The sequence below is a fragment of the Oryctolagus cuniculus genome, chromosome 19 (assembly GCF_051225735.1).
Source record: "Oryctolagus cuniculus isolate XC-2025 breed Fujian yellow rabbit chromosome 19, ASM5122573v1, whole genome shotgun sequence".
Lineage (NCBI taxonomy): Eukaryota > Metazoa > Chordata > Mammalia > Lagomorpha > Leporidae > Oryctolagus > Oryctolagus cuniculus.
In genome coordinates this window covers 37493111-37565199 of record NC_142885.1, presented here as the reverse complement: position 1 = coordinate 37565199, position 72089 = coordinate 37493111, and positions in this window count along the sequence as shown.

Here is a 72089-nt window from a genome sequence, read left to right as displayed (position 1 = left end):
TTCTCTCTTTACGTTATGGTTTTGAATGCATTTTAGCATGTAAGTTTTGTTTTTAGCTGCCAAACGCTAATTGGTTCACCTGGCGTCAAATCCTACACATATTCAAATTTTCTAGGAAGAAAGCTTCATAAACCACAGAAAACATGATATTTCTTTCTGTAAACATGACATTGGATGCATTTGCCGAACAGGAAGATTGTGCTTTTCTCCAAAACCACTTTCACGGTGATTTTGGTTAAATTTCACCTGAAATCCACAATAATTTCTCCAGACACTCCTGGATGAAAACAAAACTATCTGGTGTGTTGTGGCTATCTCAATCCCAGATCTTGCTACAGCCTCTGTGTGTGTTTGTGTTTTCTGGACATTCTCTATGGACTTTACGGTTTTGAATGCATTTTAGCATGTAAGGTTTTGTTTTTAGCTGCCAAACGCTAATTGGTTCCACCTGGAGTCAAATCCTCCACACATTCGAGTTTTCTAGGAAGAAAGCTTCAGAAACCTGAGAAAACATGATATTTCTTTCTGTAAACATGACATTGGATGCATTTGCCAAACAGGAAGATTGCGGTTTTCCCCAAAACCACTTTCACGGTGTTTCTTGGTTAAATTTCACTTCAAAACTACAACAATTTGTCCAGATACTCCTGGATGAAAACAAAACTATCTGGTGTGTTGTGGCTATCTCAATCCCAGATCTTGCTACAGCCTCTGTGTGTGTTTGTGTTTTCTGGACATTCTCTATGGACTTTACAGTTTTGAATGCATTTTAGCATGTAAGTTTTTGTTTTTAGCTGCCAAACGCTAATTGGTTCCACCTGGAGTCAAATCCTCCACACATTCGAGTTTTCTAGGAAGAAAGCTTCAGAAACCTGAGAAACCATGATATTTCTTTCTGTAAACATGACATTGGATGCATTTGCCGAACAGGAAGATTGTGCTTTTCTCCAAAACCACTTTCACGGTGATGTTTTGGTTAAATTTCACCCGAAATCCACAATAATTTGTCCAGATACTCCTGGATGAAATCAAAACCATCTGGTGATTTCTAGCTATCTCAATCCCAGATCTTGCTACAGCCTCTGTGTGTGTTTGTGTTTTCTGGACATTCTCTATGGAATTTATGGTTTTGAATGCATTTCAGCAGGACCCTTTTTGTTTTCTATTGGCAAACGCTAATTGGTTCCACCTGGAGTCAAATCCTCCACACAGTCGAGTTTTCTAGGAAGAAAGCTTCAAAAACCTGAGAAAACATGATAGTTCTTACTGTAAACATGACATTGGATGCATTTTCTGAACAGGAAGATTGTGCTTTTCTCCAAAACCACTTTCACGGTGATTTTTTGGTTAAATTTCACTTCAAAACTACAACAATTTGTCCAGACACTCCTGGATGGAAACAAAACTATCTGTTGATTTTTAGCTATCTCAATCCCAGATCTTGCTACAGCCTCTGTGTGTGTTTGTGTTTTCTGGACATTCTCTATGGACTTTACGGTTTTGAATGCATTTTAGCAGGACCCATTTGTTCTCTGCTGTCAAACGCTAATTGGTTCCACCTGGAGTCAAATCCTCCACACATTCGAGTTTTGTAGGAAGAAAGCTTCAGAAACCTGAGAAAACATGATATTTCTTTCTGTAAACATGACATTGAATGCATTTGCCAAACAGGAAGATTGTGCTTTTCTCCAAAACCACTTTCACTGTGATATTTGGTTAAATTTCACCCAAAATCCACAAGAATTTGTCCAGATACTCCTGGATGAAAACAAAACTATCTGGTGTGTTGTGGCTATCTCAATCCCAGATCTTGCTACAGCCTCTGTGTTTGTTTGTGTTTTCTGGACATTCTCTATGGACTTTACTGTTTTGAAGGCATGTTAGCATGTAAGTTTTTGTTTTTAGCTGCTAAATGCTAATTGCTTCCACCTGGAGTCAAATCCTCCACATATTCGAGTTTTCTAGGAAGACAGCTTCAGAAACCTGAGAAAACATGATATTTCTTTCTGTAAACATGACATTGGATGCATTTGCCGAACAGGAAGATTATGCTTTAACCCAAAACCACTTTCACGGTGATTTTTTGGTTAAATTTCACTTCAAAACTACAACACTTTGTCCAGATATTCCTGGATGAAAACAAAACTATCTGGTGTGTTGTGGCTATCTCAATCCCAGATCTTGCTACAGCCTCTGTGTGTGTTTGTGTTTTCTGGACATTCTCTATGGACTTTAAGGTTTTGAATGCATTTTAGCATGTAAGTTTCTGTTTTCAGCTAGCAAACGCTAATTGGTTCCACCTGGAGTCAAATCCTCCACACATTCGAGTTTTCAAGGAAGAAAGCTTCAGAAACCTGAGAAAACATGATATTTCTTTCTGTAAACATGACATTGGATGCATTTGCCGAACAGGAAGATTGTGCTTTTCTCCAAAACCACTTTCACGGTGATTTTGGTTTAATTTCCCTTCAAAACTACAACAATTTCTCCAGATACTCCTAGATGAAAACAAAATTATCTGGTGTGTTGTGGCTATCTCAATCCCAGATCTTGCTACAGACTCTGTGTTTGTTTGTGTTTTCTGGACATTCTCTATGGGCTTTACGGTTTTGAATGCATTTTAGCATGTAAGTTTTTTTTTTAGATGCCAAACGCTAATTGGTTCCACCTGGAGTCAAATCCTCCACACATTCGAGTTTTCTAGGAAGAAAGCTTCATAAACCTGAGAAAACATGATATTTCTTTCTGTAAACATGACATTGGATGCATTTTCCAAACAGGAAGATTGTGCTTTTCTCCAAAACCACTTTCACGGTGATTTTTTGGTTAAATTTCACTTCAATACTACAACAATTTGTCCAGACACTCCTGGATGAAAACAAAACTATCTGGTGATTTTTAGCTATCTCAATCCCAGATCTTACTACAACCTCTGTGTGTGTTTGTGTTTTCTGGACGTTCTCTATGGACTTTATGGTTTTGAATGCATTTTAGCATGTAAGTTTTTGTTTTTAGCTGCCAAACGCTAATTGGTTCCACCTGGAGTCAAATCCTCCACACATTCGAGTTTTCTAGGAAGAAAGCTTCAGAAACCTGAGAAAAGATGATATTTATTTCTGTAAACATGACATTGGATGCATTTGCCGAACAGGAAGATTGTGCTTTTCTCCAAAACCACTTTCACGGTGATTTTTGGTTAAATTTCACCTGAAATCCACAATAATTTGTCCAGACACTCCTGGATGAAAACAAAACTATCTGGTGTGTTGTGGCTATCTCAATCCCAGATCTTGCTAAGCCTCTGTGTCTGTTTGTGTTTTCTGGACATTCTCTATGGACTTTACGGTTTTGAATGCATTTTAGCATGTAAGTTTTTGTTTTTAGCTGCTAAACGCTAATTGGTTCCACCTGGAGTCAAATCCTCCACACATTCGAGTTTTCTAGGAAGAAAGCTTCAGAAACCTGAGAAAACATGATATTTCTTTCTGTAAACATGACATTGGATGCATTTGCCGAACAGGAAGATTGTGCTTTTCTCCAAAACCACTTTCACGGTGATTTTCGTTTAATTTCACTTCAAAACTACCACAATTTCTCCAGATACTCCTAGATCAAAACAAAACTATCTGGTGTGTTGTGGCTATCTCAATCCCAGATCTTGCTACAGCCTCTGTGTGTGTTTGTGTTTTCTCGACATTCTCTATGGGCTTTACGGTTTTGAATGCATTTTAGCATGTAAGTTTTTATTTTTAGCTGCCAAACGCTAATTGGTTCCACCTGGTATCAAATCCTCCACACATTCGAGTTTTCTAGGAAGAAAGCTCCAGAAACCTGAGAAAACATGATATTTCTTTCTGTAAACATGACATTGGATGCATTTTCCAAACAGGAAGATTGTGCTTTTCTCCAAAACCACTTTCACGGTGATTTTTTGGTTAAATTTCACTTCAAAACTACAACAATTTGTCAAGACACTCCTGGATGGAAACAAAACTATCTGGTGATTTTTAGCTATCTCAATCCCAGATCTTGCTACAACCTCTGTGTGTGTTTGTGTTTTCTGGACGTTCTCTATGGACTTTACGGTTTTGAATGCATTTTAGCATGTAAGTTTTTGTTTTTGCTGCCAAACGCTAATTGGTTCCACCTGGAGTCAAATCCTCCACACATTCGAGTTTTCTAGGAAGAAAGCTTCAGAAACCTGAGAAAACATGATATTTCTTTCTGTAAACATGACATTGGATGCATTTGCCGAACAGGAAGATTGTGCTTTTCTCCAAAACCACTTTCACGGTGATTTTTGGTTAAATTTCACCCGAAATCCACAATAATTTGTCCAGACACTCCTGGATGAAAACAAAACTATCTGGTGTGTTGTGGCTGTCTCAATCCCAGATCTTGCTAAGCCTCTGTGTGTGTTTTTGTTTTCTGGACATTCTCTATGGACTTTACGGTTTTGAATGCATTTTAGCATGTAAGTTTTTGTTTTTAGCTGCTAAACGCTAATTGGTTCCACCTCGAGTCAAATCCTCCACAAATTCGAGTTTTCTAGGAAGAAAGCTTCAGAAACCTGAGAAAACATGATATTTCTTTCTGTAAACATGACATTGGATGCATTTGCCGAACAGGAAGATTGTGCTTTTCTCCAAAACCACTTTCACGGTGAATTTTGGTTAAATTTCACCCGAAATCCACAACAATTCGTCCAGACACTCCTGGATGGAAACAAAACTATCTGTTGATTTTTAGCTATCTCAACCCCAGATCTTGCTACAGCCTCTGTGTGTGTTTGTGTTTTCTGGACATTCTCTATGGACTTTAAGGTTTTGAATGCATTTCAGCAGGACCCTTTTTGTTTTCTGCTGGCAAATGCTAATTGGTTCCACCTCGAGTCAATTACTCCACACATTCGAGTTTTCTAGAAAGAAAGCTTCAAAAACCTGAGAAAACATGATATTTCTTTCTGTGAACATGACTTTGTATGCATTTGCTGGACAGAAAGATTGTACTTTTCTCCAAAACCACTTTCACGGTGATTTTTTCGTTAAATTTCACTTCAAAACTAAAACAATTCATCCCGATACTTCTGGATGAAAACAAAGATATCTGGTTATTTTTAGCTATCTCAATCCCAGATCTTGCTAAGCCTCTGTATCTGTTTGTGTTTTATGGACATTCTCTATGGACTTTACGGTTTTGAATGCATTTTAGCATGTAAGTTTTTATTTTTAGCTGCCAAACGCTAATTGGTTCCACCTGGAATCAAATCCTCCACACATTCGAGTTTTCTAGGAAGAAAGCTCCAGAAACCTGAGAAAACATGATATTTCTTTCTGTAAACATGACATTGGATGCATTTTCCAAACAGGAAGATTGTGCTTTTCTCCAAAACCACTTTCACGGTGATTTTTTGGTTAAATTTCACTTCAAAACTACAACAATTTGTCCAGACACTCCTGGATGAAAACAAAACTATCTGGTGATTTTTAGCTATCTCAATCCCAGATCTTGATACAGCCTCTGTGTGTGTTTGTGTTTTCTGGACGTTCTCTATGGACTTTAAAGTTTTGAATGCATTTTAGCATGTAAGTTATTGTTTTTAGCTGCCAAACGCTAATTGGTTCCACCTGGAGTCAAATCCTCCACACATTCGAGTTTTCTAGGAAGAAAGCTTCAGAAACCTGAGAAAACATGATATTTCTTTCTGTAAACATGACATTGGATGCATTTGCCGAACAGGAAGATTGTGCTTTTCTCCAAAACCACTTTCACGGTGATTTTTGGTTAAATTTCACCTGAAATCCACAATAATTTGTCCAGACACTCCCGGATGAAAACAAAACTATCTGGTGTGTTGTGGCTATCTCAATCCCAGATCTTGCTAAGCCTCTGTGTCTGTTTGTGTTTTATGGACATTCTCTATGGACTTTACGGTTTTGAATGCATTTTAGCATGTAAGTTTTTGTTTTTAGCTGCTAAACGCTAATTGGTTCCACCTGGAGTCAAATCCTCCACACATTCGAGTTTTCTAGGAAGAAAGCTTCAGAAACCTGAGAAAACATGATATTTCTTTCTGTAAACATGACATTGGATGCATTTGCCGAACAGGAAGATTGTGCTTTTCTCCAAAACCACTTTCACGGTGATTTTCGTTTAATTTCACTTCAAAACTACCACAATTTCTCCAGATACTCCTAGATAAAAACAAAACTATCTGGTGTGTTGTGGCTATCTCAATCCCAGATCTTGCTACAGCCTCTGTGTGTGTTTGTGTTTTCTCGACATTCTCTATGGGCTTTACGGTTTTGAATGCATTTTAGCATGTAAGTTTTTATTTTTAGCTGCCAAACGCTAATTGGTTCCACCTGGAATCAAATCCTCCACACATTCGAGTTTTCTAGGAAGAAAGCTCCAGAAACCTGAGAAAACATGATATTTCTTTCTGTAAACATTACATTGGATGCATTTTCCAAACAGGAATTTGTGCTTTTCTCCAAAACCACTTTCACGGTGATTTTTTGGTTAAATTTCACTTCAAAACTACAACAATTTGTCCAGACACTCCTGGATGGAAACAAAACTATCTGGTGATTTTTAGCTATCTCAATCCCAGATCTTGCTACAACCTCTGTGTGTGTTTGTGTTTTCTGGACGTTCTCTATGGACTTTACGGTTTTGAATGCATTTTAGCATGTAAGTTTTTGTTTTTGCTGCCAAACGCTAATTGGTTCCACCTGGAGTCAAATCCTCCACACATTCGAGTTTTCTAGGAAGAAAGCTTCAGAAACCTGAGAAAACATGATATTTCTTTCTGTAAACATGACATTGGATGCATTTGCCGAACAGGAAGATTGTGCTTTTCTCCAAAACCACTTTCACGGTGATTTTTGGTTAAATTTCACCCGAAATCCACAATAATTTGTCCAGACACTCCTGGATGAAAACAAAACTATCTGGTGTGTTGTGGCTGTCTCAATCCCAGATCTTGCTAAGCCTCTGTGTGTGTTTTTGTTTTCTGGACATTCTCTATGGACTTTACGGTTTTGAATGCATTTTAGCATGTAAGTTTTTGTTTTTAGCTGCTAAACGCTAATTGGTTCCACCTCGAGTCAAATCCTCCACAAATTCGAGTTTTCTAGGAAGAAAGCTTCAGAAACCTGAGAAAACATGATATTTCTTTCTGTAAACATGACATTGGATGCATTTGCCGAACAGGAAGATTGTGCTTTTCTCCAAAACCACTTTCACGGTGAATTTTGGTTAAATTTCACCCGAAATCCACAACAATTCGTCCAGACACTCCTGGATGGAAACAAAACTATCTGTTGATTTTTAGCTATCTCAACCCCAGATCTTGCTACAGCCTCTGTGTGTGTTTGTGTTTTCTGGACATTCTCTATGGACTTTAAGGTTTTGAATGCATTTCAGCAGGACCCTTTTTGTTTTCTGCTGGCAAATGCTAATTGGTTCCACCTCGAGTCAATTACTCCACACATTCGAGTTTTCTAGAAAGAAAGCTTCAAAAACCTGAGAAAACATGATATTTCTTTCTGTGAACATGACTTTGTATGCATTTGCTGGACAGAAAGATTGTACTTTTCTCCAAAACCACTTTCACGGTGATTTTTTGGTTAAATTTCATTTCAAAACTAAAACAATTCATCCCGATACTTCTGGATGAAAACAAAGATATCTGGTTATTTTTAGCTATCTTAATCCCAGATATTGCTACAGCCTCTGTGTGTGTTTGTGTTTTCTGGACATTCTCTATGGACTTTATGGTTTTGAATGCATTTTAGCATGTAAGTTTTTGTTTTCTGCTAGCAAACGCTAATTGGTTCTACCTGGAGTCAAATCCTCCACACATTCGAGTTTTCTAGGAAGAAAGCTTCAGAAACCTGAGAAAACATGATATTTCTTTCTGTAAACATGACATTGGATGCATTTGCTCTATAGGAAGATTGTGCGTTTCTCCAAAACCACTTTTACGGTGATTTTTTGGTTAAATTTCACCCGATATCCACAACAATTTTTTCAAGATACTCCTGGATGAAAACAAAACTATCTGGTGTGTTGTGGCTATCTCAATCCCAGATCTTGCTACAGCCTCTGTGTGTGTTTGTGTTTTCTGGACATTCTCTATCGACTTTACAGTTTTGATTGCATTTTAGCATGTAAGTTTTCGTTTTTAGCTGCCAAACGCTAATTGGTTCCACCTGGAGTCAAATCCTCCACACATTCGAGTTTTCTAGGAAGAAAGCTCCAGAAACCTGAGAAAACATGATATTTCTATTTGTAAACATGACATTGGATGCATTTGCCGAACAGGAAGATTGTGCTTTTCTCCAAAACCACTTTCACGGTGTTTTTGGTTAAATTTCACTTCAAAACTACAACAATTTGTCCAGATACTCCTGGATGAAAACAAAGACATCTGGTGATCTTAGCTATCTCAATCCCAGATCTTGCTACAGCCTCTGTGTGTGTTTGTGCTTTCTGGACATTCTCTATGGACTTTACGGGTTTGAATGCATTTTAGCATGTAAGGTTTTGTTTTTAGCTGCCAAACGCTAATTGGTTCCACCTGGAGTCAAATTCTCCACATATTCGAGTTTTCTAGGAAGAAAGCTTCAAAAATCTGAGAAAACATGATATTTCTTTCTGTGAACATGACTTTGTATGCGCTGAACAGAAAGATTGTGCTTTTCTCCAAAACCACTTTCACTGTGATTTTTTGGTTAAATTTCACCCGGATACTATAACATTTTGACCAGATACTCAGGATGACAACAAAACTATCTGGTGTGTTGTGGCTATCTCAATCCCAGATCTTGCTACAGCCTCTGTGTGTGTTTGTGTTTTCTGGACATTCTCTATGGACTTTACGGTTTTGAATGCATTTTAGCATGTAAGGTTTTGTTTTTAGCTGCCAAACGCTAATTGGTTCCACCTGGAGTCAAATCCTCCACACATTCGAGTTTTCTAGGAAGAAAGCTTCAGAAACCTGAGAAAACATGGTATTTGTATTTGTAAAGATGACATTGGATTCATTTGTGAACAGAAAGATTGTGCTTTTCTCCAAAACCACTTTCACGGTGATTTTTGGTTAAATTTCACTTGAAAACTACAACAATTTGTCCAGATACTCCTGGATGAAAACAAAACTATCTGGTGTGTTGTGGCTATCTCAATCCCAGATCTTGCTACAGCTTCTGTGTGTGTTTGTGTTTTCTGGACATTCTCTATGGACTTTAAGGTTTTGAATGCATTTTAGCATGTAAGTTTTTGTTTTTAGCTGCTAAACCCTAATTGGTTCCACTTGGAATGAAATCCTCCACACATTCAAGTTTTCTAGGAAGAAAGCTTCAGAAACCTGAGAAAACATGATATTTCTTTCTGTAAACATGACATTGGATGCATTTTCCGAACAGGAAGATTGTGCTTTTCTCCAAAACCACTTTCACGGTGAATTTTGGTTAAAATTCACTTCAAAACTACAACAATTTGTCCAGATACTCCTGGATGGAAACAAAGACAGCTGGTGATCTTAGCTATCTCAATCCCAGATCTTGCTACAGCCTCTGTGTGTGTTTGTGTTTTCTGGACATTCTCTATGGACTTTATGGTTTTGAATGCATTTTAGCAGGACGCTTTTTGTTTTCTGCTGCCAAACGCTAATTGGTTCCACCTGGAGTCAAATCCTCCACACATTCGAGTTTTCTAGGAAGAAAGCTTCAGAACCCTGAGAAAACATGATATTTCTTTCTGTAAACATGACATTGGATGCATTTGCCGAACAGGAAGATTGTGCTTTTCTCCAAAACCACTTTCACGGTGATTTTTTTGGTTAAATTTCACTTCAAAACTACAGCAATTTGTCCAGATACTCCTGGATGAAAACAAAACTATCTGGTTGGTTGTGGCTATCTCAATCCCAGATCTTGCTACAGCCTCTGTGTGTGTTTGTGTTTTCTGGACATTCTCTATGGACATTATTGTTTTGCATGCATTTTAGCATGTAAGGTTTTATTTTGAGCTGCCAAAAGCTTATTGGTTCCACCTGGAGTCAAGTCCTCCACACATTCGAGTTTTCTAGGATGAAAGCTCCGGAAACCTGAGAAAACATGATATTTCTTTCTGTAAACATGACATTGGATGCATTTGCCGAACAGGTAGATTGTGCTTTTCCCCAAAACCACTTTCACGGTGATTTTTTGGTTACATTTCACTTGAAAACTACAAGAATTTGTCCAGACACTCCTGGATGAAAACAAAACTATCTGGTGTGTTGTGGCTATCTCAATCCCAGAACTTGCTACAGCCTCTGTGTGTGTTTGTGGTTTCTGGAAATTCTCTATGGACATTACGGTATTGAATGAATTTTATCATGTAAGGTTTTATTTTTAACCGCCAAAAGCTAATTGGTTCCACCTGGAGTCAAATCCTCCACACATTCGAGTCTTCTAGGAAGAAAGCTCCAGAAACCTGAGAAAACATGATATTTCTTTCTGGAAACATGACATTGAATGCATTTGCCGAACAGGAAGATTGTGCTTTTCTCCAAAACCACTTTCACGGTGATTTTTTGGTTAAATTTCACTTCAAAACTACAACAATTTGTCCAGATACTCCTGGATGAAAACAAAGACATCTGGTGATCTTAGCTATCTCAATCCCAGATCTTGCTACAGCCTCTGTGTGTGTTTGTGCTTTCTGGACATTCTCTATGGACTTTACGGGTTTGAATGCATTTTAGCATGTAAGGTTTTGTTTTTAGCTGCCAAACGCTAATTGGTTCCACCTGGAGTCAAATCCTCCACACATTCGAGTTTTCTAGGAAGAAAGCTTCAGAAACCTGAGAAAACATGATATTTATTTCTGCAAACATGACATTGGATACATTTGCCAAACAGGAAGATTGTGCTTTTCCCCAAAACCACTTTCACGGTGATTTTTTGGTTAAATTTCATTTCAAAACTGCAACAACTTGTCCAGACACTCCTGGATGAAAACAAAGACATCTGGTGATCTTAGCTATCTTAATCCCAGATCTTGCTACAGCCTCTGTGTGTGTTTGTGTTTCTGGACATTCTCTATGGACTTTACGGTTTTGAATGCATTTTAGCATGTGAGGTTTTATTTTTAGCTGCCAAAAGCTAATTGGTTCCACTTGGAGTCTAATCCTCCACACATTCGAGTCTTCTAGGAAGAAAGCTTCAGAAACCTGAGAAAACATGATATTTCTTTCTGTAAACATGACATTGGATGCATTTGCCAAACAGGAAGATTCTGCTTTTCTCCAAAACCACTTTCACGGTGATTTTTTGGTTAAATTTCACTTCAAAACTACAACAATTTGTTCAGATACTCCTGGATGAAAACAAAACTATCTGGTGTGTTGTGGCTATCTCAATCCCAGATCTTGCTACAGCCTCTGTATGTGTTTGTGTTTTCTGGACATTCTCCATGGACTTTACGGTTTTGAATGCATTTTAGCAGGACCCTTTTTGTTTTCTGCTGCCACACGCTAATTGGTTCCACCTGGAGTCAAATCCTCCACACATTCGAGTTTTCTAGGAAGAAGCCTCCAGAAACCTGAGAAAACATGATATTTATTTCTATAAACATGACATTGGATGCATTTGCCGAACAGGAAGACTGTGCTTTTCTCCAAAACCACTTTCACGGTGATTTTTGTTAAATTTCACCCGAAATCCACAACAATTTGTCCAGATACTCCTGGATGAAAACAAAACTATCTGGTGTATTGTTGCTATCTCAATCCCAGATCTTGCTACAGCTTCTGGGTGTGTTTGTGTTTTCTGGACATTCTCTATGGATTTTACGGTTTTGAATGCATTTTAGCATGTAAGGTTTTGTTTTTAGCTTCCAAACGCTAATTGGTTCCACCTGGAGTCAAATCCTCCACTCATTCGAGTTTTCTAGGAAGAAAGCTTCAGAAACCTGAGAAAACATGATATTTCTTTCTGTAAACATGACATTGGATGCATTTGCCGAACAGGAAGATTGTGCTTTTCTCCAAAACCAATTTCACGGAGATTTTTTGGTTAAAATTCACTTCAAAACTACAACAGTTTGTCCAGATACTCCTGGATGAAAACAAAGACATCTGGTGATCTTAGCTATCTCAATCCCAGATCTTGCTACAGCCTCTGTGTGTGTTTGTATTTTCGGGACATTCTCTATGGAGTTAACAGTTTTCAATGCATTTTAGCATGTAAGATTTTGTTTTTAGCTGCCAAACGCTAATTGGTTCCACCTGGAGTCAAATCCTCCACACATTCGAGTTTTCTAGGAAGAAAGCTTCAGAAACCTGAGAAAACATGATATTTCTTTCTGTAAACATGACATTGGATGCATTTGCCGAACAGGAAGATTGTGCTTTTCTCCAAAACCACTTTCACGGTGATTTTTTCGTTACATTTCACTTCAAAACTACAGCAATTTGTCCAGATACTCCTGGATGAAAACAAAACTATCTGGTGTGTTGTGGCTATCTCAATCCCAGATCTTGCTACAGCCTCTGTGTGTGTTTGTGTTTTCTGGACATTCTCTATGGACATTATGGTTTTGCATGCATTTTAGCATGTACGGTTTTATTTTGAGCTGCCAAAAGCTTATTGGTTCCACCTGGAGTCAAGTCCTCCACACATTCGAGTTTTCTAGGATGAAAGCTCCAGAAACCTGAGAAAACATGATATTTCTTTCTGTAAACATGACATTGGATGCATTTGCCGAACAGGTAGATTGTGCTTTTCCCCAAAACCACTTTCACGGTGATTTTTTGGTTATATTTCACTTGAAAACTACAAGAATTTGTCCAGACACTCCTGGATGAAAACAAAACTATCTGGTGTGTTGTGGCTATCTCAATCCCAGAACTTGCTACAGCCTCTGTGTGTGTTTGTGTTTTCTGGACATTCTCTATGGACATTACGGTATTGAATGAATTTTAGCATGTAAGGTTTTATTTTTAACCGCCAAAAGCTAATTGGTTCCACCTGGAGACAAATCCTCCACACATTCGAGTCTTCTAGGAAGAAAGCTCCAGAAACCTGAGAAAACATGATATTTCTTTCTGTAAACATGACATTGGATGCATTTGCCGAACAGGAAGATTGTGCTTTTCTCCAAAACCACTTTCACTGTGATTTTTTGGTTAAATTTCACTTCAAAACTACAACAATTTGTCCAGATACTCCTGGATGAAAACAAAGACATCTGGTGATCTTAGCTATCTCAATCCCAGATCTTGCTACAGCCTCTGTGTGTGTTTGTGCTTTCTGGACATTCTCTATGGACTTTACGGGTTTGAATGCATTTTAGCATGTAAGGTTTTGTTTTTAGCTGCCAAACGCTAATTGGTTCCACCTGGAGTGAAATCCTCCACACATTCGAGTTTTCTAGGAAGAAAGCTTCAGAAATCTGAGAAAACATGATATTTATTTCTGCAAACATGACATTGGATACATTTGCCAAACAGGAAGATTGTGCTTTTCCCCAAAACCACTTTCACGGTGATTTTTTGGTTAAATTTCATTTCAAAACTGCAACAATTTGTCCAGACACTCCTGGATGAAAACAAAACTATCTGGTGTGTTGTGGCAATCTCAATCCCAGATCTTGCTACAGCCTCTGTGTGTGTTTGTGTTTCTGGACATTCTCTATGGACTTTACAGTTTTGAATGCATTTTAGCATGTAAGGTTTTATTTTTAGCTGCCAAAAGCTAATTGGTTCCACCTGGAGTCAAATCCTCCACACATTCGAGTCTTCTAGGAAGAAAGCTTCAGAAACCTGAGAAAACATGATATTTCTTTCTGATCATGACATTGGATGCATTTGCCAAACAGTAAGATTCTGCTTTTCTCCAAAACCACTTTCACGGTGATTTTTTGGTTAAATTTCTCTTCAAAACTACAACAATTTGTCCAGATACTCCTGGATGAAAACAAAACTATCTGGTGTGTTGTGGCTATCTCAATCCCAGATCTTGCTACAGCCTCTGTATGTGTTTGTGTTTTCTGGACATTCTCCATGGACTTTACGGTTTTGAATGCATTTTAGCAGGACCCTTTTTGTTTTCTGCTGCCACACGCTAATTGGTTCCACCTGGAGGCAAATCCTCCACACATTCGAGTTTTCTAGGAAGAAAGCTCCAGAAACCTGAGAAAACATGATATTTATTTCTATAAACATGACATTGGATGCATTTGCCGAACAGGAAGACTGTGCTTTTCTCCAAAACCACTTTCACGGTGATTTTTGTTAAATTTCACCCGAAATCCACAACAATTTATCCAGATACTCCTGGATGAAAACAAAACTATCTGGTGTATTGTTGCTATCTCAATCCCAGATCTTGCTACAGCCTCTGTGTGTGTTTGTGTTTTCTGGACATTCTCTATTTACTTTACGGTTTTGAATGCATTTTAGCATGTTTTGTTTTTAGCTTCCAAACGCTAATTGGTTCCACCTGGAGTCAAATCCTCCACTCATTCGAGTTTTCTAGGAAGAAATCTTCAGAAACCTGAGAAAACATGATATTTCTTTCTGTAAACATGACATTGGATGCATTTGCTGAACAGGAAGATTGTGCTTTTCTCCAAAACCAATTTCACTGTGATTTTTTGGTTAAAATTCACTTCAAAACTACAACAATTTGTCCAGATACTCCTGGATGAAAACAAAGACATCTGGTGATCTTAGCTATCTCAATCCCAGATCTTGCTACAGCCTCTGTGTGTGTTTGTGTTTTCTGGACATTCTCTATGGACTTTATGGTTTTGAATGCATTTTAGCAGGACGCTTTTTGTTTTCTGCTGGCAAACGCTAATTGGTTCCACCTGGAGTGAAATCCTCCACTCATTCGAGTTTTCTAAGAAGAAAGCTTCAGAAACCTGAGAAAACATGATATTTCTTTCTGTAAACATGACATTGGATGCATTTGCCGAACAGGAAGATTGTGCTTTTCTCCAAAACCACTTTCACGGTGAGTTTTTGGTTAAATTTCACTTGAAAACTACAACAATTTGTCCAGATACTCCTGGATGAAAACAAAACTATCTGGTGTGTTGTGGCTATCTCAATCCCAGATCTTGCTATAGCCTCTGTGTGTGTTTGTGTTTTCTGGACATTCTCTATGGACATTATGGTTTTGCATGCATTTTGCATGTAAGGTTTTATTTTGAGCTGCCAAAAGCTTATTGGTTCCACCTGGAGTCAAGTCCTCCACACATTCGAGTTTTCTAGGATGAAAGCTCCAGAAACCTTAGAAAACATGATATTTCTTTCTGTAAACATGACATTGGATGCATTTGCCGAACAGGAAGATTGTGCTTTTCCCCAAAACCACTTTCACGGTGATTTTTTGGTTACATTTCACTTGAAAACTACAAGAATTTGTCCAGACAGTCCTGGATGAAAACAAAACTATCTGGTGTGTTGTGGCTATCTCAATCCCAGAACTTGCTACAGCCTCTGTTTGTGTTTGTGTTTTCTGGACATTCTCTATGGACATTACGGTATTGAATGAATTTTAGCATGTAAGGTTTTATTTTTAACCGCCAAAAGCTAATTGGTTCCACCTGGAGTCAAATCCTCCACACATTCGAGTCTTCTAGGAAGAAAGCCCCAGAAACCTGAGAAAACATGATATTTCTTTCTGGAAACATGACATTGAATGCATTTGCCGAACAGGAAGATTGTGCTTTTCTCCAAAACCACTTTCACGGTGATTTTTTGGTTAAATTTCACTTCAAGATAACCCTACCGTTCAACCCAGCCATCCCACTCCTTGGAATTTACCCAAAGGAATTTAAATTGGCAAACAAAAAAGCGGTCTGCAGCCTAATGTTTATTGCAGCACAATTCACAATAGCTAAGACCTGGAACCAACCTAAATGCCCATCAACGGTAGACTGGATAAAGAAATTATGGGCTATGTACTCTTTAGAATACTATACTGCAGTAAGAAACAACGAAATCTAGTCATTTGCAACAAAATGGAGGAATCTGGAACACATCATGCTGAGTGAAATAAGCCAGTCCCAAAGGGACAAATACCATATGTTCTCCCTGATCGGTGACAACTGACTGAACACCAAAAAGGAAACTTGTTGAAGTGAAAGGGACACTATGGGAAACGGTGACTTTATCAGCATAGCCCTGACTGTTAATGAACAACTTAATACATTATCCCTCTTAGTAGTTTTTTGTCTCTTCTACTTAATATGACTGATTCAATTCTGTAATTAATACACAGTTATTCTTAAGTGTTGAAATTTAACTGAAATGTGATCCCTGTTAAACATAAGAGTAGGAATAAGAGAGGGAAGAGATATATAATTTGGGACATGCTCAAGCTGACTTGCCCCAAATGGTAGAGTTAGAAACATACCAGGGGACTCCAATTTAATCCCATCAAGGTGGCATGTACCAATGCCATCTCACTAGTCCAAGTGATCAATTTCAGTTCGCAATTGATCATAATGAAAGGACTAAGAGTCAAAGGGAGCACATAAGCAAGTCTAGTACCTGCTAACACTAACCGATAGAATAAATAAAGGGGAGAGTGATCCAACATGGGAAGTGAGATACTCAGCAGACTCATAGAATGGCAGATGTCCTAAATAGCACTCTGGCCTCAGAATCAGCCCTAAAGGCATTCAGATCTGGCTGAAAAGCCCATGAGAGTATTTCAGGCATGGAAAGCCAAGACACTCTGGCAAAAGATCTCTGTGAGTGAGATCTCAGTGGAAAGAACAGGTCTTCAAAGAAGGAGGTACCTTTCTCTGAAGGGAGGAGAGAACCTCCACTTTGACTATGACCTTGTCTAAACAAGATAAGAGTCGGAGAACTCAAGGGGCTTCCATAGCCTTGGAAACTCATGACTGGAGCATAGGGAGATTACTGATGCCATAGACAGGAGTGTCAATTGGTAAAGTCAACAACAGGAGTCACTGTGCACTTACTCCTCATGTAGGATCTCTGTCCTTAATGTGCTGTGCATTGAGATTTAATGCTATAAAGAGTACTCAAATAATATATTTCACTTTGTGTTTCTATGGTGGTGCAAACTGTTGAAATCTTTACTTAATGCATACTAAACTGATCCTCTGTAAAAAAAAAAAAAAAGAAAGAAAAAGAAAAGAAAAGAAAAGAAACTATCAATTCCCAACTTGACTCTCACTGGGATTAAACATGACAATAGGTCTGATCTGATTTCATCATCATTAAAAAAAATCATCTATTATTTTTCACTTTATGTTTCTGTGTGGGAGCAAACTGTTGAAATCCTTACTTAATGTATACTAAGCTGATCTTCTGTATATTAAGATAATCGAAAATGAATCTTGATGTGAGTGGAAGGGGAGAGGGAGTGGGAAAGGGGAGGGTTGTGAGTGGGAGGGACGGTATGGGGGGAAGCCATAGTAATCCATTATTCGCACTTTGGAAACGTATATTCATTAAATAAAAGTTAAAAAAAAAATTTCACTTCAAAACTACAACAATTTGTCCAGATACTCCTGGATGAAAACAAAACTATCTGGTGATCTTAGCTATCTCAATCCCAGATCTTGCTACAGCCTCTGTGTGTGTTTGTGTTTTCTGGACATTCTCTATGGACTACGGGTTTGAATGCATTTTAGCATGTAAGGTTTTGTTTTTAACTGCCAAATGCTAACTGCTTCCACCTGGAGACAAATCCTCCACACATTCGAGTTTTCTAGGAAGACAGCTTCAGAAACCTGAGAAAACCTGATATTTCTTTCTGTAAACATGACATTGGATGCATTTGCCGAACAGGAAGATTGTGCTTTTCCCCAAAACAACTTTCACGGTGATTTTTTGGTTAAATTTCATTTCAAAACTACAACAATTTGTCCAGACACACCTGGATGAAAACAAAACTATCTGGTGTGTTGTGGCTATCTCTATCCCAGATCTTGCTACAGCCTCTGTGTGTGTTTGTGTTTTCTGGACATTCTCTATGGACATTACGGTTTTGAATGCATTTTAGCATGTAAGGTTTTCTTTTCACCTGGCAAACGCTAATTGGTTCCACTTGGAATGAAATCCTCCACACATTCGAGTTTTCTAGGAAGAAATCTTCAGAAACCTGAGAAAACATGATATTTCTTTCTGTAAACATGACATTGGATGCATTTGCCGAACAGGAAGATTGTGCTTTTCCCCAAAACCACTTTCACGGTGATTTTTTGGTTAAATTTCATTTCAAAACTACAATATGTCCAGACACTCCTGGATGAAAACAAAACTATCTGGTGTGTTGTGGCTATCTCAATCCCATATCTTGCTACAGCCTCTGTGTGTGTTTGTGTTTTCTAGACATTCTCTATGGACTTTACGGTTTTGAATGCATTTTAGCATGTAAGGTTTTGTTTTTAACTGGCAAACGCTAATTGGTTCCACCTTGAGTCAAATCCTCCACTCATTCGAGTTTTCTACGATGAAAGCTTCAGAAACCTGAGAAACCATGATATTTCTTTGTGTAAACATGACATTGGATGCATTTGCCAAACAGGAAGATTCTGCTTTTCTCCAAAACCACTTTCACGGTGATTTTTTGGTTAAATTTCACTTCAAAACTACAACAATTTGTCCAGATACTCCTGGATGAAAACAAAACTATCTGGTGTGTTGTGGCTATCTCAATCCCAGATCTTGCTACAGCCTCTGTGTGTGTTTGTGTTTTCTGGACATTCTCTATGGACTTTACGGTTTTGAATGCATTTTAGCAGGACCCTTTTTGTTTTCTGCTGCCAAACGTTAATTGGTTCCACCTGGAGTCAAATCCTAAACACATTCGAGTTTTCTAGGAGGAAAGCTTCAGAAACCTGAGAAAACATGATATTTCTTTCTGTAAACATGACATTGGATGCATTTGCCGAACAGGAAGATTGTGCTTTTCTCTAAAACCACTTTCACGGTGATTTTTGTTAAATTTCACCCGAAATCCACAACAATTTTTCCAGATACTCCTGGATGAAAACAAAACTATCTGGTGTGTTGTGGCTATCTCAATCCCAGATCTTGCTACAGCCTCTGTGTGTGTTTGTGTTTTCTGGACATTCTCTATGGACTTTACGGTTTTGAATGCATTTTAGCATGTAAGGTTTTGTTTTTAGCTGGCAAACGCTAATTGGTTCCACCTGGAGTCAAATCCTCCGCTCATTCGAGTTTTCTAGGAAGAAAGCTTCAGAAACCTGAGAAACCATGATATTTCTTTCTATAAACATGACATTGGATGCATTTGCCGAACAGGAAGATTGTGCTTTTCTCCAAAACCACTTTCACGGTGATGTTTGTTAAATTTCACCCGAAATCCACAACAATTTGTCCAGATACTCCTGGATGAAAACAAAGATATCTGGTGATTTTTAGCTATCTCAATCCCAGATCTTGCTACAGCCTCTGTGTGTGTTTTTGTTTTCTGGACATTCTCTATGGACTTTACGGTTTTGAATGCATTTTAGCATGTAAGGTTTTGTTTTTAACTGCCAAACGCTAATTGCTTCCACCTGGAGACAAATTCTCCACACATTCGAGTTTTCTAGGAAGAAAGCTTCAGAAACCTGAGAAAACATGATATTTCTTTCTGTAAACATGACATTGGATGCATTTGCCGAACAGGAAGATTGTGCTTTTCCCCAAAACCACTTTCACGGTGATTTTTTGGTTACATTTCACTTCAAAACTACAATTTGTCCAGACACTCCTGGATGAAAACAAAACTATCTGGTGTGTTGTGGCTATCTCAATCCCAGATCTTGCTACAGCCTCTGTGTGTGTTTGTGTTTTCTGGACATTCTCTATGGACATTACGGTTTTGAATGCATTTTAGCATGTAAGGTTTTCTTTTCACCTGGCAAATGCTAATTGGTTCCACCTGGAGTCAAATCCTCCACACATTCGAGTTTTCTAGGAAGAAAGCTTCAGAACCCTGAGAAAACATGATATTTCTTTCTGTAAACATGACATTGGATGCATTTGCCGAACAGGAAGATTCTGTTTTTCTCCAAAACCACTTTTACGGTGATTTTTTGGTTAAATTTCATTTCAAAACTACAACAATTTGTCCAGACACACCTGGATGAAAACAAAACTATCTGTTGTGTTGTGGCTATCTCAATCCCAGATCTTGCTACAGCCTCTGTGTGTGTTTGTGTTTTCTGGACATTCTCTATGGACATTATGGTTTTGAATGCATTTTAGCATGTAAGGTTTTGTTTTTAACTGCTAAACGCTAATTGGTTCCACTTGGAATGAAATCCTCCACACATTCGAGTTTTCTAGGAAGAAAGCTTCAGAAACCTGAGAAAACATGATATTTCTTTCTGTAAACATGACATTGGATGCATTTGCCGAACAGGAAGATTGTGCTTTTCCCCAAAACCACTTTCACGGTGATTTTTTGGTTAAATTTCATTTCAAAACTGCAACAATTTGTCCAGACACTCCTGGATGAAAACAAAACTATCTGGTGTGTTGTGGCTATCTCAATCCCATATCTTGCTACAGCCTCTGTGTGTGTTTGTGTTTTCTGGACATTCTCTATGGACATTATGGTTTTGAATGCATTTTAGCATGTAAGGTTTTGTTTTTAACTGGCAAACGCTAATTGGTTCCACCTTGAGTCAAATCCTCCACTCATTCGAGTTTTCTACGATGAAAGCTTCAGAAACCTGAGAAACCATGATATTTCTTTCAGTAAACATGACATTGGATGCATTTGCCAAACAGGAAGATTCTGCTTTTCTCCAAAACCACTTTCACGGTGATTTTTTGGTTAAATTTCACTTCAAAACTACAACAATTTGTCCAGATACTCCTGGATGAAAACAAAACTATCTGGTGTGTTGTGGCTATCTCAATCCCAGATCTTGCTACAGCCTCTGTGTGTGTTTGTGTTTTCTGGACATTCTCTATGGACTTTACGGTTTTGAATGCATTTTAGCAGGACCCTTTTTGTTTTATGCTGCCAAACGCTAATTGGTTCCACCTGGAGTCAAATCCTCCACACATTCTAGTTTTCTAGGAAGAAAGCTTCAGAAACCTGAGAAAACATGATATTTATTTCTGTAAACATGACTTTGGATGCATTTGCCGAACAGGAAGATTGTGCTTTTCTCCAAATCCACTTTCACGGTGATTTTTGGTTAAATTTCACCCGAAATCCACAACAATTTGTCCAGATACTCCTGCATGAAAACAAAACTATCTGGTGTGTTGTGGCTATCTCAATCCCAGATCTTGCTACAGCCTCTGTGTGTGTTTGTGTTTTCTGGACATGCTCTATGGACTTTACGGTTTTGAATGCATTTTAGCATGTAAGGTTTTGTTTTTAGCTGCCAAACGCTAATTTGTTCCACCTTGAGTCAAATCCTCCACACATTCGAGTTTTCTAGGATGAAAGCTTCAGAAACCTGAGAAACCATGATATTTCTTTCTGTAAACATGACATTGGATGCATTTGGCAAACAGGAAGATTCTGCTTTTCTCCAAAACCACTTTCACGGTGATTTTTTGGTTAAATTTCACTTCAAAACTACAACAATTTGTCCAGATACTCCTGGATGAAAACAAAACTATCTTGTGTGTTGTGGCTATCTCAATCCCAGATCTTGCTACAGCCTCTGTGTGTGTTTGTGTTTTCTGGACATTCTCTATGGATATTACGGTTTTGCATGCATTTTAGAATGTAAGGTTTTATTTTTAGCTGCCAAAAGCTAATTGGTTCCACCTGGAGTCAAGTCCTCCACACATTCGAGTTTTCTAGGATGAAAGCTTCAGAAACCTGAGAAACCATGATATTTCTTTCTGTAAACATGACATTGGATGCATTTGCCAAACAGGAAGATTGTGCTTTTCTCCAAAACCACTTTCACGGTGATTTTTTGGTTAAATTTCACTTCAAAACTACAATTTGTCCAGATACTCCTGGATGAAAACAAAGATATCTGGTGATTTTTAGCCATCTCAATCCCAGATCTTGCTACAGCCTCTGTGTGTGTTTGTGTTTTCTGGACATTCTCTATGGACTTTACGGTTTTGAATGCATTTTAGCAGGACCCTTTTTGTTTTCTGCTGCCAAACGCTAAATGGTTCCACCTGGAGTCAAATCCTCCACTCATTCCAGTTTTCTAGGAAGAAAGCTTCAGAAACCTGAGAAAACATGATATTTCTTTCTGTAAACATGACATTGGATGCATTTGCCGAACAGGAAGATTCTGCTTTTCCCCAAAACCACTTTCACGGTGATTTTTTGGTTACATTTCACTTCAAAACTACAATTTGTCCAGACACTCCTGGATGAAAACAAAACTATCTGGTGTGTTGTGGCTATCTCAATCCCAGATCTTGCTACAGCCTCTGTGTGTGTTTGTGCTTTCTGGACATTCTCTATGGACATTACGGTTTTGAATGCATTTTAGCATGTAAGGTTTTCTTTTCACCTGGCAAACGCTAATTGGTTCCACCTGGAGTCAAATCCTCCACACATTCGAGTTTTCTAGGAAGAAAGCTTCAGAACCCTGAGAAACCATGATATTTCTTTCTGTAAACATGACATTGGATGCATTTGCCGAACAGGAAGATTCTGTTTTTCTCCAAAACCACTTTCACGGTGATTTTTTGGTTAAATTTCATTTCAAAACTACAACAATTTGTCCAGACACACCTGGATGAAAACAAAACTATCTGTTGTGTTGTGGCTATCTCAATCCCAGATCTTGCTACAGCCTCTGTGTGTGTTTGTGTTTTCTGGACATTCTCTATGGACATTACGGTTTTGAATGCATTTTAGCATGTAAGGTTTTGTTTTTAACTGCTAAACGCTAATTGGTTCCACTTGGAATGAAATCCTTCACACATTCGAGTTTTCTAGGAAGAAAGCTTCAGAAACCTGAGAAAACATGATATTTCTTTCTGTAAACATGACATTGGATGCATTTGCCGAACAGGAAGATTGTGCTTTTCCCCAAAACCACTTTCACGGTGATTTTTTGGTTAAATTTCATTTCAAAACTACAATATGTCCAGACACTCCAGAATGAAAACAAAACTATCTGGTGTGTTGTGGCTATCTCAATCCCATATCTTGCTACAGCCTCTGTGTGTGTTTGTGTTTTCTGGACATTCTCTATGGACTTTACGGTTTTGAATGCATTTTAGCATGTAAGGTTTTGTTTTTAGCTGGCAAACGCTAATTGGTTCCACCTTGAGTCAAATCCTCCACTCATTCGAGTTTTCTACGATGAAAGCTTCAGAAACCTGAGAAACCATGATATTTCTTTCTGTAAACATGACATTGGATGCATTTGCCAAACAGGAAGATTCTGCTTTTCTCCAAAACCACTTTCACGGTGATTTTTTGGTTAAATTTCACTTCAAAACTACAACAATTTGTCCAGATACTCCTGGATGAAAACAAAACTATCTGGTGTGTTGTGGCTATCTCAATCCCAGATCTTGCTACAGCCTCTGTGTGTGTTTGTGTTTTCTGGACGTTCTCTATGGACTTTACGGTTTTGAATGCATTTTAGCAGGACCCTTTTTGTTTTATGCTGCAAACGCTAATTGGTTCCACCTGGAGTCAAATCCTCCACACATTCTAGTTTTCTAGGAAGAAAGCTTCAGAAACCTGAGAAAACATGATATTTATTTCTGTAAACATGACTTTGGATGCATTTGCCGAACAGGAAGATTGTGCTTTTCTCCAAATCCACTTTCACGGTGATTTTTGGTTAAATTTCACCCGAAATCCACAACAATTTGTCCAGATACTCCTGCATGAAAACAAAACTATCTGGTGTGTTGTGGCTATCTCAATCCCAGATCTTGCTACAGCCTCTGTGTGTGTTTGTGTTTTCTGGACATGCTCTATGGACTTTACAGTTTTGAATGCATTTTAGCATGTAAGGTTTTGTTTTTAGCTGCCAAACGCTAATTTGTTCCACCTAAGTCAAATCCTCCACTCATTCGAGTTTTCTAGGATGAAAGCTTCAGAAACCTGAGAAACCATGATATTTCTTTCTGTAAACATGACATTGGATGCATTTGCCAAACAGGAAGATTCTGCTTTTCTCCAAAACCACTTTCACGGTGATTTTTTGGTTAAATTTCATTTCAAAACTTCAACAATTTGTCCAGACACACCTGGATGAAAACAAAACTATCTGTTGTGTTGTGGCTATCTCAATCCCAGATCTTGCTACAGCCTCTGTGTGTGTTTGTGTTTTCTGGACATTCTCTATGGACATTACGGTTTTGAATGCATTTTAGCATGTAAGGTTTTGTTTTTAACTGCTAAACGCTAATTGGTTCCACTTGGAATGAAATCCTCCACACATTCGAGTTTTCTAGGAAGAAAGCTTCAGAAACCTGAGAAAACATGATATTTCTTTCTGTAAACATGACATTGGATGCATTTGCCGAACAGGAAGATTGTGCTTTTCCCCAAAACCACTTTCACTGTGATTTTTTGGTTAAATTTCATTTCAAAACTACAATATGTCCAGACACTCCTGGATGAAAACAAAACTATCTGGTGTGTTGTGGCTATCTCAATCCCATATCTTGCTACAGCCTCTGTGTGTGTTTGTGTTTTCTGGACATTCTCTATGGACTTTACGGTTTTGAATGCATTTTAGCATGTAAGGTTTTGTTTTTAGCTGGCAAAGGCTAATTGGTTCCACCTTGAGTCAAATCCTCCACTCATTCGAGTTTTCTACGATGAAAGCTTCAGAAACCTGAGAAACCATGATATTTCTTTCTGTAAACATGACATTGGATGCATTTGCCAAACAGGAAGATTCTGCTTTTCTCCAAAACCACTTTCACGGTGATTTTTTGGTTAAATTTCACTTCAAAACTACAACAATTTGTCCAGATACTCCTGGATGAAAACAAAACTATCTGGTGTGTTGTGGCTATCTCAATCCCAGATCTTGCTACAGCCTCTGTGTGTTTGTGTTCTCTGGACGTTCTCTATGGACTTTACGGTTTTGAATGCATTTTTGCAGGACCCTTTTTGTTTTATGCTGCCAAACGCTAATTGGTTCCACATGGAGTCAAATCCTCCACACATTCTAGTTTTCTAGGAAGAAAGCTTCAGAAACCTGAGAAAACATGATATTTATTTCTGTAAACATGACTTTGGATGCATTTGCCGAACAGGAAGATTGTGCTTTTCTCCAAATCCACTTTCACGGTGATTTTTGGTTAAATTTCACCCGAAATCCACAACAATTTGTCCAGATACTCCTGCATGAAAACAAAACTATCTGGTGTGTTGTGGCTATCTCAATCCCAGATCTTGCTACAGCCTCTGTGTGTGTTTGTGTTTTCTGGACATGCTCTATGGACTTTACAGTTTTGAATGCATTTTAGCATGTAAGGTTTTGTTTTTAGCTGCCAAACGCTAATTTGTTCCACCTTGAGTCAAATCCTCCACTCATTCGAGTTTTCTAGTATGAAAGCTTCAGAAACCTGAGAAACCATGATATTTCTTTCTGTAAACATGACATTGGATGCATTTGCCAAACAGGAAGATTCTGCTTTTCTCCAAAACCACTTTCACGGTGATTTTTTGGTTAAATTTCACTTCAAAACTACAACAATTTGTCCAGATACTCCTGGATGAAAACAAAACTATCTGGTGTGTTGTGGCTATCTCAATCCCAGATCTTGCTACAGCCTCTGTGTGTGTTTGTGTTTTCTGGACATTCTCTATGGACTTTACGGTTTTGAATGCATTTTAGCAGGACCCTTTTTGTTTTCTGCTGCCAAACGCTAAATGGTTCCACCTGGAGTCAAATCCTCCACTCATTCCAGTTTTCTAGGAAGAAAGCTTCAGAAACCTGAGAAAACATGATATTTCTTTCTGTAAACATGACATTGGATGCATTTGCCCAACAGGAAGATTGTGCTTTCCCCAAAACCACTTTCACGGTGATTTTTTGGTTAAATTTCACTTGAAAACTACAACAATTTGTCCAGATACTCCTGGATGAAACAAAGATATCTGGTGATTTTTAGCTATCTCAATCCCAGATCTTGCTACAGCCTCTGTGTGTGTTTGTGTTTTCTGGACATTCTCTATGGACTTTACGGTTTTGAATGCATTTTAGCAGGACCCTTTTTCTTTTCTATTGACAAACGCTAAATGGTTCCACCTGGAGTCAAATCCTCCACTCATTCGAGTTTTCTAGGAAGAAAGCTTCAGAAACCTGAGAAAACATATTTCTTTCTGGAAACATGACATTGGATGCATTTGCCAAACAGGAAGATTGCGCTTTTCCCCAAAACCACTTTCACGGTGATTTTTTGGTTAAATTTCATTTCAAAACTACAACAATTTGTCCAGAAACACCTGGATGAAAACAAAACTCTCTGGTGTGTTGTGGCTATCTCAATCCCAGATCTTGCTACAGCCTCTGTGTGTGTTTGTGTTTTCTGGACATTCTCTATGGACATTACGGTTTTGAATGCATTTTAGCATGTAAGGTTTTATTTTTAGCTGCCAAAAGCTAATTGGTTCCACCTGGAGTCAAATCCTCCACACATTCGAGTTTTCTAGGAAGAAAGCTTCAGAAACCTGAGAAAACATGATATTTCTTTCTGTAAACATGACATTGGATGCATTTGCCGAACAGGAAGATTGTGCTTTTCCCCAAAACCACTTTCACGGTGACTTTTGGTTACATTTCACTTCAAAACTACAACAATTTGTCCAGATACTCCTGGATGAAAACAAAACTATCTGGTGTGTTGTGGCTATCTCAATCCCATATCTTGCTACAGCCTCTGTGTGTGTTTGTGTTTTCTGGACATTCTCTATAGACTTTACGGTTCTGAATGCATTTTAGCATGTAAGTTTTTCTTTTTAGCTGCCAAACGCTAATTGGTTCCACCTGGAGTCAAATCTCCACACATTCGAGTTTTCTAGGAAGAAAGCTTCAGAAACCTGAGAAAACATGATATTTCTTTCTGTAAACATGACATTGGATGCATTTGCCGAACAGGAAGATTGTGCTTTTCTCCAAAACCACTTTCACGGTGATTTTTGGTTAAATTTCACCCGAAATCCACAACAATTTGTCCAGATACTCCTGGATGAAAACAAAACTATCTGGTGTGTTGTGGCTATCTCAATCCCAGATCTTGCTACAGCCTCTGTGTGTGTTTGTGTTTTCTGGACATTCTCTATGGACTTTACGGTTTTGAATGCATTTTAGCAGGACCCTTTTTGTTTTCTGCTGCCAAACGCTAAATGGTTCCACCTGGAGCAAATCCTCCACTCATTCGAGTTTTCTAGGAAGAAAGCTTCAAAAACCTGAGAAAACATGATATTTCTTTCTGTAAACATGACATTGGATGCATTTGCCAAACAGGAAGATTCTGCTTTTCTCCAAAACCACTTTCACGGTGATTTTTTGGTTAAATTTCACTTCAAAACTACAACAATTTGTCCAGATACTCCTGGATGAAAACAAAACTATCTGGTGTGTTGTGGCTATCTCAATCCCAGATCTTGCTACAGCCTCTGTGTGTTTGTGTTCTCTGGACGTTCTCTATGGACTTTACGGTTTTGAATGCATTTTTGCAGGACCCTTTTTGTTTTATGCTGCCAAACGCTAATTGGTTCCACATGGAGTCAAATCCTCCACACATTCTAGTTTTCTAGGAAGAAAGCTTCAGAAACCTGAGAAAACATGATATTTATTTCTGTAAACATGACTTTGGATGCATTTGCCAAACAGGAAGATTGTGCTTTTCTCCAAATCCACTTTCACGGTGATTTTTGGTTAAATTTCACCCGAAATGCACAACAATTTGTCCAGATACTCCTGCATGAAAACAAAACTATCTGGTGTGTTGTGGCTATCTCAATCCCAGATCTTGCTACAGCCTCTGTGTGTGTTTGTGTTTTCTGGACATGCTCTATGGACTTTACAGTTTTGAATGCATTTTAGCATGTAAGGTTTTGTTTTTAGCTGCCAAACGCTAATTTGTTCCACCTTGAGTCAAATCCTCCACTCATTCGAGTTTTCTAGGATGAAAGCTTCAGAAACCTGAGAAACCATGATATTTCTTTCTGTAAACATGACATTGGATGCATTTGCCAAACAGGAAGATTCTGCTTTTCTCCAAAACCACTTTCACGGTGATTTTTTGGTTAAATTTCACTTCAAAACTACAACAATTTGTCCAGATACTCCTGGATGAAAACAAAACTATCTGGTGTGTTGTGGCTATCTCAATCCCAGATCTTGCTACAGCCTCTGTGTGTGTTTGTGTTTTCTGGACATTCTCTATGGACTTTACGGTTTTGAATGCATTTTAGCATGTAAGGTTTTATTTTTAGCTGCCAAAAGCTAATTGGTTCCACCTGGAGTCAAATCCTCCACACATTCGAGTTTTCTAGGAAGAAAGCTTCAGAAACCTGAGAAAACATGATATTTCTTTCTGTAAACATGACATTGGATGCATTTGCCGAACAGGAAGATTGTGCTTTTCCCCAAAACCACTTTCACGGTGACTTTTGGTTACATTTCACTTCAAAACTACAACAATTTGTCCAGATACTCCTGGATGAAAACAAAACTATCTGGTGTGTTGTGGCTATCTCAATCCCATATCTTGCTACAGCCTCTGTGTGTGTTTGTGTTTTCTGGACATTCTCTATAGACTTTACGGTTCTGAATGCATTTTAGCATGTAAGTTTTTCTTTTTAGCTGCCAAACGCTAATTGGTTCCACCTGGAGACAAATCTCCACACATTCGAGTTTTCTAGGAAGAAAGCTTCAGAAACCTGAGAAAACATGATATTTCTTTCTGTAAACATGACATTGGATGCATTTGCCGAACAGGAAGATTGTGCTTTTCTCCAAAACCACTTTCACGGTGATTTTTGGTTAAATTTCACTTCAAAACTACAACAATTTGTCCAGATACTCCTGGATGAAAACAAAACTATCTGGTGTGTTGTGGCTATCTCAATCCCAGATCTTGCTACAGCCTCTGTGTGTGTTTGTGTTTTCTGGACATTCTCTATGGACTTTACGGTTTTGAATGCATTTTAGCAGGACCCTTTTTGTTTTCTGCTGCCAAACGCTAAATGGTTCCACCTGGAGCAAATCCTCCACTCATTCGAGTTTTCTAGGAAGAAAGCTTCAAAAACCTGAGAAAACATGATATTTGTTTCTGTAAACATGACATTGGATGCATTTGCCAAACAGGAAGATTCTGCTTTTCTCCAAAACCACTTTCACAGTGATTTTTTGGTTAAATTTCACTTCAAAACTACAACAATTTGTCCAGATACTCCTGGATGAAAACAAAACTATCTGGTGTGTTGTGGCTATCTCAATCCCAGATCTTGCTACAGCCTCTGTGTGTTTGTGTTCTCTGGACGTTCTCTATGGACTTTACGGTTTTGAATGCATTTTTGCAGGACCCTTTTTGTTTTATGCTGCCAAACGCTAATTGGTTCCACATGGAGTCAAATCCTCCACACATTCTAGTTTTCTAGGAAGAAAGCTTCAGAAACCTGAGAAAACATGATATTTCTTTCTGTAAACATGACATTGGATGCATTTGCCAAACAGGAAGATTCTGCTTTTCTCCAAAACCACTTTCACGGTGATTTTTTGGTTAAATTTCACTTCAAAACTACAACAATTTGTCCAGATACTCCTGGATGAAAACAAAACTATCTGGTGTGTTGTGGCTATCTCAATCCCAGATCTTGCTACAGCCTCTGTGTGTTTGTGTTCTCTGGACGTTCTCTATGGACTTTACGGTTTTGAATGCATTTTTGCAGGACCCTTTTTGTTTTATGCTGCCAAACGCTAATTGGTTCCACATGGAGTCAAATCCTCCACACATTCTAGTTTTCTAGGAAGAAAGCTTCAGAAACCTGAGAAAAAATGATATTTATTTCTGTAAACATGACTTTGGATGCATTTGCCGAACAGGAAGATTGTGCTTTTCTCCAAATCCACTTTCACGGTGATTTTTGGTTAAATTTCACCCGAAATGCACAACAATTTGTCCAGATACTCCTGCATGAAAACAAAACTATCTGGTGTGTTGTGGCTATCTCAATCCCAGATCTTGCTACAGCCTCTGTGTGTGTTTGTGTTTTCTGGACATGCTCTATGGACTTTACAGTTTTGAATGCATTTTAGCATGTAAGGTTTTGTTTTTAGCTGCCAAACGCTAATTTGTTCCACCTTGAGTCAAATCCTCCACTCATTCGAGTTTTCTAGGATGAAAGCTTCAGAAACCTGAGAAACCATGATATTTCTTTCTGTAAACATGACATTGGATGCATTTGCCAAACAGGAAGATTCTGCTTTTCTCCAAAACCACTTTCACGGTGATTTTTTGGTTAAATTTCACTTCAAAACTACAACAATTTGTCCAGATACTCCTGGATGAAAACAAAACTATCTGGTGTGTTGTGGCTATCTCAATCCCAGATCTTGCTACAGCCTCTGTGTGTGTTTGTGTTTTCTGGACATTCTCTATGGACTTTACGGTTTTGAATGCATTTTAGCAGGACCCTTTTTGTTTTCTGCTGCCAAACGCTAAATGGTTCCACCTGGAGTCAAATCCTCCACTCATTCCAGTTTTCTAGGAAGAAAGCTTCAGAAACCTGAGAAAACATGATATTTCTTTCTGTAAACATGACATTGGATGCATTTGCCCAACAGGAAGATTGTGCTTTCCCCAAAACCACTTTCACGGTGATTTTTTGGTTAAATTTCACTTGAAAACTACAACAATTTGTCCAGATACTCCTGGATGAAACAAAGATATCTGGTGATTTTTAGCTATCTCAATCCCAGATCTTGCTACAGCCTCTGTGTGTGTTTGTGTTTTCTGGACATTCTCTATGGACTTTACGGTTTTGAATGCATTTTAGCAGGACCCTTTTTCTTTTCTATTGACAAACGCAAAATGGTTCCACCTGGAGTCAAATCCTCCACTCATTCGAGTTTTCTAGGAAGAAAGCTTCAGAAACCTGAGAAAACATATTTCTTTCTGGAAACATGACATTGGATGCATTTGCCAAACAGGAAGATTGCGCTTTTCCCCAAAACCACTTTCACGGTGATTTTTTGGTTAAATTTCATTTCAAAACTACAACAATTTGTCCAGAAACACCTGGATGAAAACAAAATTCTCTGGTGTGTTGTGGCTATCTCAATCCCAGATCTTGCTACAGCCTCTGTGTGTGTTTGTGTTTTCTGGACATTCTCTATGGACATTACGGTTTTGAATGCATTTTAGCATGTAAGGTTTTATTTTTAGCTGCCAAAAGCTAATTGGTTCCACCTGGAGTCAAATCCTCCACACATTCTAGTTTTCTAGGAAGAAAGCTTCAGAAACCTGAGAAAACATGATATTTCTTTCTGTAAACATGACATTGGATGCATTTGCCGAACAGGAAGATTGTGCTTTTCCCCAAAACCACTTTCACGGTGACTTTTGGTTACATTTCACTTCAAAACTACAACAATTTGTCCAGATACTCCTGGATGAAAACAAAACTATCTGGTGTGTTGTGGCTATCTCAATCCCAGATCTTGCTACAGCCTCTGTGTGTGTTTGTGTTTTCTGGACATTCTCTATAGACTTTACGGTTCTGAATGCATTTTAGCATGTAAGTTTTTGTATTTAGCTGCCAAACGCTAATTGGTTCCACCTGGAGTCAAATCTCCACACATTCGAGTTTTCTAGGAAGAAAGCTTCAGAAACCTGAGAAAACATGATATTTCTTTCTGTAAACATGACATTGGATGCATTTGCCGAACAGGAAGATTGTGCTTTTCTCCACAACCACTTTCACGGTGATTTTTGGTTAAATTTCACTTCAAAACTACAACAATTTGTCCAGATACTCCTGGATGAAAACAAAACTATCTGGTGTGTTGTGGCTATCTCAATCCCAGATCTTGCTACAGCCTCTGTGTGTGTTTGTGTTTTCTGGACATTCTCTATGGACTTTACGGTTTGGAATGCATTTTAGCAGGACCCTTTTTGTTTTCTGCTGCCAAACGCTAAATGGTTCCACCTGGAGCAAATCCTCCACTCATTCGAGTTTTCTAGGAAGAAAGCTTCAAAAACCTGAGAAAACATGATATTTCTTTCTGTAAACATGACATTGGATGCATTTGCCAAACAGGAAGATTGTGCTTTTCCCCAAAACCACTTTCACTGTGATTTTTTGGTTAAATTTCATTTCAAAACTGCAACAATTTGTCCAGACACACCTGGATGAAAACAAAACTATCTGGTGTGTTGTGGCTATCTCAATCCCAGATCTTGCTACAGCCTCTGTGTGTGTTTGTGTTTTCTGGACATTCTCTATGGACATTACGGTTTTGAATGCATTTTAGCATGTAAGGTTTTATTTTTATCTGCGAAAAGCTAATTGTTTCCACCTGGAGTCAAATCCTCCACACATTCGAGTTTTCTAGGAAGAAAGCTTCAGAAACCTGAGAAAACATGATATTTCTTTCTGTAAACATGACATTGGATGCATTTGCCAAACAGGAAGATTGTGCTTTTCCCCAAAACCACTTTCACGGTGATTTTTTGTTTACATGTCACTTGAAAACTACAACAATTTGTCCAGATACTCCTGGATGAAAACAAAGATATCTGGTGATTTTTAGCAATCTCAATCCCAGATCTTGCTACAGCCTCTGTGTGTGTTTGTGTTTTCTGGACATTCTCTATGGACTTTACGGTTTTGAATGCATTTTAGCAGGACCCTTTTTCTTTTCTGCTGACAAACGCTAAATGGTTCCACCTGGAGTCAAATCCTCCACTCATTCGAGTTTTCTAGGAAGAAAGCTTCAGAAACCTGAGAAAACATATTTCTTTCTGGAAACATGACATTGGATGCATTTGCCAAACAGGAAGATTGCGCTTTTCCCCAAAACCACTTTCACGGTGATTTTTGTTAAATTTCACTTCAAAACTACAACAATTTGCCCAGATACTCCTGGATGAAAACAAAACTATCTGGTGTGTTGTGGCTATCTCAATCCCAGATCTTACTACAGCCTCTGTGTGTGTTTGTGTTTTCTGGACATTCTCTATGGACTTTACGGTTTTGAATGCATTTTAGCATGTAAGGTTTTGTTTTTAGCTGGCAAACGCTAATTGGTTCCACCTGGAGTCAAATCCTCCACACATTCGAGTTTTCTAGGAAGAAAGCTTCAGAAACCTGAGAAAACATGATATTTCTTTCTGTAAATATGACATTGGATGCATTTGCCGAACAGGAAGATTGTGCTTTTCTCCAAAACCACTTTCACGGTGGTTTTTTTGGTTAAATTTCACTTCAAAACTACAACAATTTGTCCAGATACTCCTGGATGAAAACAAAACTATCTGGTGTGTTGTGGCTATCTCAATCCCAGATCTTGCTACAGCCTCTGTGTGTGTTTGTGTTTTCTGGACATTCTCTATGGACTTTACAGTTTTGAATGCATTTTAGCAGGACCCTTTTTGTTTTCTACTGCCAAATGCTAAATGGTTCGACCTGGAGTCATATCCACCACACATTCGAGTCTTCTAGGAAGAAAGCTTCAGAAACCTGAGAAAACATGATATTTCTTTCTGTAAACATGACATTGGATGCATTTGCCGAACAGGAAGATTGTGCTTTTCTCCAAAACCACTTTCACGGTGATTTTTGGTTAAATTTCACCCAAAATCCACAAAAATTTGTCCAGATACTCCTGGATGAAAACAAAACTATCTGGTGTGTTGTGGCTATCTCAATCCCAGATTTTGCTACAGCCTCTGTGTGTGTTTGTGTTTTCTGGACATTCTCTATGGACTTTACGGTTTTGAATGCATTTTAGCAGGACCCTTTTTGTTTTCTGCTTCCAAACGCTAAATGGTTCCACCTGGAGTCAAATCCACCACACATTCAAGTCTTCTAGGAAGAAAGCTTCAGAAACCTGAGAAAACATGATATTTCTTTCTGTAAACATGACATTGGATGCATTTGCCGAACAGGAAGATTGTGCTTTTCTCCAAAACCATTTTCACGGTGATTTTTTGGTTAAATTTCACTTCAAAACTACAACAATTTGTCCAGATACTCCTGGATGAAAACAAAACTATCTGGTGTGTTGTGGCTATCTCAATCCCAGATCTTGCTACAGCCTCTGTGTTTGTGTTTTCTGGACATTCTCTATGGACTTTACAGTTTTGAATGCATTTTAGCAGGCTACTCCCATGCTATAGAACTCCCGTCAACTCTTTCCTACACTCAGGCTGCAGAACTCCTGTAAACTGCCTTTCACTACTTCCAATGTACAGAAATCCTGGAAGCTGCTTCTCTTTTACTCAGACTACTGAAAACACGCATAGTGCGTAAGATTTCTCCCATGCTACAGAACTCCGGTAAAGTGTTTCCTACCCTCAGTAGGCAGAACTCCTGTAAACTGCCTCTCACTACTTCCAATGTACAGAAATCCTGTAAGCTGCTTCTCTTTTACTCAGACTACTGAAAACCCGCATAGTGCGTAAGACTACTCCCATGCTACAGAACTCCCCTAAAGTGTTTCCTACCCTCAGGATGCAGAACTCCTGTAAACTGCCTCTCACTACTTCCAATGTACAGAAATCCTGTAAGCTGCTTCTCTTTTACTCAGAATACTGAAAACCCGCATAGTGCGTAAGACTACTCCCATGCTACAGAACTCCCCTAAAGTGTTTCCTACCCTCAGGATGCAGAACTCCTGTAAACTGCCTCTCACTACTTCCAATGTACAGAAATCTTGTAAGCTGCTTCTCTTTTACTCAGACTACTGAAAACGCGCATAGTGCCTAAGACAACTCCCATGCTACAGAACTCCCGTAAAGTGTTTCTTAACTCAGGATGCAGAACTCCTGTAAACTGTCTCTCACTATCTGCAATGTACAGAAATCCTGTAAGCTGCTTCTCTTTTACTCAGACTACTGAAAACCCGCATAGTGCGTAAGACTACTCCCACGCTACAGAACTCCGGTAAAGTGTTTCCTACACTGAACGCAGAACTCCTGTAAACTGCCTCTCACTACTTCCAATGTACAGAAATCCTGTAAGCTGCTTCTCTTTTACTCAGACTACTGAGAACCCGCATAGTGCGTAATACTACTCCAATGCTACAGAACAATCGTAAAGTGTTTCCTATCCTCAGGAGGCAGAACTCCTGTAAACTGCCTCTCACTACTTCCAATGTACAGAAATCCTGTAAGCTGCTTCTCTTTTACTCAGACTACTGAAAACACGCATAGTGCGTAAGACTACTCCCATGCTACAGAACTCCCGTAAAGTGTTTCGTACACTTGATGCAGAACTCCTGTAAACTGCCTCTCACTACTTCCAATGTACAGAAATCCTGTAAGCTGCTTCTCTTTTACTCAGACTACTGAAAACCCGCATAGTGCGTAAGACTACTGCCATGCTACAGAACCCCAGCAAATTGTTTCCTACACTCAGTATGCAGGACTCCTTAAAACTGCCTCTCACTACTTCCAATGTACAGAAATCCTGTAAGCTGCTTCTCTTTTACTCAGACTACTGAGAACCCGCATAGTGCGTAAGAATACTCCCATGCTACAGAACTCCCGTAAAGTGTTTCCTACACTCAGGATGAAGAACTCCTGTAAACTGCCTTTCACTACTTCCAATGTACAGAAATCCTGTAAGCTGCTTCTCTTTTACTCAGACTACTGAAAGCACGCATATTGCGTAAGATTTCTCCCATGCAACAGAACTCCGGTAAAGTGTTTCCTACACTGGATGCAGAACTCCTTTAAACTGCCTGTCACTACTTCCAATGTATAGAAATCCTGTAAGCTGCTTCTCTTTTACTCAGACTACTGAGAACCCGCATAGTGCGTAAGACTACTCCCATGCTACAGAACACCCGTGAAGTGTTTCCTACCCTAGGAGGCAGAACTCCTGTAAACTGCCTCTCACTACTTCCAATGTACTGAAATCCTGTAAGCTGCTTCTCTTTCACTCAGACTACTGAAAACCCGCATAGTGCGTAAGACTACTCCCATGCTACAGAACTCCCATAAAGTGTTTCCTACCCTCAGGATGCAGAACTCCTGTAAACTGCCTCTCACTACTTCCAATGTACAGAAATCCTGTAAGCTGCTTCTCTTTTACTCAGACTACTGAAAACCCGCATAGTGCGTAAGACTACTCCCATGCTACAGAACTCCCGTAAAGTGTTTCCTACACTCAGGATGCAGAACTCCTGTAAACTGCTTCTCACTACTTCCAATGTACAGAAATCCTGTAAGCTGCTTCTCTTTTACTCAGACTACTGAAAACCCGCATAGTGCGTAAGACTACTCCCATGCTACAGAACTCCAGTAAAGTGTTTCCTACCCTCAGGATGCAGGACTCCTTTAAAATGCCTCTCACTACTTCCAATGTACAGAAATCCTGTAAGCTGCTTCTCTTTTACTCAGACTACTGAAAACCCGCATAGTGCGTAAGACTACTCCCATGCTACAGAACTCCCGTAAAGTGTTTCCTACCCTCAGGATGCAGGACTCCTTTAAACTGCCTCTCCCTACTTCCAATGTACAGAAATCCTGTAAGCTGCTTCTCTTTTACTCAGACTACTGAAATTCAGCATAGTGCGTAAGACTACTCCCATGCTACAGAACTCCCGAAAAGTGTTTCCTACACTCAGGATGCAGAACTCCTGTAAACTGCCTCTCGCTACTTCCAATGTACAGAAATCCTGGAAGCTGCTTCTCTTTAACTCAGACTACTGAAAACCCGCATAATGAGTAAGAATTCTCCCATGCTACAGAACTCCCGAAAAGTGTTTCCTACCCTCAGGATGCAGAACTCCTGTAAACTGCCTCTCACTGCTTCCAATGTACAGAAATCCTGTAAGCTGCTTCTCTTTTACTCAGACTACTGAAAACCCGCATAGTGCGTTAGACTACCCCCATGCTATAGAACTCCCTTAAAGTGTTTCCTACACTGGATTCAGAACTCCTGTTAACTGCCTCTCACTACTTCCAATGTACAGAAATCCTGTAAGCTGCTTCTCTTTTACTCAGACTACTGAAAACCCGCATAGTGCGTAAGACTACTCCCATGCTACAGAACTCCCGTAAAGTGTTTCCTACCCTCAGGATGCAGGACTCCTTTAAACTGCCTCTCCCTACTTCCAATGTACAGAAATCCTGTAAGCTGCTTCTCTTTTACTCAGACTACTGAAATTCAGCATAGTGCGTAAGACTACTCCCATGCTACAGAACTCCCGAAAAGTGTTTCCTACACTCAGGATGCAGAACTCCTGTAAACTGCCTCTCGCTACTTCCAATGTACAGAAATCCTGGAAGCTGCTTCTCTTTAACTCAGACTACTGAAAACCCGCATAATGAGTAAGAATTCTCCCATGCTACAGAACTCCCGAAAAGTGTTTCCTACCCTCAGGATGCAGAACTCCTGTAAACTGCCTCTCACTGCTTCCAATGTACAGAAATCCTGTAAGCTGCTTCTCTTTTACTCAGACTACTGAAAACCCGCATAGTGCGTTAGACTACTCCCATGCTACAGAACTCCCGTAAAGTGTTTCCTACACTGGATGCAGAACTCCTGTTAACTGCCTCTCACTACTTCCAATGTACAGAAATCCTGTAAGCTGCTTCTCTTTTACTCAGACTACTGAAAACCCGCATAGTGCGTAAGACTACTCCCATGCTACAGAACTCCCGTAAAGTGTTTCCTACACTCAGGATGCAGAACTCCTGTAAACTGTCTCTCACGACTTCCAATGTACAGAAATCCTGTAAGCTGCTTCTCTTTTACTCAGACTACTGAAAACCCGCATAAAGAGTAAGACTACTCCCATGCTACAGAACTCCCATAAAGTGTTTCCTACACTGGATGCAGAACTCCTGTTAACTGCCTCTCACTACTTCCAATGTACAGAAATCCTGTAAGCTGCTTCTCTTTTACTCAGACTACTGAAAACCCGCATAGTGCGTAAGACTACTCCCATGCTACAGAACTCCCGTAAAGTGTTTCCTACACTCAGGATGCAGAACTCCTGTAAACTGCCTCTCACTACTTCCAATGTACAGAAGTCCTGTAAGCTGCTTCTCTTTTACTCAGACAACTGAAAACCCGCATAGTGCGTAAGACTACCCCTATGCTACAGAACTCCCATAAAGTGTTTCCTACACTAGATGCAGAACTCCTGTAAACTGCCTCTCACTACTTCCAATGTACAGAAATCCTGTAAGCTGCTTCTCTTTTACTCAGACTACTGAAAACACGCATAAAGTGTAAGAATTCTGCCATGCTACAGAACTCCCTAAAAGTGTTTCCTACACTCAAGATGCAGAACTCCTGTAAACTGCCTCTCACTACTTCCAATGTACAGAAATCCTGTAAGCTGCTTCTCTTTTACTCAGACTACTGAAATTCAGCATAGTGCGTAAGACTACTCCCATGCTACAGAACCCCAGCAAATTGTTTCCTACCCTCAGGATGCAGGACTCATTTAAACTGCCTCTCACTACTTCCAATGTGCAGAAATCCTGTAAGCTGCTTCTCTTTTACTCAGACTACTGAAAACCCGCATTGTGCGTAAGACTACTCCCATGCTACAGAACTCCCGAAAAGTGTTTCCTACACTCAGGATGCAGAACTCCTGTAAAGTGCCTCTCACTACTTCCAATGTACAGAAATCCTGTAAGCTGCTTCTATTTTACTCAGACAACTGAAAACCCGCATAGTGCGTAAGACTACCCCCATGCTACAGAACTCCAGTATAGTATTTCCTACACTGGATGCAGAACTCCTGTAAACTGACTCTCACTACTTCCAATGTACAGAAATCCTGTAAGCTGCTTCTCTTTTACTCAGACTACTGAAAACCCGCATAGTGCGTAAGACTACTCCCATGCTACAGAACTCCCATAAAGTGTTTCCTACCCTCAGGATGAAGAACTCCTGTAAACTGCCTTTCACTACCTCCAATGTACAGAAATCCTGTAAGCTGCTTCTCTTTTACTCAGACTACTGAAAACCCGCATACTGCGTAAGACTACTCCCATGCTACAGAACTCCGCTAAAGTGTTTCCTACCCTCAGGATGAAGAACTCCTGTAAACTGCCTTTCACTACCTCCAATGTACAGAAATCCTGTAAGCTGCTTCTCTTTTACTCAGACTACTGAAAACCCGCATACTGCGTAAGACTACTCCCATGCTACAGAACTCCCATAAAGTGTTTCCTACACTGGATGCAGAACTCCTGTAAACTGCCTCTCACTACTTCCAATGTACAGAAATCCTGTAAGCTGCTTCTCTTTTACTCAGACTACTGAAAACCCGCTTACTGCGTAAGACTACCCCTATGCTACAGAACTCCCATAAAGTGTTTCCTACACTAGATGCAGAACTCCTGTAAACTGCCTCTCACTACTTCCAATGTACAGAAATCCTGTAAGCTGCTTCTCTTTTACTCAGACTACTGAAAACCTGCATAAAGAGTAAGAATTCTCCCATGCTACAGAACTCCCGAAAATTGTTTCCTACACTCAAGATGCAGAACTCCTGTAAACTGCCTCTCACTACTTCCAATGTACAGAAATCCTGTAAGCTGCTTCTCTTTTACTCAGACTACTGAAAACCCGCATAAAGAGTAAGAATTCTCCCATGCTACAGAACTCCCGAAAAGTGTTAACTACCCTCAGGATGCAGAACTCCTGTAAATTGCCTCTCACTGCTTCCAATGTACAGAAATCCTGTAAGCTGCTTCTCTTTTACTCAGACTACTGAAAACCCGCATAGTGCGTAAGACTAGTCCCATGCTACAGAACTCCCGTAAAGTGTTCCCTCCCTCAGGATGCAGGACTCCTTTAAACTGCCTCTCCGTACTTCCAATGTACAGAAATCCTGTAAGCTGCTACTCTTTTACTCAGACTACTGAAAACCCGCATAGTGCGTAAGACTACCCCTATGCTACAGAACTCCCATAAAGTGTTTCCTACCCTCAGGATGCAGGACTCCTTTAAACTGCCTCTCACTACCTCCAATGTACAGAAATCCTGTAAGCTGCTTCTCTTTTACTCAGACTATTGAAAACCCGCATAGTGCGTAAGACTACCCCTATGCTACAGAACTCCCATAAAGTGTTTCCTACACTAGATGCAGAACTCCTGTAAACTGCCTCTCACTACTTCCAATGTACAGAAATCCTGTAAGCTGCTTCTCTTTTACTCAGACTACTGAAAACCTGCATAAAGAGTAAGAATTCTCCCATGCTACAGAACTCCCGAAAATTGTTTCCTACACTCAAGATGCAGAACTCCTGTAAACTGCCTCTCACTACTTCCAATGTACAGAAATCCTGTAAGCTGCTTCTCTTTTACTCAGACTACTGAAAACCCGCATAAAGAGTAAGAATTCTCCCATGCTACAGAACTCCCGAAAAGTGTTAGCTACCCTCAGGATGCAGAACTCCTGTAAATTGCCTCTCACTGCTTCCAATGTACAGAAATCCTGTAAGCTGCTTCTCTTTTACTCAGACTACTGAAAACCCGCATAGTGCGAAAGACTACTCCCATGCTACAGAACTCCCGTAAAGTGTTTCCTACACTAGATGCAGAACTCCTGTAAACTGCCTCTCACTACATCCAATGTACAGAAATCCTGTAAGCTGCTTCTCTTTTACTCGGACTACTGAAAACCCGCATAGTGCGAAAGACTACTCCCATGCTACAGAACTCCCGTAAAGTGTTTCCTACACTAGATGCAGAACTCCTGTAAACTGCCTCTCACTACATCCAATGTACAGAAATCCTGTAAGCTGCTTCTCTTTTACTCAGACTACTGAAATTCAGCATAGTGCGTAAGACTACTCCCATGCTACAGAACCCCAGCAAATTGTTTCCAACCCTCAGGATGCAGGACTCCATTAAACTGCCTCTCACTACTTCCAATGTACAGAAATCCTGTAAGCTGCTTCTCTTTTACTCAGAATACTGAAAACCCGCACAGTGCGTAAGACTACTCCCATGCTACAGAACTCCCGAAAAGTGTTTCCTACACTCAGGATGCAGAACTCCTGTAAAGTGCCTCTCACTACTTCCAATGTACAGAAATCCTGTAAGCTGCTTCTATTTTACTCAGACTACTGAAAACCCGCATAGTGCGTAAGACTACCCCCATGCTACAGAACTCCAGTAAAGTATTTCCTACACTGGATGCAGAACTCCTGTAAACTGCCTCTCACTACTTCCAATGTACAGAAATCCTGTAAGCTGCTTCTCTTTTACTCAGACTACTGAAAACCTGCATAGTGCGTAAGACTACCCCTATGCTACAGAACTCCAGTAAAGTATTTCCTACACTGGATGCAGAACTCCTGTAAACTGCCTCTCACTACTTCCAATGTACAGAAATCCTGTAAGCTGCTTCTCTTTTACTCAGACTACTGAAAACCCGCATAAAGAGTAAGAATTCTCCCATGCTACAGAACTCCCGAAAAGTGTTAGCTACCCTCAGGATGCTGAACTCCTGTAAATTGCCTCTCACTGCTTCCAATGTACAGAAACCCTGTAAGCTGCTTCTCTTTTACTCAGACTACTGAAAACCCGCATAGTGCGTAAGACTACTCCCATGCTACAGAACTCCAGTAAAGTGTTTCCTACACTAGATGCAGAACTCCTGTAAACTGCCTCTCACTACTTCCAATGTACAGAAATCCTGAAATCTCCTTCTCTTTTACTCAGACTACTGAAAACCCGCATAGTGCGTAAGACTACTCCCATGCTACAGAACTCCCGTAAAGTGTTTCCTACCCTCAGGATGCAGGACTCCTTTAAACTGCCTCTCCGTACTTCCAATGTAGAGAAATCCTGTAAGCTGCTACTCTTTTACTCAGACTACTGAAAACCCGCATAGTGCGTAAGACTACCCCTATGCTACAGAACACCCATAAAGTGTTTCCTACCCTCAGGATGCAGGACTCCTTTAAACTGCCTCTCACTACCTCCAATGTACAGAAATCCTGTAAGCTGCTTCTCTTTTACTCAGACTACTGAAAACCCGCATAGTGCGTAAGACTACCCCAATGTACAGAACTCCCATAAAGTGTTTCCTACACTAGATGCAGAACTCCTGTAAACTGCCTCTCACTACTTCCAATGTACAGAAATCCTGTAAGCTGCTTCTCTTTTACTCAGACTACTGAAAACCTGCATAAAGAGTAAGAATTCTCCCATGCTACAGAACTCCCGAAAATTGTTTCCTACACTCAAGATGCAGAACTCCTGTAAACTGCCTCTCACTACTTCCAATGTACAGAAATCCTGTAAGCTGCTTCTCTTTTACTCAGACTACTGAAAACCCGCATAAAGAGTAAGAATTCTCCCATGCTACAGAACTCCCGAAAAGTGTTAGCTACCCTCAGGATGCAGAACTCCTGTAAATTGCCTCTCACTGCTTCCAATGTACAGAAATCCTGTAAGCTGCTTCTCTTTTACTCAGACTACTGAAAACCCGCATAGTGCAAAAGACTACTCCCATGCTACAGAACTCCCGTAAAGTGTTTCCTACACTAGATGCAGAACTCCTGTAAACTGCCTCTCACTACTTCCAATGTACAGAAATCCTGTAAGCTGCTTCTCTTTTACTCAGACAACTGAAAACCCGCATAGTGCGTAAGACTACTACCATGGTACAGAACTCCCGTAAAGTGTTTCCTACCCTCAGGATGCAGGACTCCTTTAAACTGCCTCTCCGTACTTCCAATGTACAGAAATCCTGTAAGCTGCTACTCTTTTACTCAGACTACTGAAAACCCGCATAGTGCGTAAGACTACCCCTATGCTACAGAACTCCCATAAAGTGTTTCCTACACTAGATGCAGAACTCCTGTAAACTGCCTCTCACTACTTCCAATGTACAGAAATCCAGTAAGCTGCTTCTCTTTTACTCAGACTACTGAAAACCCGCATAAAGAGTAAGAATTCTGCCATGCTACAGAACTCCCGAAAAGTGTTTCCTAACCTCAGGATGCAGAACTCCTGTAAACTGCCTCTCACTACTTCCAATGTACAGAAATCCTGTAAGCTGCTTCTCTTTTACTCAGACTACTGAAAACCTGCATAGTGCGTAAGACTACCCCTATGCTACAGAACTCCCATAAAGTGTTTCCTACACTAGATGCAGAACTCCTTTAAACTGCCTCTCACTACTTCCAATGTACAGAAATCCTGTAAGCTGCTTCTCTTTTACTCAGACTACTGAAAACCTGCATAAAGAGTAAGAATTCTCCCATGCTACAGAACTCCCGAAAATTGTATCCTACACTCAAGATGCAGAACTCCTGTAAACTGCCTCTCACTACTTCCAATGTACAGAAATCCTGTAAGCTGCTTCTCTTTTACTCAGACTACTGAAAACCCGCATAAAGAGTAAGAATTCTCCCATGCTACAGAACTCCCGAAAAGTGTTAGCTACCCTCAGGATGCTGAACTCCTGTAAATTGCCTCTCACTGCTTCCAATGTACAGAAACCCTGTAAGCTGCTTCCCTTTTACTCAGACTACTGAAAACCCGCATAGTGCGAAAGACTACTCCCATGCTACAGAACTCCAGTAAAGTGTTTCCTACACTAGATGCAGAACTCCTGTAAACTGCCTCTCACTACTTCCAATGTACAGAAATCCTGAAAGCTGCTTCTCTTTTACTCAGACTACTGAAAACCCGCATAGTGCGTAAGACTACTCCCATGCTACAGAACTCCCGTAAAGTGTTTCCTACCCTCAGGATGAAGGACTCCATTAAACTGCCTCTCACTACTTCCAATGTACAGAAATCTTGTAAGCTGGTTCTCTTTTACTCAGACTACTGAAAACCCGCATAAAGAGTAAGAATTCTCCCATGCTACAGAACTCCCGAAAAGTGTTAGCTACCCTCAGGATGCAGAACTCCTGTTAACTGCCTCTCACTACTTCCAATGTACAGAAATCCTGTAAGCTGCTTCTCCTTTACTCAGACTACTGAAACCCCGCATTGTGCGTAAGACTACTCCCATGCTACAGAACTCCCGTAAATTGTTTCCTACAATCAGGATGAAGGACTCCTTTAAACTGCCTCTCACTGCTTCCAATGTACAGAAATCCTGTAAGCTGCTTCTCTTTTACTCAGACTACTGAAAACCCGCATAGTGCAAAAGACTACTCCCATGCTACAGAACTCCCGTAAATTGTTTCCTACACTGGATGCAGAACTCCTGTAAACTGCCTCTCACTACTTCCAATGTACAGAAATCCTGTAAGCTGCTTCTCTTTTACTCAGACTACTGAAAACCCGCATAAAGAGTAAGAATTCTCCCATGCTACAGAACTCCCGAAAAGTGTTAGCTACCCTCAGGATGCAGAACTCCTGTAAATTGCCTCTCACTGCTTCCAATGTACAGAAATCCTGTAAGCTGCTTCTCTTTTACTCAGACTACTGAAAACCCGCATAGTGCGTAAGACTACTCCCATGCTACAGAACTCCCGTAAAGTGTTTCCTACACTAGATGCAGAACTCCTGTAAACTGCCTCTCACTACTTCCACTGTACAGAAATCCTGTAAGCTGCTTCTCTTTTACTCAGACAACTGAAAACCCGCATAGTGCGTAAGACTACCCCCATGCTACAGAACTCCAGTAAAGTATTTCCTACACTGGATGCAGACCTCCTGTAAACTGCCTCTCACTACTTCCAATGTACAGAAATCCTGTAAGCTGCTTCTCTTTTACTCAGACTACTGAAAACCCGCATAGTGTGTAAGACTACCCCTATGCTACAGAACTCCCATAAAGTGTTTCCTACACTAGATGAAGAACTCCTATAAACTGCCTCTCACTACTTCCAATGTACAGAAATCCTGTAAGCTGCTTCTCTTTTACTCAGACTACTGAAAACCCGCATAAAGAGTAAGAATTCTGCCATGCTACAGAACTCCCGAAAAGTGTTTCCTACACTCAAGATGCAGAACTCCTGTAAACTGCCTCTCACTACTTCCAATGTACAGAAATCCTGTAAGCTGCTTCTCTTTTACTCAGACTACTGAAATTCAGCATAGTGCGTAAGACTACTCCCATGCTACAGAACTCCCGTAAAGTGTTTCCTACCCTCAGGATGCAGGACTCCATTAAACTGCCTCTCACTACTTCCAATGTACAGAAATCCTGTAAGCTGCTTCTCTTTTACTCAGACTACTGAAAACCCGCATAGTGCGTAAGACTACTCCCATGCTACAGAACTCCCGAAAAGTGTTTCCTACACTCAGGATGCAGAACTCCTGTAAAGTGCCTCTCACTACGTCCAATGTACAGAAATCCTGTAAGCTGCTTCACTTTTACTCAGACTACTGAAAACCCGCATAGTGCGTAAGACTACCCCTATGCTACAGAACTCCAGTAAAGTATTTCCTACACTGGATGCAGAACTCCTGTAAACTGCCTCTCACTACTTCCAATGTACAGAAATCCTGTAAGCTGCTTCTCTTTTACTCAGACTACTGAAAACCCGCATAGTGCGTAAGACTACTCCCATGCTACAGAACTCCCCTAAAGTGGTTCCTACCCTCAGGATGCAGAACTCCTGTAAACTGCCTCTCACTACCTCCAATGTACAGAAATCCTGTAAGCTGCTTCTCTTTTACTCAGACTACTGAAAACCCGCATAGTGCGTAAGACTACTCCCATGCTACAGAACTCCCCTAAAGTGTTTCCTACCCTCAGGATGAAGAACTCCTGTAAACTGCCTCTCACTACCTCCAATGTACAGAAATCCTGTAAGCTGCTTCTCTTTTACTCAGACTACTGAAAACCCGCATAGTGCGTAAGACTACTCCCATGCTACAGAACTCCCATAAAGTGTTTCCTACACTGGATGCAGAACTCCTGTAAACTGCCTCTCACTACTTCCAATGTACAGAAATCCTTTAAGCTGCTTCTCTTTTACTCAGACTACTGAAAACCCGCATTGTGCGTAAGACTACTCCCATGCTACAGAACTCCCGTAAAGTGTTTCCTAACCTCAGGAGGCAGAACTCCTGTAAACTGCCTCTCACTACTTCCAATGTACAGAAATCCTGTAAGCTGCTTCTCTTTTACTCAGAAAACTGAAAACCCGCATAGTGCGGAAAACTACTCCCATGCTACAGAACTCCCCTAAAGTGTTTCCTAACCTCAGGATGCAGAACTCCTGCAAACTGCCTCTCACTACTTCCAATGTACAGAAATCCTGTAAGCTGCTTCTCTTTTACTCAGACAACTGAAAACCCGCATAGTGCGTAAGACTACCCCTATGCTACAGAACTCCCATAAAGTGTTTCCTACACTAGATGCAGAACTCCTGTAAACTGCCTCTCACTACTTCCAATGTACAGAAATCCTGTAAGCTGCTTCTCTTTTACTCAGACTACTGAAATTCAGCATAGTGCGTAAGACTACTCCCATGCTACAGAACTCCCGTAAAGTGTTTCCTACCCTCAGGATGCAGGACTCCATTAAACTGCCTCTCACTACTTCCAATGTACAGAAATCCTGGAAGCTGCTTCTCTTTTACTCAGACTACTGAAAACCCGCATAGTGCGTAAGACTACTCCCATGCTACAGAACTCCCGAAAAGTGTTTCCTACACTCAGGATGCAGAACTCCTGTAAAGTGCCTCTCACTACGTCCAATGTACAGAAATCCTGTAAGCTGCTTCTCTTTTACTCAGACTACTGAAAACCCGCATAGTGCGTAAGACTACTCCCATGCTACAGAACTCCCGAAAAGTGTTTCCTACACTCAGGATGCAGAACTCCTGTAAACTGCCTCTCACTACCTCCAATGTACAGAAATCCTGTAAGCTGCTTCTCTTTTACTCAGACTACTGAAACCCGCATAGTGCGTAAGACTACTCCCATGCTACAGAACTCCCCTAAGGTGTTTCCTACCCTCAGGATGAAGAACTCCTGTAAAATGCCTCTCACTACCTCCAATGTACAGAAATCCTGTAAGCTGCTTCTCTTTTACTCAGACTACTGAAAACCCGCATAGTGCGTAAGACTACTCCCATGCTACAGAACTCCCATAAAGTGTTTCCTACACTGGATGCAGAACTCCTGTAAACTGCCTCTCACTACTTCCAATGTACAGAAATCCTTTAAGCTGCTTCTCTTTTACTCAGACTACTGAAAACCCGCATTGTGCGTAAGACTACTCCCATGCTACAGAACTCCCGTAAAGTGTTTCCTACCCTCAGGAGGCAGGACTCCTTTAAACTGCCTCTCACTACTTCCAATGTACAGAAATCCTGTAAGCTGCTTCTCTTTTACTCAGAAAACTGAAAACCCGCATAGTGCGTAAAACTACTCCCATGCTACAAAACTCCCCTAAAGTGTTTCCTAACCTCAGGATGCAGAACTCCTGCAAACTGCCTCTCACTACTTCCAATGTACAGAAATCCTGTAAGCTGCTTCTCTTTTACTCAGACAACTGCAAACCAGCATAGTGCGTAAGACTACCCCCATGCTACAGAACTCCAGTAAAGTATTTCCTACACTGGATGCAGAACTCCTGTAAACTGCCTCTCACTACTTCCAATGTACAGAAATCCTGTAAGCTGCTTCTCTTTTACTCAGACTACTGAAAACCTGCATAGTGCGTAAGACTACCCCTATGCTACAGAACTCCCATAAAGTGTTTCCTACACTAGATGCAGAACTCCTGTAAACTGCCTCTCACTACTTCCAATGTACAGAAATCCTGTAAGCTGCTTCTCTTTTACTCAGACTACTGAAAACCTGCATAAAGAGTAAGAATTCTCCCATGCTACAGAACTCCCGAAAATTGTTTCCTACACTCAAGATGCAGAACTCCTGTAAACTGCCTCTCACTACTTCCAATGTACAGAAATCCTGAAAGCTGCTTCTCTTTTACTCAGACTACTGAAAACCCGCATAGTGCGTAAGACTACTCCCATGCTACAGAACTCCCGTAAAGTGTTTCCTACCCTCAGGATGAAGGACTCCATTAAACTGCCTCTCACTACTTCCAATGTACAGAAATCCTGTAAGCTGCTTATCTTTTACTCAGACAACTGAAAACCCGCATAGTGCGTAAGACTACCCCCATGCTACAGAACTCCAGTAAAGTATTTCCTACACTGGATGCAGACCTCCTGTAAACTGCCTCTCACTATTTCCAATGTACAGAAATCCTGTAAGCTGCTTCTCTTTTACTCAGACTACTGAAAACCCGCATAGTGCGTAAGACTACCCCTATGCTACAGAACTCCCATAAAGTGTTTCCTACACTAGATGCAGAACTCCTGTAAACTGCCTCTCACTACTTCCAATGTACAGAAATCCTGTAAGCTGCTTCTCTTTTACTCAGACTACTGAAAACCCGCATAAAGAGTAAGAATTCTGCCATGCTACAGAACTCCCGAAAAGTGTTTCCTACACTCAAGATGCAGAACTCCTGTAAACTGCCTCTCACTACTTCCAATGTACAGAAATCCTGTAAGCTGCTTCTCTTTTACTCAGACTACTGAAATTCAGCATAGTGCGTAAGACTACTCCCATGCTACAGAACTCCCGTAAAGTGTTTCCTACCCTCAGGATGCAGGACTCCATTAAACTGCCTCTCACTACTTCCAATGTACAGAAATCCTGTAAGCTGCTTCTCTTTTACTCAGACTACTGAAAACCCGCATAGTGCGTAAGACTACTCCCATGCTACAGAACTCCCGAAAAGTGTTTCCTACACTCAGGATGCAGAACTCCTGTAAAGTGCCTCTCACTACGTCCAATGTACAGAAATCCTGTAAGCTGTTTCTCTTTACTCACACTACTGAAAACCCGCATAGTGCGTAAGACTACCCCCAGGCTACAGAACTCCAGTAAAGTATTTCCTACACTGGATGCAGAACTCCTGTAAACTGCCTCTCACTACTTCCAATGTACAGAAATCCTGTAAGCTGCTTCTCTTTTACTCAGACTACTGAAAACCCGCATAGTGCGTAAGACTACTCCCATGCTACAGAACTCCCCTAAAGTGGTTCCTACCCACAGGATGCAGAACTCCTGTAAACTGCCTCTCACTACCTCCAATGTAGAGAAATCCTGTAAGCTGCTTCTCTTTTACTCAGACTACTGAAAACCCGCATAGTGCGTAAGACTACTCCCATGCTACAGAACTCCCCTAAAGTGTTTCCTACCCTCAGGATGAAGAACTCCTGTAAACTGCCTCTCACTACCTCCAATGTACAGAAATCCTGTAACCTGCTTCTCTTTTACTCAGACTACTGAAAACCCGCATAGTGCGTAAGACTACTCCCATGCTACAGAACTCCCATAAAGTGTTTCCTACACTGGATGCAGAACTCCTGTAAACTGCCTCTCACTACTTCCAATGTACAGAAATCCTTTAAGCTGCTTCTCTTTTACTCAGACTACTGAAAACCCGCATTGTGCGTAAGACTACTCCCATGCTACAGAACTCCCGTAAAGTGTTTCCTACCCTCAGGAGGCAGAACTCCTGTAAACTGCCTCTCACTACTTCCAATGTACAGAAATCCTGTAAGCTGCTTCTCTTTTACTCAGAAAACTGAAAACCCGCATAGTGCGTAAGACTACTCCCATGGTACAGGACTCCCGAAAAGTGTTTCCTACACTCAGGATGCAGAACTCCTGTAAAGTGCCTCTCACTACGTCCAATGTACAGAAATCCTGTAAGCTGCTTCTATTTTACTCAGACTACTGAAAACCCGCATAGTGCGTAAGACTACCCCCATGCTACAGAACTCCAGTAAAGTATTTCCTACACTGGATGCAGAACTCCTGTAAACTGCCTCTCACTACTTCCAATGTACAGAAATCCTGTAAGCTGCTTCTCTTTTACTCAGACTACTGAAAACCCGCATAGTGCGTAAGACTACTCCCATGCTACAGAACTCCCCTAAAGTGGTTCCTACCCTCAGGATGCAGAACTCCTGTAAACTGCCTCTCACTACCTCCAATGTACAGAAATCCTGTAAGCTGCTTCTCTTTTACTCAGACTACTGAAAACCCGCATAGTGCGTAAGACTACTCCCATGCTACAGAACTCCCCTAAAGTGTTTCCTACCCTCAGGATGAAGAACTCCTGTAAACTGCCTCTCACTACCTCCAATGTACAGAAATCCTGTAAGCTGCTTCTCTTTTACTCAGACTACTGAAAACCCGCATAGTGCGTAAGACTACTCCCATGCTACAGAACTCCCATAAAGTGTTTCCTAAACTGGATGCAGAACTCCTGTAAACTGCCTCTCACTACTTCCAATGTACAGAAATCCTTTAAGCTGCTTCTCTTTTACTCAGACTACTGAAAACCCGCATTGTGCGTAAGACTACTCCCATGCTACAGAACTCCCGTAAAGTGTTTCCTACCCTCAGGAGGCAGAACTCCTGTAAACTGCCTCTCACTACTTCCAATGTACAGAAATCCTGTAAGCTGCTTCTCTTTTACTCAGACTACTGAAAACCCGCATAGTGCGTAAGACTACTCCCATGCTACAGAACTCCCCTTAAGTGTTTCCTAACCTCAGGATGCAGAACTCCTGCAAACTGCCTCTCACTACTTCCAATGTACAGAAATCCTGTAAGCTGCTTCTCTTTTACTCAGACAACTGAAAACCCGCATAGTGCGTAAGACTACCCCCATGCTACAGAACACCCATAAAATGTTTCCTACACTGGATGCAGAACTCCTGTAAACTGCCTCTCACTATTTCCAATGTACAGAAATCCTGTAAGCTGCTTCTCTTTTACTCAGACTACTGAAAACCCGCATAGTGCGTAAGACTACTCCCATGCTACAGAACTCCCGTAAAGTGTTTCCTACCCTCAGGATGCAGGACTCCTTTAAACTGCCTCTCCCTACTTCCAATGTACAGAAATCCTGTAAGCTGCTTCTCTTTTACTCAGACTACAGAAAACCCGCATAAAGAGTAAGAATTCTCCCATGCTACAGAACTCCCGAAAAGTGTTTCCTACACTCAGGATGCAGAACTCCTGTAAACTGCCTCTCACTACTTCCAATGTACAGAAATCCTGTAAGCTGCTTCTCTTTTACTCAGACTACTGAAAACCCGCATAGTGCGTAAGACTACTCCCATGCTACAGAAGTCCCCTAAAGTGTTTCCTACCCTCAGGATGCAGAACTCCTGTAAGCTGCCTCTCACTACTTCCAATGTACAGAAATCCTGTAAGATGCTTCTCTTTTACTCAGACTACTGAAAACCCACATAGTGCGTAAGACTACTCCCATGCTACAGAACTCCCCTAAAGTGTTTCCTAACCTCAGGATGCAGAACTCCTGTAAAATGCCTCTCACTACTTCCAATGTACAGAAATCTTCTAAGCTGCTTCTCTTTTACTCAGACAACTGAAAACCCGCATAGTGCGTAAGACTACCCCCATGCTACAGAACTCCCATAAAGTGTTTCCTACACTACATGCAGAACTCCTGTAAACTGCCTCGCACTACTTCCAATGTACAGAAATCCTGTAAGCTGCTTTTCTTTTACTCAGACTACTGAAAACCCGCATAAAGAGTAAGAATTCTCCCATGCTACAGAACTCCCGTAAAGTGTTTCCTACACTCAGGATGCAGAACTCCTGTAAACTGCCTCTCACTACTTCCAAGGTACAGAAATCCTGTAAGCTGCTTCTCTTTTACTCAGAATACTAAAAACCCGCATAGTGCGTAAGACTATTCCCATGCTACAGAACTCCCCTAAAGTGTTTCCTAACCTCAGGATGCAGAACTCCTGTAAACTGCCTCACACTAATTCCAATGTACAGAAATCCTGTAAGCTGCTTCTCTTTTACTCAGACAACTGAAAACCGGCATAGTGCGTAAGACTACCCCTATGCTACAGAACTCCCATAAAGTGTTTCCTACACTAGATGCAGAACTCCTGTTAACTGCTTCGCACTACTTCCAATGTACAGAAATCCTGTAAGCTGCTTCTCTTTTACTCAGACTACTGAAAACCCGCATAAAGAGTAAGAATTCTCCCATGCTACAGAACTCCCTAAAAGTGTTTCCTACACTCAAGATGCAGAACTCCTGTAAACTGCCTGTCACTACTTCCAATGTATAGAAATCCTGTAAGCTGCTTCTCCTTTACTCAGACTACTGAAAACCCGCATAGTGCGTAAAACTACTCCCACGCTACAGAACTCCCGTAAAGTGTTTCCTACCCTCAGGATGCAGGACTCCTTTAAACTGCCTCTCACTACTTCCAATGTACAGAAATCCTGTAAGCTGCTTCTCTTTTACTCAGACTACTGAAAACCCGCATAGTGTATAAGACTACTCCCATGCTACAGAACTCCCGAAAAGTGTTTCCTACACTCAGGATGCAGAACTCCTGTAAACTGCCTCTCACTACTTCCAATGTACAGAAATCCTGTAAGCTGCTTCTCTTTTACTGAGACAACTGAAAACCAGCATAGTGCGTAAGACTACCCCCATGCTACAGAACTCCAGTAAAGTATTTCCTACACTGGATGCAGAACTCCTGTAAACTGCCTCTCACTACTTCCAATGTACAGAAATCCTGTAAGCTGCTTCTCTTTTACTCAGACTACTGAAAACCCGCATAGTCCGTAAGACTACTCCCATGCTACAGAACTCCCGTAAAGTGTTTCCTACACTCAGGATGCAGAACTCCTTTAAACTGCCTCTCACTACTTCCAATGTACAGAAATCCTGTAAGCTGCTTCTCTTTTACTCAGACTACTGAAAACCCGCATAGTGCGTAAGACTACTCCCATGCTACAGAACTCCCGTAAAGTGTTTCCTACACTCAGGATGCATAACTCCTGTAAACTGCCTCTAACTACGTCCAATGTACAGAAATCCTGTAAGCTGCTTCTCTTTTACTCAGACTACTGAAAACCCGCATAGTGCGTAAGACTACTCCCATGCTACAGAACTCCCGAAAAGTGTTTACTACACTCAAGATGCAGAACTCCTGTAAACTGCCTCTCACTACTTCCAATGTACAGAAATCCTGTAAGCTGCTTCTCTTTTACTCAGACTACTGAAAACCCGCATAGTGCGTAGGACTACTCCCATGCTACAGAACTCCCGTAAAGTGTTTCCTAACCTCAGGATGCAGAACTCCTGTAAACTGCCTCTCACTACTTCCAATGTACAGAAATCCTGTAAGCTGCTTCTCTTTTACTCAGACAACTGAAAACCCGCATAGTGCGTAAGACTAACCCTATGCTACAGAACTCCCATAAAGTGTTTCCTAACCTCAGGATGCAGAACTCCTGTAAACTGCCTCTCACTACTTCCAATGTACAGAAATCCTGTAAGCTGCTTCTCTTTTACTCAGAATACTGAAATCCCGCATAAACAGTAAGAATTCTGCCATGCTACAGAACTCCCGAAGTGTGTTTCCTACACTCAGGATGCAGAACTCCTGTAAACTGCCTCTCCGTACTTCCAATGTACAGAAATCCTGTAAGCTGCTTCTCTTTTACTCAGACTACTGAAAACCCGCATAGTGCGTAAGACTACTCCCATGCTACAGAACTCCCCTAAAGTGTTTCCTAACCTCAGGATGCAGAACTCCTGTAAACTGCCTCTCACTACTTCCAATGTACAGAAATCCTGTAAGCTGCTTCTCTTTTACTCAGACAACTGAAAACCCACATAGTGCGTAAGACTACACCTATGCTACAGAACTCCCATAAAGTGTTTCCTACACTAGATGCAGAACTCCTGTAACCTGCCTCGCACTACTTCCAATGTACAGAAATCCTGTAAGCTGCTTCTCTTTTACTCAGACTTCTGAAAACCCGCATAAAGAGTAAGAATTCTCCCTTGCTACAGAACTCCCGAAAAGTGTTTCCTACACTCAAGATGCAGAACTCCTGTAAACTGCCTCTCACTACTTCCAATGTACAGAAATCCTGTAAGCTGCTTCTCTTTTACTCAGACTACTCAAACCCCGCATAGTGCGTAAGACTACTCCCATGCTACAGAACTCCCGTAAAGTGTTTCCTACCCTCAGGATGAAGGACTCCTTTAAACTGCCTCTCACTGCTTCCAATGTACAGAAATCCTGTAAGCTGCTTCTCTTTTACTCAGACAACTGAAAACCCGCATAGTGCGAAAGACTACCCCCATGCTACAGAACTCCCGTAAATTGTTTCCTACACTGGATGCAGAACTCCTGTAAACTGCCTCTCACTACTGCCAATGTACAGAAATCCTGTAAGCTGCTTCTCTTTTACTCAGAATACTGAAATCCCGCATAAACAGTAAGAATTCTCCCATGCTACAGAACTCCCGAAAAGTGTTTCCTACACTCAGGATGCATAACTCCTGTAAACTCCCTCTCACTACTTCCAATGTACAGAAATCCTGTAAGCTGCTTCTCTTTTACTCAGACTACTGAAAACCCGCATAGTGCGTAAGACTACTCCCATGCTACAGGACTCCCGTAAAGTGTTTCCTACACTCAGGATGCAGAACTTCTGTACACTGCCTCTCACTACTTCCAATGTACAGAAATCCTGTAAGCTGTTTCTCTTTTACTCAGACTACTGAAAACCGGCATAGTGCGTAAGGCTACTCCCATGCTACAGAACTCCCGTAAAGTGTTTCCTACACTCAGGATGCAGAACTCCTTTAAACTGCCTCTCCGTACTTCCAATGTACAGAAATCCTGTAAGCTGCTTCACTTTTACTCAGACTACTGAAAACCCGCATAGTGCGTAAGACTACTCCCATGCTACAGAACTCCCGAAAAGTGTTTCCAACACTCAGGATGCAGAACTCCTGTATACTGCTTCTCACTACTTCCAATGTACAGAAATCCTGTAAGCTGCTTCTCTTTTACTCAGACTACTGAAAACCCGCATAGTGCGTAGGACTACTCCCATGCTACAGAACTCCCGGAAAGTGTTTCCTACACTCAGGATGCAGAACTCCTGTAAACTGCCTCTCACTACTTCCAATGTACAGAAATCCTGTAAGCTGCTTCTCTTTTACTCAGACTACTGAAAACCCGCATAGTGCGTAAGACTACCCCCATGCTATAGAACTCCTGTAAAGTATTTCCTACACTGGATGCAGATCTCCTGTAAACTGCCTCTCACTACTTCCAATGTACAGAAATCCTGTAAGCTGCTTCGCTTTTACTCAGACTACTGAAAACCCGCATAGTGCGTAAGACTACTCCCATGCTACAGAACTCCCCTAAAGTGTTTCCTAACCTCAGGATGCAGAACTCCTGTAAACTGCCTCTCACTACTTCCAATGTACAGAAATCCTGTAAGCTGCTTCTCTTTTACTCAGAATACTGAAAACCCGCATAGTGCGTAAGACTACTCCCATGCTACAGAACTCCCATAAAGTGTTTCCTACAGTCAGGATGCAGAACTCCTGTAAACTGCCTCTCACTACTTCCAATGTACAGAAATCCTGTAAGCTGCTTCTCTTTTACTCAGACTACTGAAAACCCGCACAGTGCGTAAGACTACTCCCATGCTACAGAACTCCGTAAAGTGTTTCCTACACTCAGGATGCAGAACTCCTGTAAACTGCCTCTCAATACTTCCAGTGAACAGAAATCCTGTAAGCTGCTTCGCTTTTACTCAGACTACTGAAAACCCGCATAGTGCGTAAGACTACTCCCATGCTACAGAACTCCCGTAAAGTATTTCCTACACTCAGGATGCAGAACTCCTGTAAACTGCCTGTCACTACTTCCAATGTACAGAAATCCTGTAAGCTGCTCCTCTTTTACTCAGACTACTGAAAACACGCATAGTGCGTAAGACTACTCCCATGCTACAGAACTCTGGTAAAGTGTTTCCTACACTGGATGCAGAACTCCTTTAAACTTCCTGTCACTACTTCCAATGTACAGAAATCCTGTAAGCTGCTTCTCTTTTACTCAGACTACTGAAAACCCGCATAGTGCGTAAGACTACTCCCATGCTACAGAATTCCCTTAAAGTGTTTCCTAACCTCAGGATGCAGAACTCCTGTAAACTGCCTCTCACTACTTCCAATGTACAGAAATCCTGTAAGCTGCTTCTCTTTTACTCAGACTACTGAAAACCCGAACAGTGCATAAGACTACTCCCATGACACAGAACTCCCGTAAAGTGTTTCCTACCCTCAGGATGCAGGACTCCTTTAAACTGCCTCTCCCTACTTCCAATGTACAGAAATCCTGTAAGCTGCTTCTCTTTTACTCAGAATACTGAAATTCCGCATAAACAGTAAGAATTCTCCCATGCTACAGAACTCCCGAAATGTGTTTCCTACACTCAGGAAACATAACTCCTGTAAACTCCCTCTCACTACTTCCAATGTACAGAAATCCTGTAAGCTGCTTCTCTTTTACTCAGACTACTGAAAACCCGCATAGTGCGTAAGACTACTCCCATGCTACAGAACTCCCGTAAAGTGTGTCCTACACTCAGGATGCAGAACTCCTGTACACTGCCTCTCACTACTTCCAATGTAAAGAAATCCTGTAAGCTGTTTCTCTTTACTCACACTACTGAAAACCCGCATAGTGCGTAAGGCTACTCCCATGCTACGGAACTCCCGTAAAGTGTTTCCAACACTCAGGATGCAGAACTCCTGTAAATTGCCTGTCACGAATTCCAATGGACAGAATTCCTGTAAGCTGCTTCTCTTTTACTCAGACTACTGAAAACCCACATAGTGCGTAAGACTACTCCCATGCTACAGAACTCCCGTAAAGTGTTTCCAACACTCAGCATGCAGAACTCCTGTAAACTGCTTCTCACTACTTCCAAAGTACAGAAATCCTGTAAGCTACTTCTCTTTTACTCAGACTACGGAAAACCCTCATAGTGCGTAAGACTACTCCCATGCTACAGAACTCCTGTACAGTGTTTCCTACACTCAGGATGTAGAACCCCTGTACACTGCCTCTCGCTACTTCCAATGTACAGAAATCTTGTAAGCTGCTTCTCTTTTACTCAGACTACTGAAAACCCGCATAGTGCGTAAGACTACTCCCATGCTCCAGAACTCCTGTAGAGTGTTTCCTACACTCAGTATGCAGAACTCCTGTAAACTGCCTCTCACTACTTCCAATGTACAGAAATCCTGTAAGCTGCTTCTCTTTTACTCAGACTTCTGAAAACCCGCATAGTGCGTAAGACTACTCCCATGCTACAGAACTCCCGTAAAGTGTTTCCTACACTCAGGATGCAGAACTCCTGTAAACTGCCTCTCACTACTTCCAATATACAGAAATCCTGTAAGCTGCTTCACTTTTACTCAGACTACTGAAAACCCGCATTGTGCGTAAGACTACTCCCATGATACAGAACTCCCGTAAAGTGTTTCCTACACTCAGGATGCAGAACTCCTGTAAACTGCCTCTTGCTACTTCCAATGTACAGAAATCCTGTAAGCTGCTTCTCTTTTACTCAGACTTCTGAAAACCCGCATAAAGAGTAAGAATTCTCCCATGCTACAGAATTCCCGAAAAGTGTTTCCTACACTCAAGATGCAGAACTCCTGTAAACTGCCTCTCACTACTTCCAATGTACAGAAATCCTGTAAGCTGCTTCTCTTTTACTCAGACTACTCAAACCCCGCATAGTGCGTAAGACTACTCCCATGCTACAGAACTCCCGTAAAGTGTTTCCTACCCTCAGGATGAAGGACTCCTTCAAACTGCCTCTCACTGCTTCCAATGTACAGAAATCCTGTAAGCTGCTTCTCTTTTACTCAGACAACTGAAAACCCGCATAGTGCGAAAGACTACCCCCATGCTACAGAACTGCCGTAAATTGTTTCCTACACTGGATGCAGAACTCCTGTAAACTGCCTCTCACTACTTCCAATGTACAGAAATCCTGTAAGCTGCTTCTCTTTTACTCAGAATACTGAAATCCCGCAAAAACAGTAAGAATTCTCCCATGCTACAGAATTCCCGAAAAGTGTTTCCTACACTCAAGATGCAGAACTCCTTTAAACTGCCTCTCCGTACTTCCAATGTACAGAAATCCTGTAAGCTGCTTCTCTTTTACTCAGACTACTGAAAACCCGCATAGTGCGTAAGACTACTCCCATGCTACAGAACTCCCGTAAAGTGTTTCCAACACTCAGGATGCAGAACTCCTGTAAACTGCTTCTCACTACTTCCAATGTACAGAAATCCTGTAAGCTGCTTCTCTTTTACTCAGACTACTGAAAACCCGCATAGTGCGTAGGACTACTCCCATGCTACAGAACTCCCGTAAAGTGTTTCCTACACTCAGGATGCAGAACTCCTGTAAACTGCCTCTCACTACTTCCAATGTACAGAAATCCTGTAAGCTGCTTCTCTTTTACTCAGACTACTGAAAACCCGCATAGTGCGTAAGACTACCCCCATGCTATAGAACTCCTGTAAAGTATTTCCTACACTGGATGCAGATCTCCTGTAAACTGCCTCTCACTACTTCCAATGTACAGAAATCCTGTAAGCTGCTTCGCTTTTACTCAGACTACTGAAAACCCGCATAGTGCGTAAGACTACTCCCATGCTACAGAACTCCCCTAAAGTGTTTCCTAACCTCAGGATGCAGAACTCCTGTAAACTGCCTCTCACTACTTCCAATGTACAGAAATCCTGTAAGCTGCTTCTCTTTTACTCAGACTACTGAAAACCCGCATAGTGCGTAAGACTACTCCCATGCTACAGAACTCCCATAAAGTGTTTCCTACACTCAGGATGCAGAACTCCTGTAAACTGCCTCTCACTACTTCCAATGTACAGAAATCCTGTAAGCTGCTTCTCTTTTACTCAGACTACTGAAAACCCGCACAGTGCGTAAGACTACTCCCATGCTACAGAACTCCGTAAAGTGTTTCCTACACTCAGGATGCAGAACTCCTGTAAACTGCCTCTCACTACTTCCAGTGAACAGAAATCCTGTAAGCTGCTTCGCTTTTACTCAGACTACTGAAAACCCGCATAGTGCGTAAGACTACTCCCATGCTACAGAACTCCCGTAAAGTATTTTCTACACTCAGGATGCAGAACTCCTGTAAACTGCCTCTCACTACTTCCAATGTACAGAAATCCTGTAAGCTGCTTCTCTTTTACTCAGACTACTGAAAACCCGCATTGTGCGTAAGACTACTCCCATGCTACAGAACTCCCGTAAAGTATTTCCCACACTCAGGATGCAGAACTCCTGTAAACTGCCTCTCACTACTTCCAATGTACAGAAATCCTGTAAGCTGCTTCTCTTTTACTCAGACAACTGAAAACCCGCACAGTGCGTAAGACTACTCCCATTATACAGAACTCCCGTAAAGTGTTTCCTACCCTCAGGATGCAGGACTCCTGTAAACTGCCTCTCCCTACTTCCAATGTACAGAAATCCTGTAAGCTGCTTCTCTTTTACTCAGAATACTGAAATCCCGCATAAACAGTAAGAATTCTCCCATGCTACAGAACTCCCGAAAAGTGTTTCCTAACTCAGGATGCAGAACTCCTGTAAACTGCCTCTCACTACTTCCAATGTACAGAAATCCTGTAAGCTGCTTCTCTTTTACTCAGACTACTGAAAACCCGCATAGTGCGTAAGACTACTCCCATGCTACAGAACTCCCCTAAAGTGTTTCCGAACCTCAGGATGCAGAACTCCTGTAAACTGCCTGTCACAACTTCCAATGTACAGAAATCCTGTAAGCTGCTTCTCTTTTACTCAGACTACTGAAAACCCGCATAGTGCGTAAGACTACTCCCATGCTACAGAACTCCCGTAAAGTGTTTCCAACACTCAGGATGCAGAACTCCTGTAAACTGCCTCTCACTACTTCCAATGTACAGAAATCCTGTAAGCTGCTTCTCTTTTACTCACACTACTGAAAACCCGCATAGTGCGTAAGACTACTCCCATGCTACAGAACTCCCGTAAAGTGTTTCCTACACTCAGGATGCAGAACTCCTGTAAAGTGCCTCTCCCTACTTCCAATGTACAGAAATCCTGTAAGCTGCTTCTCTTTTACTCAGACTACTGAAAACCCGCATAGTGCGTAAGACTACTCCCATGCTACAGAACTCCCGTAAAGTGTTTCCTACACTCAGGATGCAGAACTCCTGTAAACTGCCTCTCACTACTTCCAATGTACAGAAATCCTGTAAGCTGCTTCTCTTTTACTCAGAATACTTAAAACCCGCATAGTGCGTAAGACTACTCCCATGCTACAGAACTCCCGTAAAGTGTTTCCTACACTCAGGATGCAGAACTCCTGTAAACTGCCTCTCACTACTTCCAATGTACAGAAATCCTGTAAGCTGCTTCTCTTTTACTCAGACTACTGAAAACCCGCATAGTGCGTAAGACTACTCCCATGCTACAGAACTCCCCTAAAGTGTTTCCTAACCTCAGGATGCAGAACTCCTGTAAACTGCCTGTCACTACTTCCAATGTACAGAAATCCTGTAAGCTGCTTCTCTTTTACTCAGACTACTGAAAACCCGCATAGTGCGTAAGACTACTCCCATGCTACAGAACTCCCGTAAAGTGTTTCCAACACTCAGGATGCAGAACTCCTGTAAACTGCCTCTCACTACTTCCAATGTACAGAAATCCTGTAAGCTGCTTCTCTTTTACTACGACTACTGAAAACCTGCATAGTGCGTAAGACTACTCCCATGCTACAGAACTCCCGTAAAGTGTTTCCTACACTCAGGATGCAGAACTCCTGTAAACTGCCTCTCACTACTTCCAATGTACAGAAATCCTGTAAGCTGCTTCTCTTTTACTCAGACTACTGAAAACCCGCATAGTGCGTAAGACTACTCCCATGCTCCAGAACTCCTGTACAGTGTTTCCTACACTCAGGATGCAGAACTCCTGTAAACTGCCTCTCACTACTTCCAATGTACAGAAATCCTGGAAGCTGCTTCTCTTTTACTCAGACTACTGAAAACCCGCACAGTGTGTAAGACTACTCCCATGATACAGAACTCCCGTAAAGTGATTCCTACCCTCAGGATGCAGGACTCCTTTAAACTGCCTCTCCCTACTTCCAATGTACAGAAATCCTGTAAGCTACTTCTCTTTTACTCAGACTACTGAAAACCCGCATAGTGCGTAAGACTAATCCAATGCTATAGAACTCCCGTAAAGTTTTTCCTACACTCAGGATGCAGAACTACTTTAAACTGCCTCTCACTACTTCCAATGTACAGAAATCCTGTAAGCTGCTTCTCTTTTACTCAGACTACTAAAAACCCGCATAGTGCGTAAGACTACTCTCATGCTCCAGAACTCCTGTACAGTGTTTCCTACACTCAGGATGCAGAACTCCTGTAAACTGCCTCTCGCTACTTACAATGTGCTGAAATCCTGTAAGCTGCTTCTCTTTTACTCAGACTTCTGAAAACCCGAATTGTGCGTAAGACTACTCCCATGCTACAGAACTCCCGTAAAGTGTTTCCTACACTCAGGATGCAGAACTCCTGTAAACTGCCTCTCACTACTTCCAATGTACAGAAATCCTGTAAGCTGCTTCTCTTTTACTCAGACTACTGAAAACCCGCATAGTGCGTAAGACTACTCCCATGCTACAGAACTCCCGTAAAGTGTTTCCTACACTCAGGATGCAGAACTCCTGTACACTGCCTCTCACTACTTCCAATGTACAGAAATCCTGTAAGCTGCTTCTCTTTTATTCAGACTACTGAAAACCCGCATAATGCGTAAGACTACTCCCATGCTACAGAACTCCCGTAAAGTGTTTCCTACACTCAGGATGCAGAACTCCTGTAAACTGCCTCTCACTACTTCCAATGTACAGAAATCCTGTAAGCTGTTTCTCTTTTACTCAGACTACTGAAAACCCGCATAGTGCGGAAGGCTACTCCCATGCTCCAGAACTCCTGTACAGTGTTTCCTACACACAGGATGCAGAACTCCTGTAAACTGCCTGTCACTACTTCCAATGTACAGAAATCCTGTAAGCTGCTTCTCTTTTACTCAGACTACTGAAAACCCGCACAGTTCGTAAGACTACTCCCATGCTACAGAACTCCCGTAAAGTGTTTCCAACACTCAGGATGCAGAACTCCTGTAAACTTCTTCTCACTACTTCAAATGTACAGAAATCCTGTAAGCTACTTCACTTTTACTCAGACTACTGAAAACCCGCATAGTGCGTAAGACTACTCTCATGCTCCAGAACTCCTGTACAGTGTTTCCTACACTCAGGATGCAGAAATCCTGTAAACTGCCTCACACTACTTCCAATATACAGAAATCCTGTAAGCTGCTTCTCTTTTACTCAGACTACTGAAAACCAGCATAGTGCGTAAGACTACTCCCATGCTACAGAACTCCCGTAAAGTATTTCCTACACTCAGGATGCAGAACTCCTGTACACTGCCTCTCACTACTTCCAATGTACAGAAATCCTGTAAGCTGTTTCTCTTTTACTCAGACTACTGAAAACCCGCATATTGTGTAAGACTACTCCCATGCTACAGAACTCCGGTAAAGTGTTTCCTACACTGGATGCAGAACTCCTGTAAACTGCCTCTCCCTACTTCCAATGTACAGAAATCCTGTAAGCTGCTTCTCTTTTACTCAGACTACTGAAAACCCGCATAGTGCGTAAGACTACTCCCATGCTACAGAACTCCCGTAAAGTGTTTCCTACACTCAGGATGCAGAACTCCTGTAAACTGCCTCTCCGTACTTCCAATGTACAGAAATCCTGTAGGCTGTTTCTGTTTTACTCAGACTACTGAAAACCCGCATAGTGCGTAAGACTAATCCCATGCTATAGAACTTCTGTAAAGTGTTTCCTACACTCAGGATGCAGAACTCCTGTAAACTGCCTCTCACTACTTCCAATGTACAGAAATCCTGTAAGCTGCTTCTCTTTTACTCAGACTACTGAAAACCCGCATAGTGCGTAAGACTACTCCCATGCTACAGATCTCCCGTAAAGTGTTTCCTACACTCAGGATGCAGAACTCCTGTACACTGCCTCTCACTACTTCCAATGTACAGAAATCCTATAAGCTGTTTCTCTTTTACTCAGACTACTGAAAACCCGCATAGTGTGTAAGACTACTCCCATGCTACAGAACTCCAGTAAAGTGTTTCCTACACTGGATGCAGAACTCCTGTAAACTGCCTGTCACTATTTCCAATGTACAGAAATCCTGTAAGCTGCTTCTCTTTTACTCAGTCTACTGAAAACCCGCATAGTGCGTAAGACTACTCCCATGCTACAGAACTCCCGTAAAGTGTTTCCTACACTCAGGATGCAGAACTCCTGTAAACTGCCTCTCGCTACTTCCAATGTACTGAAATCCTGTAAGCTGCTTCTCTTTTACTCAGACTACTGAAAACACATATAGTGCGTAAGACTAATCCCATGCTATAGAACTCCTGTACAGTGTTTCCTACACTCAGGATGCAGAACTCCTGTAAACTGCCTCTCACTACTTCCAATGTACAGAAATCCTGTAAGCTACTTCTCTTTTACTCAGACAACTGAAAACCCGCATAGTGCGTAAGACTACTCCCATGCTCCAGAACTCCTGTACAGTGTTTCCTACACTCAGGAGGCAGAACTCCTGTAAACTCCCTTTCACTACTTCCAATGTACAGAAATCCTGTAAGCTGCTTCTCTTTTACTCAGACTACTGAAAACCCGCATAGTGCGTAAGACTACTCCCATGCTACAGAACTCCGGAAAAGTGTTTCCTACACTGGATGCAGAACTCCTGTAAACTGCCTCTCCGTACTTCCAATGTACAGAAATCCTGTAAGCTGCTTCTCTTTTACTCAGACTACTGAATACCCGCATAAAGAGTAAGAATTCTCCCATGCTACAGAACTCCCGAAAAGTGTTTCCTACACTCAAGATGCAGAACTCCTGTAAACTGCCTCTCACTACTTCCAGTGTACAGAAATCCTGTAAGCTGCTTCTCTTTTACTCAGACTACTGAAACCCCGCATAGTGCGTAAGACTACTCCCATGCTACAGAACTCCCGTAAAGTGTTTCCTACACTCAGGATGCAGGACTCCTTTAAACTGCCTCTCCCTACTTCCAATGTACAGAAATCCTGTAAGCTGTTTCTCTTTTACTCAGACTACTGAAAACCCGCATAGTGCGTAAGACTACTCCAATGTCCAGAACTCCGGTACAGTGTTTCCTACCCTCAGGATGAAGGACTCCTTTAAACCGCCTCTCACTACTTCCAATGTACAGAAATCCTGTAAGCTGCTTCTCTTTTACTCAGACTTCTGAAAACCCGCATAGTGCGTAAGACTACTCCCATGCTACAGAACTCCCCTAAAGTGGTTCCTACCCTCAGGATGCAGAACTCCTGTAAACTGCCTCTCACTACCTCCAATGTACAGAAATCCTGTAAGCTGCTTCTCTTTTACTCAGAATAGTGAAATCCCGCATAAACAGTAAGAATTCTCCCATGCTACAGAACTCCCGAAAAGTGTTTCCTACACTCAGGATGCAGCACTCCTGTAAACACCCTCTCACTATTTCCAATGTACAGTAATCCTGTAAGCTGCTTCTCTTTTACTCAGACTACTGAAAACCCGCATAGTGCGTAAGACTACTCCCATGCTACAGAACTCCGGAAAAGTGTTTCCTACACTGGATGCAGAACTCCTGTAAACTGCCTGTCCCTACTTCCAATGTACAGAAATCCTGTAAGCTGCTTCTCTTTTACTCAGACAACTGAAAACCCGCGTAGTGCGTAAGACTACTCCCATGCTCCAGAACTCCTGTACAGTGTTTCCTACTCTCAGGAGGCAGAACTCCTGTAAACTGCCTCTCACTACTTCCAATGTACAGAAATCCTGTAAGCTGCTTCTCTTTTACTCAGACTACTGAAAACCCGCATAGTGCGTAAGACTACTCCCATGCTACAGAACTCCCGTAAAGTGTTTCCTACACTCAGGATGCAGAACTCCTGTAAACTGCCTCTCCGTACTTCCAATGTACAGAAATCCTGTAAGCTGCTTCTCTTTTTCTCAGAATACTGAAAACCCGCATAGTGCGTAAGACTAATCCCATGCTATAGAACTTCCGTAAAGTGTTTCCTACACTCAGGATGCAGAACTCCTGTAAACTGCCTCTCACTACTTCCAATGTACAGAAATCCTGTAAGCTACTTCTCTTTTACTCAGACAACTGAAAACCCGCATAGTGCGTAAGACTACTCCCATGCTCCAGAACTCCTGTACAGTGTTTCCTACACTCAGGATGCAGAACTCCTGTAAACTGCCTCTCACTACTTCCAATGTACAGAAATCCTGTAAGCTGCTTCTCTTTTACTCAGACTACTGAAAACCCGCATTGTGCGTAAGACTATTCCCATGCTACAGAACTCCCGTAAAGTGTTTCCTACACTCAGGATGCAGAACTCCTGTAAACTGCCTCTCACTACTTCCAATGTACAGAAATCCTGTAAGCTGCTTCTCTTTTACTCAGAATACTGAAAACCCGCATAGTGCGTAAGACTAATCCCATGCTATAGAACTCCCGTAAAGTGTTTCCTACACTCAGGATGCAGAACTCCTGTAAACTGCCTCTCACTACTTCCAATGTACAGAAATCCTGTAAGCTGTTTCTCTTTTACTAAGACTACTGAAAACCCGCATAGTGCGTAAGACTACTCCAATGTCCAGAATTCCGGTACAGTGTTTCCTACACTCAGGATGCAGAACTCCTGTAAACTGCCTCTCACTACTTCCAATGTACAGAAATCCTGTAAGCTGCTTCTCTTTTACTCAGACTACTGAAAACCCGCATAGTGCGTAAGACTACTCCCATGCTACAGAACTCCCGTAAAGTGTTTCCTACACTCAGGATGCAGACCTCCTGTAAACTGCCTCTCACTACTTCCAATGTACAGAAATCCTGTAAGCTGCTTCTCTTTTACTCAGACTACTGAATACCAGCATAGTGCGTAAGACTACTCCCATGCTACAGAACTCCCGTAAAGTGTTTCCTACACTCAGGATGCAGAACTCCTGTAAACTGCCTCTCACTACTTCCAATGTACAGAAATCCTGTAAGCTGCTTCTCTTTTACTCAGACTACTGAAAGCCCGCATAGTGCGTAAGACTACTCACATGCTACAGAACTCCCGTAAAGTGTTTCCTACACTCAGGATGCAGAACTCCTGTAAACTGCCTCTCACTACTTCCAATGTACAGAAATCCTGTAAGCTGCTTCTCTTTTACTCAGACTACTGAAAACCCGCATAGTGCGTAAGACTACTCCCATGCTACAGAACTCCCCTAAAGTGTTTCCTAACCTCAGAATGCAGAACTCCTGTAAACTGCCTCTCACTACTTCCAATGTACAGAAATCCTGTAAGCTGCTTCTCTTTTACTCAGACAACTGAAAACCCGCATAGTGCGTAAGACTACCCCTATGCTACAGAACTCCCATAAAGTGTTTCCTACACTAGATGCGAACTCCTGTAAACTGCCTCTCACTACTTCCAATGTACAGAAATCCTGTAAGCTGCTTCTCTTTTACTCAGACTACTGAAAACCCGCATAGTGCGTAAGACTACTCCCATGCTCCAGAACTCCTGTACAGTGTTTCCTACACTCAGGATGCAGAACTCCTGTAAACTGCCTCTCACTACTTCCAATGTACAGAAATCCTGGAAGCTGCTTCTCTTTTACTCAGACTACTGAAAACTCGCACAGTGTGTAAGACTACTCCCATGATACAGAACTCCCGTAAAGTGATTCCTACCCTCAGGATGCAGGACTCCTTTAAACTGCCTCTCCCTACTTCCAATGTACAGAAATCCTGTAAGCTACTTCTCTTTTACTCAGACTACTGAAAACCCGCATAGTGCGTAAGACTAATCCAATGCTATAGAACTCCCGTAAAGTTTTTCCTACACTCAGGATGCAGAACTCCTTTAAACTGCCTCTCACTACTTCCAATGTACAGAAATCCTGTAAGCTGCTTCTCTTTTACTCAGACTACTAAAAACCCGCATAGTGCGTAAGACTACTCTCATGCTCCAGAACTCCTGTACAGTGTTTCCTACACTCAGGATGCAGAACTCCTGTAAACTGCCTCTCGCTACTTACAATGTGCTGAAATCCTGTAAGCTGCTTCTCTTTTACTCAGACTTCTGAAAACCCGAATTGTGCGTAAGACTACTCCCATGCTACAGAACTCCCGTAAAGTGTTTCCTACACTCAGGATGCAGAACTCCTGTAAACTGCCTCTCACTACTTCCAATGTACAGAAATCCTGTAAGCTGCTTCTCTTTTACTCAGACTACTGAAAACCCGCATAGTGCGTAAGACTACTCCCATGCTACAGAACTCCCGTAAAGTGTTTCCTACACTCAGGATGCAGAACTCCTGTACACTGCCTCTCACTACTTCCAATGTACAGAAATCCTGTAAGCTGCTTCTCTTTTATTCAGACTACTGAAAACCCGCATAATGCGTAAGACTACTCCCATGCTACAGAACTCCCGTAAAGTGTTTCCTACACTCAGGATGCAGAACTCCTGTAAACTGCCTCTCACTACTTCCAATGTACAGAAATCCTGTAAGCTGTTTCTCTTTTACTCAGACTACTGAAAACCCGCATAGTGCGGAAGGCTACTCCCATGCTCCAGAACTCCTGTACAGTGTTTCCTACACACAGGATGCAGAACTCCTGTAAACTGCCTGTCACTACTTCCAATGTACAGAAATCCTGTAAGCTGCTTCTCTTTTACTCAGACTACTGAAAACCCGCACAGTTCGTAAGACTACTCCCATGCTACAGAACTCCCGTAAAGTGTTTCCAACACTCAGGATGCAGAACTCCTGTAAACTTCTTCTCACTACTTCAAATGTACAGAAATCCTGTAAGCTACTTCACTTTTACTCAGACTACTGAAAACCCGCATAGTGCGTAAGACTACTCTCATGCTCCAGAACTCCTGTACAGTGTTTCCTACACTCAGGATGCAGAAATCCTGTAAACTGCCTCACACTACTTCCAATATACAGAAATCCTGTAAGCTGCTTCTCTTTTACTCAGACTACTGAAAACCAGCATAGTGCGTAAGACTACTCCCATGCTACAGAACTCCCGTAAAGTGTTTCCTACACTCAGGATGCAGAACTCCTGTACACTGCCTCTCACTACTTCCAATGTACAGAAATCCTGTAAGCTGTTTCTCTTTTACTCAGACTAATGAAAACCCGCATATTGTGTAAGACTACTCCCATGCTACAGAACTCCGGTAAAGTGTTTCCTACACTGGATGCAGAACTCCTGTAAACTGCCTCTCCCTACTTCCAATGTACAGAAATCCTGTAAGCTGCTTCTCTTTTACTCAGTCTACTAAAAAACCTGCATAGTGCGTAAGACTACTCCCATGCTACAGAACTCCCGTAAAGTGTTTCCTACACTCAGGATGCAGAACTCCTGTAAACTGCCTCTCACTACTTCCAATGTACAGAAATCCTGTAAGCTGCTTCTCTTTTACTCAGACTACTGAAAACCCGCATAGTGCGTAAGACTACTCCCATGCTACAGAACTCCCGTAAAGTGTTTCCCACACTCAGGATGCAGAACTCCTGTACACTGCCTCTCACTACTTCCAATGTACAGAAATCCTGCAAGCTGCTTCTCTTTTACTCAGACTACTGAAAACCCGCACAGTGCGTAAGACTACTCCCATGCTACAGAATTCCCGTAAAGTGTTTCCTACACTCAGGATGCAGAACTCCTTTAAACTGCCTCTCACTACTTGCAATGTACAGAAATCCTGTAAGCTGCTTCTCTTTTACTCAGACTACTGAAAACCCGCATAGTGCGTAAGACTACTCCCATGCTACAGAACTCCCGTAAAGTGTTTCCTACACTCAGGATGCAGAACTCCTGTAAACTGCCTCTCCGTACTTCCAATGTACAGAAATCCTGTAGGCTGTTTCTGTTTTACTCAGACTACTGAAAACCCGCATAGTGCGTAAGACTAATCCCATGCTATAGAACTTCTGTAAAGTGTTTCCTACACTCAGAATGCAGAACTCCTGTAAACTGCCTCTCACTACTTCCAATGTACAGAAATCCTGTAAGCTGCTTCTCTTTTACTCAGACTACTGAAAACCCGCATAGTGCGTAAGACTACTCCCATGCTACAGAACTCCCGTAAAGTGTTTCCTACACTCAGGATGCAGAACTCCTGTACACTGCCTCTCACTACTTCCAATGTACAGAAATCCTATAAGCTGTTTCTCTTTTACTCAGACTACTGAAAACCCGCATAGTGTGTAAGACTACTCCCATGCTACAGAACTCCAGTAAAGTGTTTCCTACACTGGATGCAGAACTCCTGTAAACTGCCTGTCACTATTTCCAATGTACAGAAATCCTGTAAGCTGCTTCTCTTTTACTCAGTCTACTGAAAACCCGCATAGTGCGTAAGACTACTCCCATGCTACAGAACTCCCGTAAAGTGTTTCCTACACTCAGGATGCAGAACTCCTGTAAACTGCCTCTCGCTACTTCCAATGTACTGAAATCCTGTAAGCTGCTTCTCTTTTACTCAGACTACTGAAAACACATATAGTGCGTAAGACTAATCCCATGCTATAGAACTCCTGTACAGTGTTTCCTACACTCAGGATGCAGAACTCCTGTAAACTGCCTCTCACTACTTCCAATGTACAGAAATCCTGTAAGCTACTTCTCTTTTACTCAGACAACTGAAAACCCGCATAGTGCGTAAGACTACTCCCATGCTCCAGAACTCCTGTACAGTGTTTCCTACACTCAGGAGGCAGAACTCCTGTAAACTCCCTTTCACTACTTCCAATGTACAGAAATCCTGTAAGCTGCTTCTCTTTTACTCAGACTACTGAAAACCCGCATAGTGCGTAAGACTACTCCCATGCTACAGAACTCCGGAAAAGTGTTTCCTACACTGGATGCAGAACTCCTGTAAACTGCCTCTCCGTACTTCCAATGTACAGAAATCCTGTAAGCTGCTTCTCTTTTACTCAGACTACTGAATACCCGCATAAAGAGTAAGAATTCTCCCATGCTACAGAACTCCCGAAAAGTGTTTCCTACACTCAAGATGCAGAACTCCTGTAAACTGCCTCTCACTACTTCCAGTGTACAGAAATCCTGTAAGCTGCTTCTCTTTTACTCAGACTACTGAAACCCCGCATAGTGCGTAAGACTACTCCCATGCTACAGAACTCCCGTAAAGTGTTTCCTACACTCAGGATGCAGGACTCCTTTAAACTGCCTCTCCCTACTTCCAATGTACAGAAATCCTGTAAGCTGTTTCTCTTTTACTCAGACTACTGAAAACCCGCATAGTGCGTAAGACTACTCCAATGTCCAGAACTCCGGTACAGTGTTTCCTACCCTCAGGATGAAGGACTCCTTTAAACCGCCTCTCACTACTTCCAATGTACAGAAATCCTGTAAGCTGCTTCTCTTTTACTCAGACTTCTGAAAACCCGCATAGTGCGTAAGACTACTCCCATGCTACAGAACTCCCCTAAAGTGGTTCCTACCCTCAGGATGCAGAACTCCTGTAAACTGCCTCTCACTACCTCCAATGTACAGAAATCCTGTAAGCTGCTTCTCTTTTACTCAGAATAGTGAAATCCCGCATAAACAGTAAGAATTCTCCCATGCTACAGAACTCCCGAAAAGTGTTTCCTACACTCAGGATGCAGCACTCCTGTAAACACCCTCTCACTATTTCCAATGTACAGTAATCCTGTAAGCTGCTTCTCTTTTACTCAGACTACTGAAAACCCGCATAGTGCGTAAGACTACTCCCATGCTACAGAACTCCGGAAAAGTGTTTCCTACACTGGATGCAGAACTCCTGTAAACTGCCTGTCCCTACTTCCAATGTACAGAAATCCTGTAAGCTGCTTCTCTTTTACTCAGACAACTGAAAACCCGCGTAGTGCGTAAGACTACTCCCATGCTCCAGAACTCCTGTACAGTGTTTCCTACTCTCAGGAGGCAGAACTCCTGTAAACTGCCTCTCACTACTTCCAATGTACAGAAATCCTGTAAGCTGCTTCTCTTTTACTCAGACTACTGAAAACCCGCATAGTGCGTAAGACTACTCCCATGCTACAGAACTCCCGTAAAGTGTTTCCTACACTCAGGATGCAGAACTCCTGTAAACTGCCTCTCCGTACTTCCAATGTACAGAAATCCTGTAAGCTGCTTCTCTTTTTCTCAGAATACTGAAAACCCGCATAGTGCGTAAGACTAATCCCATGCTATAGAACTTCCGTAAAGTGTTTCCTACACTCAGGATGCAGAACTCCTGTAAACTGCCTCTCACTACTTCCAATGTACAGAAATCCTGTAAGCTACTTCTCTTTTACTCAGACAACTGAAAACCCGCATAGTGCGTAAGACTACTCCCATGCTCCAGAACTCCTGTACAGTGTTTCCTACACTCAGGATGCAGAACTCCTGTAAACTGCCTCTCACTACTTCCAATGTACAGAAATCCTGTAAGCTGCTTCTCTTTTACTCAGACTACTGAAAACCCGCATTGTGCGTAAGACTATTCCCATGCTACAGAACTCCCGTAAAGTGTTTCCTACACTCAGGATGCAGAACTCCTGTAAACTGCCTCTCACTACTTCCAATGTACAGAAATCCTGTAAGCTGCTTCTCTTTTACTCAGAATACTGAAAACCCGCATAGTGCGTAAGACTAATCCCATGCTATAGAACTCCCGTAAAGTGTTTCCTACACTCAGGATGCAGAACTCCTGTAAACTGCCTCTCACTACTTCCAATGTACAGAAATCCTGTAAGCTGTTTCTCTTTTACTAAGACTACTGAAAACCCGCATAGTGCGTAAGACTACTCCAATGTCCAGAATTCCGGTACAGTGTTTCCTACACTCAGGATGCAGAACTCCTGTAAAC